General features: G+C 40.0%; 1 protein-coding gene across 1 annotated transcript; it reads left to right on the top strand.

The window, feature by feature from the left end:
• Positions 1-38,045: 38,045 nt before the first annotated feature.
• LOC104119641 (guanosine nucleotide diphosphate dissociation inhibitor 2) lies at positions 38,046-46,214 on the top strand. The gene is made up of 13 exons (XM_009631201.4): positions 38,046-38,294; positions 39,657-39,719; positions 39,793-39,876; positions 39,960-40,067; positions 40,171-40,343; positions 41,102-41,213; positions 41,309-41,389; positions 41,534-41,596; positions 41,680-41,781; positions 42,170-42,294; positions 44,211-44,421; positions 44,503-44,577; positions 45,969-46,214. The coding sequence occupies exons 1-13, from the start codon at positions 38,208-38,210 to the stop codon at positions 46,017-46,019; spliced, it is 1,335 nt and encodes a 444-aa protein (XP_009629496.1). The 5' UTR covers positions 38,046-38,207; the 3' UTR covers positions 46,020-46,214.
• The last annotated feature ends 25,875 nt before the right edge of the window (positions 46,215-72,089 follow it).

The raw sequence follows: 72,089 nt of genomic DNA, 5'->3' as shown, positions 1-72,089 counted from the left end.
CAGAAGCGATAAAAATTCTGCAGATGCAGCCTCGCACCTGCGTTGAAAGTTCCGCAGGCGCGATTTTTGGTCAGATGGGCAAAACCGCAGAAGCGATAGGAAACCCGCAGATGCGGGACCGCACCTGCGATGGCTTTTCCGCAGGTGCAGAAACTGGACAGATTTTGCGCAACTGGAGCTTCCGGGGCCCATTTGACTTGATTCTTTGGCCTAATTGCATTCTTTTGAATTTCTTAACATGATTCTACTGCCCGACTAACATTGTTTTGATTTTTCGAAGGTACTTTTAGCTAAAATGGACCCGAACATGAACGAAAATGCTCCGCTTGATCATGAAATTGAGGAGGAGGTTGTGGAGGAACAATTTGATAACTCATGCTTCATGTCAGCTGACTGTCATCGACGGTATTATGACAACCTTCTCACAAAAAAGATTGTGCTTGAAAAGGGGATCGCCGAGGAGAAATTGGCCGAGCTACTTCCAGAATTCTATGGCAGTCTACAAGCCTCCGGCTGGTCGTGCTTCATGCCTACTCCGTGCAAAGCCAATAAGGAGTGGGTTCATGAATTTTACGCTAATCGTAAGCATACAAACTTCGCCGACCCATAACTCACCATAAGGGGCAAAATAATGAGGTTTGGGACTAAGCAGATTAATGGCATTCTCGGGATTCCTGACCATCCACTTTAGCCAGTGCGAGAAAAGGATCATTGCAACAATGGAGAATGGCTTGTTTCTAAACTCTATCCCACAAGCATGAGAGCAAAATGGGCCAACAAGAGAAGGGGTTTGAAGTCGATCGACTTCACAGCTGAAGCCAAAATGTGGCTCTACATCCTCTGCAACAGGGTATCACCCTGTGGAAATGTTTCAGATGTCTCATACACCAGAGCGTTAATCATTGCATGCATTCTAGATGGCATTCCTTTGAATGTTGATCACTATATCCTGCGGGAGCTGAGAGAGTATTTGCTAGACGGCAACCCAGGGTTGATGTTTCCTTCACTGATTACAGAGTTGTGCAGGCGGGCAGAGGTTGAGGTGCTCAACACTAATCATTGGTTGCCAGCTGACAAACCCTTTCATCCGTTAAGAGTAACGGGCGAGGGTAGTACAGTAAAGAGCAAAAAGAGGAAAGTCACCACTGTTGTCGGACCAGAGTCATCCTCACAGGCAACATTGCTAGAGGGACCATTTGGGATGCTGAACTCGCAGCTTCACGATATCCGTGATTTAGTATCGCAACTCCCTAGTGGACCCTCACACCCCCATCCTAGGCCCGGGTACTTTACCAGGGAAGACATGAAGACCTACCTAAATTCACAAAAAAAGCAGGCAGAGTCTCATGAGCAGCTGCCAGCATCTGTTGGCAGACTCGAGGCAGCCTATGGCGACTTGGCCAAGGCACATGTAGACCTTTAGTTGTATTTCCAAAAGGGGAAAGCAAAAAACAAGAAGAAGGGCAGGTTTATGATCAAGATGTGGAGAGGCATCAAGGCCATCTTCAAATGGGCGCAGCCGAATAGGAAGATACCTGTTCAGGACGACGATGATAGCAAAGAGTACTCCTTCATTTCGAGTATTGCAGGTATTGATGCTGATGATACTGATGATACAGATGATGATGAGGTCGAGATTTCTTCACGGCAGTGATTAGCCTTTCTCCCGCAGTCTTCTAGTCTGATGTAGACCTCAGGGAGACCCTCAAACTACTCTTATTTCATTTTGATATTGTGCAGTGAGGACACTGTAATGTTTTTAGTTGGGGGTGGCTTTAAGGAGTATACTTTATTCATACATTGATGCTTAATTTGTGCCCTTGCCGGGTTTATGTTGTGGTATGGATATTGTGTGCCCTTGACAGGCGTGTTTTATTATTGTTTATCATGTGCTCTTCCCGAGCGTAGTTGTGATTGGTTATACATTTGCAGATTAGTCACTTTTGTTATTCTATTTTATTTTTCTTTATTTATTTATTTTCCTTAGTAGTTTTTAGTTTATGTTATTTTTGTTCCTTTAGTATTAGTTGCTTTTGGTATTTTATTTTCTTTAGTAGTTTTTGTTATTTTATTTTTAAGTCTTTAGTGTCTATTTTATCTTCTTTAGTAGTTTTAGTTTATATTATTTTTATTTCTTTAGTAGTATTTCCTTGGGTTTTCTTTATGCTACGGTTCTTTCCCGAGGAACGTTTCTTGTGTTGAACCGAGTGACTTTTCCCTATGATGGATGGCGTGACGACTTTCTTAAGGGAATTAGTCTTGTTTTGTTATGTGGAGACTTTTGGATTATTTAGTACTAATAAAATTAGTCTCTTGCATGTGAAGTGTGAATTAAGAATACCCCTCCGAATTTTGGTTTTAAATTGAAAAAGTAAGTTGCATAGGGAAGAATAATTTTTGTGATAACTGTTTGGCTCATTTGGTGACTCTTTACCCACTAGTTGGCATAATATTACTCTAAATGCTCTTATTAAGAAGTGAAATTGAGGTGTCTTGATTAGTTCATGTGCCATGTGTGTTTGTTCTTGTTAAAAATAATTCTTTTGTTTACTTCTATCGACTAGAACTTACCCGGTTGGTCGTTCAATGCTAATGTTAATTATGTTTGGTTAGAGGGATGACCTTAGGCATTCTTTGTGATCTTTGAAAAAGCCTCTTTAGTCTTTCAAGCCTACCATTGCATAAATATTATCACTAATTTACCCCATTTGAGCCTTTAACCTTTTCTTTGGCCACCTCATTACAAACCTTTACCCTTTTGTGAAATAATTCCCTCTTTTGAACTCGTCCCTCCTTGAATATTGAGAATGAAGCTAAAAGCCTAAGTTGGAGGTGTTGGAAATTGATAAAGTTGTACATTGAGTGTAGAAACATATACCTCAAAGTTGTTTATATGAAGATGCTCAAGCTCCAAAAGAAAATAGTTATATATATATATATATATATATATATATATATATATATATATATATATATATATATATATATATATATAAAGAAATATAGAGTCTTGAGAAAATTAGAGAGGTACTTTAAGGTGGTTCTATGTTGGTAACTAGATGTCAATAAGGGCTATTTGGTTTAAAAAAGAAGCAAAGTGCAAAAGAAAGACAAATGTGAGTAGTGTTCAAGGAGGGTGTAGTCACTTGTATCCCAAATGCTTATCCGACCCTTCCCTAAACCTACATTACAAGCTTAAAAAGTCCTTATGGGATCTTCAACTGAATGTTCTTTAATAGGCGGTGAATTAAAATAAAGGCAAGCTTATGGCATGATATTTTGTATCACTTGAAATTCTTTGTTGAGAGTGAGTGTCTTTGTGCATTTGTCCCTTGTGTTGTTATTATAAATATGATGATTTTGAGATTTTCTTTCTTGTGAGGGAACATGGATTAGGATGAATTGGTGACATTGATAGATTCTGGGTTGTGTAAATTGAGCATATGTAGTAGAAAAGTACTTTTGAGTCACTTCTTGAGGCTTTTTTTTTGTCACTTGATTATTTTGAAACTCCTTTGCATTTCTTGAAGTTGTTTCTACATGAGGGAGTTATTTGGTTAAGATTCACATGCTTGAGCCTAATTATTAGTGCCAACCAAATCCATAAGTATGGTGCTTAATTGGAGAATGTGCTTTGTAAATGATAGCAATACTACTTGTGCTTTAAATGGTAGAACCTCATTGAATTGTTAGTTTTGATTTGCTTGAGGACAAGACAAAGCTTTAAGTTGGGGGTCTTGATGAGTAGTGATTTTACCACTTATTTTAGTCTCTTTTCTTTAGATTTTGCGTCCTTTAATTATAATATGAGGATGTTTATGGTGTATATTGCTAGATTTTTAGGTAAATGATGCCATGAAGAGAGTTTAATTCAACTGAAGTGGAATTGAGCAAAAGAGAGTTGAAACAATGCAAAATTCTTCAGTGATTCCGCATCTGCGGAACACTGGTCGCGCTTGCGACCTCGTATCCGCGAGGAAATGACCGCATTTGTGGAAGAAGGCCTGGAAGGCAGAAACTGCTTGTACGATCGATTCGCCGCATCTGCGGTAGCGCATCTATGCTCAAAGTTCGCATCTTCCATTGCGCATCTGCGCGTGCAAGTCTGCCTCTGCGGAATCAATGTTCCCTTCAAAGTTTGCTTCTGTGATAGGCTATCCGCATCTGCGAAGCCGCACCTACGAGGATACTTCCGCAGGTGCGGTCAATGGGCTTCAGACCTGGACAGGATTGAAAATTCACATTTTATCAACTCCAAACCCATAAATACACGACCTAGATTATTGGAAACACATCTTTGGCATATCTTTTGGCTTATTTTTTAGTCCTTAGACTAGAGAAGACAAGTTTTGGAGCTAGGGTTCTTGCACACACACTTGGGTCTTGAAGATTTGAAGCTTTTGGTTGAGAATTTCTTACCCATTTATGCTCATTTCTTCATTTTATTGATTTGTATTGTATATTTAAGTGTGTAGTATTTTTTCCAACACTTGAATCTTGTTTATGGGAATATTCATATTTAAAGTGTGGATTAAATATCTTGTTGTACTTATGTATTGAACGATTTTTATTTATTATGAAGTGAGTTATTATTTCTTTAATTATTCTTGTTCTTTAATGTTTCCAAAGGGATTAGCTAACCCTAGGACTCACCCTTTAACTTCGAATTAATTTTGGGAAAGATAATTTGGGGTTGGGAAAGATTAATTAACAAGAACTTGAGGGTTTAACCCTCACTTTATTGATTCTACCTAGGGATAGGATTGAACTACTTGTAGCCATATCCGGGTGTGCTTAATCTCTTAATTGTTTTAGGGATAATTCAATTAGGAAGTCTTGTTAGTCTTTGGAAGAAGATAATATAGAATTATTACCCGAGGCTAATTAACATAAACTCGCTCATATTTATAAAATCGTGAAATATATTGGATCGTTACTTGAGTGTAATTACCTATGCATCCATGCTTGTAGCCATTGATTATTTTATTTGCTTTCTAGGTTAGTTTACATTTTTGCAATTAGGTTTAAATATTTTCTCAAAACATTTCTAAGTGTTTGGCTTAGCATAATAAGTGATAATTCTATTACACGCCTAATCGCCTACATATTGTTCTTTGTGGGATTCGACCCCGACTCATAGTTGGGTAAATTATATTGCATATGACCGTGTTCATTTACTCTTTAGTAGTGGATTTGGACGTCATCAGTATGTCACTATGGTACCAATGTATGTTACAGATGTGGAGTCAGGGGGCATCAATTAAGGAACTACCCCGTCAATCTAAAGTTACCAAGTAAGTCGCTCATTAGTACATCATTATGAACACCACATACTTTTCCTTGTTATATATGTACGTCTATATTGAGAGCCTGCATGAACACGGGCTTAAAAAAAATCTGAATCACAAAATATTGCATGTATCCACTCTTTGAACAAGACGCATTATTCAATTATTCGTGAAGCCTTTTTATCACCATTATCTTACTTACAACCTCTTGAGGAATTGAGCTCTATAATGATTTCTTTGAATTTAGTCACAACCCTAGGTTAATACTTCCCACTTGCTTCCATAAATTCTCAACAAAGTACTATACTTGATGAGTTTCTTATAGAACCTTTTAATTCAAATGGATAACATATGCTCACTTGTGCTTATATAAGCATGCACCATCACAATGTTTACCTACGTGGTATCAAATCTAATGTAAGACAACCTAGTGTTGAGATGTTTCTTGAGCCTCTCTCTCCTCTCCTATGTATGTGACTCATAGGATTTGAGGAATCACTTTACTCCCTTTGTGAACATTATCATAAACCCCCTTCACTATTTAGTAACATAAGAGCATATCTCAGCACCTATCATATGTGTACATGTCAATCGAAATGGTCACTTGTCTGCATAAAGTCCCTCTAAAATCTGAGAACCTCACACTTCCGTCATAGGAAGATCTTGTGTTTGCCCATCTTAGTATAACTTTCATGTCCACTTAGGACGTTCCGCAGTAAGTGGATCACTTTGTTCCTAGTATTGTAATTTCCCAGGATGTGGCCTATTTGCAGTTTGGGAGTTATCATAGTATAAACATGTCCAGCTTATAACAAATGTTCATTTTTTTCTTTACACCTCTACAACTTATATTAACTATGTTCCTTAGTTAGTGAATTCATTGTGCTAGTTTTCTGACATTTGTTGGATAACCATGAGAGGTCACATCCTTTCATATGTTGCTGCAACACTTCCTTTTTCATAAGGGTCCTTAATAGGCTCTTCGTCAAGACCAAATGCACCTTTGGGGTTATCATAGCATCACGTCTGCTTCTCATGTTTTCCTATCTTTCATTAGCATTTGGTTACTTTTCAAGTCAAAAAACAAAATCCATGGCGAACTCATTATGAACATCTGCAAACCTTCCATGATTATTTTGTGGTGTCTCCCTGGGTTCCGTTATCTGTAAACACTCATCTTCTAGAATCATTCACTATGTGCGAAAAGTTTACTATCCTTAATGTTCCACATCCTTAGGTGGATATGAGTTATTTGTCTTTCTCCCCGGAGCATCATATCACCCATTAGAACCTTTCTAAGCAATGATGACATCATGATGATTAACTATCTCAGCACTATTGGTAGTAACCTTCATATCTCTTAGGATATAACCTCCTAAAATGCCCTTCTCATTACATTGATGGATTCTTGAACAATTCCAGCCCAATCTCGAACTTCGTTATTCCTATTTGTAGTAAATCTATCGAGAGTTGTAGGTTCAAACATGTCAAAGAAGAAGCATCGTTCCATGATCGAACTTATTGGGTAGGAACTCTATAGTCATATTCATTCTAGCACATCATAGAATAATGGTTGAAGGTCGCCAAGGGTTTAGTTTGGGCGTCCTACATAGGGAATTAGAGTTAAAGAAAGTGAACAGGTTATTCTCAAGATTTTCTCCATAAAGATACTATGTGAATTGTTAATAAAGGTAAGATAGGTGTAGTTTACATTTGGTCCTTATGAAATCTTGAAATAAATAGGCCAAGCTATGCGTATGATGTCCCCCATCATTGTTCTCCATGCACCCGGTATTTCACGTGTCTATGTCAAAGAGGGTAGTTGGGAATCGTTTGTCTATCGTTCCGGTGGAAGCTATGGATGGTAAAGTTAATGGGTAACTAGCTTATGAGAGCTGCCTAATTGTCATCCTTGTTTTATAAGTCTGGATGTTAAGATTGCCTCTGTCAAGTGCTGTGGCTAAGTCTGTGAGTCGAGGAGGTCGCCTCGATGGCCGAGTGTGTTGTAGAAAGAAAATATTCTCACTCGTTTGTAGAGCCAAATGGTTGTGGTTCAAAGGAAACTTTTTATGTGTTATGATTTAAATGTGTACAGTTCATATCAAGATACCACTTCTGTTAATGTAAGGCCCTTAATATTGAGGTAAATATTATTAATATATATTGTGATGCTTTGTTAGGTTGTGGACATGTTGTTAGGAGTTGTTTTGGTGGTTCTATGGCAGGTGGATAGGCCCAAATACAGGGAAGACTCTGCCGAAATTTCTGAAATATTTGGGAGTTAGTCAAATTGGGGGGGGGGGGTTCTTATGATGTGTGAAAGGAGAAACGAATTATGTTGAGTATTCTGGGCGAACTCTACTCCTCGTTCGAGGATGAATGATCCTAAGTGGGGAGGATATAAGGCCCCATAAAGTTTTGCCAAGGAATTTAAGGTTTCGTGGTGCCGAGGTAAGCTTACGTGTTTGAGGGTTGTATAAATTCTTCGCGGCGAGCTTGCTCGCGGTGGTACAGACACTTTGGGTTGAAGAATGCATCGAGGTGTTGGTGGAAAATGTTTGCTGAAGGGCCAATTATGCGGTTAGATTCGCGACCGTAGATCCATTCTGCGGGCCACATACCCGTTGTAGAGTTGAGCAGAAAAATGGTTGAATTTTGAAAGTCGTTTTGCAGTCTAATCTGCGATCGCACATCCATTTTGCGGTCCGCATTTTTCATCTCATATTTGGCTTGAAGAATTTTGTTGGATGATTCTGCGGTCCATTCTACGGCCGCAATTGTGGTCAGCGGACCACAGACCTGTCCAGACCATTCCATTTTTGGGCATCCCTTTCGTGATCCTTTTTGCGGACTGCATATCTGTTATGCGATCAATTCTGTGACCGCAGACCTGATTTCGGAGGGTCCATTTTTCTATTTTTATAACCCGACCCCATTTTGATAAATACCCTTAGGGGCTCATTTTGAAGCAAATATCTGATAATTTTAGAGAGAGGTAAAAGCATTCTAGAGAGAGAAGGAGGAAACCTAGCATTCTAATCATCCAATCTTGCACTAACCTTCAAGAATCAGGGAAGTCAATCACTAGATTATCATCTCTCCGGGTAAGTCCTACTCCTAAGTTTTCATGCAAGAGGTTATGTGTTCTAGTGTATTATGGGGTTGGAAATAGGCCATGCATGTGACAATAGATTATAATATGTGGGGTTAATGAACCATTTTGGGTAGTTCTTGTTGAAATTGGTTGAGGGAGGAAGGGATTACCATTGTAGAGCTTTATAGTCTATTTTGCATACTAGGTATTTGGCAAAATTCCTAAGAATTGAACTCCCTTTAGAATTGAACCCCACAATGGCATTGTAAGTCCCGTGTGTCAAGAGATATATGTGTTCAATTTGTATTCCAAACGTTCTAGTATGTTGAGTTACTATTTGAGAAGGTGATTAAGTATGGGCTGTGTGTTAATATGTTAGGATTTGAAAACGTGTTTCTAATGAATTGTGTACGAAATCACATGTGCCTAAGACCCTTAATTTGGTTAGTTGCTCAAATGTGTATTTAAAGTTTTGAGTAGAAATGTCTTGTTGTTGATAATCTATAAGGATGCTTGAAAGTGAAAGAAGTGGGTTGGAGATATAAAGTGTGGCCAACGTGCCAAGAATGAAAGTTATACTTGTGGCCAATGGTGCCGAGGAAATGAATTGATGTGAGAAAGGTTATGAAATAGGCCTTGATTCAACTGTCCCAAATTGACTTTGAAAATAGATGTGCCTAAAAGATTATGTGCCCAAGACATGCCCAACTGTGGTTGTCTTAGTTAATGCTATGCTTTGTAAGTATTTTCAAAGTGTTTTGAGCTCCTATATGTTCATGAGTTGAAATTGTGTATTGCACTTTTTGGAAAAAAGTATTTCAAGAACGAATGATGTGTTAAAGATTTTCTATTGTGACTTAATTATGTTATACCCCCTTCTTGGGAAGAAAACCTTGTATGAAATCAATGTAATCAAACACTTATTTCTCATATGATAAAACCTTAAGGACCTACTCTTGCTAGTGCCAAACGGTTGATTGCAAGAGAACCCCTTATACAAACTAGTATCGTTTTGAGAACCCCTAATTTGGTTAGTTGCTCAAATGTGTATTTAAAGTCTTGAGTAGAAATGTCTTATTGTTGATAATCTATAAGGATGCTTGAAAGTGAAAGAAGTGGGTTGGAGATATAAAGTGTGGCCAACGTGCCACGAATGAAAGTTATACTTGTGGCCAATGGTGCCGAGGAAATGAATTGATGTGAGAAAGGTTATGAAATATGCCTTGATCCAACTGTCCCAAATTGACTTCAAAAATAGATGTGCCTAAAGGATTATGTGCCCAATTCATGCCCAAATATGGTTGTCTTAATTAATGCTATGCTTTGTAAGTATTTCCAAAGTGTTTTGAGCTCCTATATGTTCATGACTTGAAATTGTGTCTTGCCCTTTTTGGGAAAAAGTATTTCAAGAATGAATGATGTGTTAAAGATTTTCTATTGTGACATAATTATGTTATACCCCCTTCTTGGGAATAAAACCTTGTATGAAATCAATGTAATCAAACACTTATTTCTCATATGATGAAACCTTATGAACCTACTCTTGCTATGGCCAAATGTGCCAAACGGTTGATTGGAAGAGAACCCCTTATACAAACTATTATCGTTTTGGGAATCTAGAGTTGTGGTATTATGATTACACCTCCACCCGCATACATTGGGGTGAGGCGACAGGGCCGCTTTGTGTAGACTTGTGGTATTGTGATTGCACCTCCACTCGCATACATTGGAGTGAGGCGGCACGGCCGCTTTGTGTAGAGTTGTGGTATTGTGATTACACCTCCACCCGTATACATTAGGGTAAAGCAGCAGAGCCGCTTTTTGTAGAGTTGTGATATTGGGATTACACCTCCACCTGCATGCATTAGGGTGAGGCGGCAGGGGAGCTTTGTGTAGAGTTTATGGTATTGTGGTTGCACCTCCACCCGCATACATTGGGGTAAGGCGCCAGGGCCGCTTTGTGTAAAGGTGGTTATAGAGGATCCCTGACTTAATATTTATAAATGTTGTTGGAAGCTCTTGATAAATTTGTTTTGATTTTAACGGCTATCTAAGCCCTTTATTTGCTACCATGATTCATCATATTCCATGTTTTATTTCCAAGTCCTTGAATATGTGTTTTGGTTTTCATATAGTACTATTACATATGTACTGTTACGCGGCGCATTTCTGAAGTTCCTTGGAAGGGCGACGTAAGGCTAAGCAACCGATGTCAGTACGGTTGCTGTCCGCCAACCGAGGTTCCCTCCGTACGCTAGACTAGATTGTCAGTGCCGTACGGGAAAACCAATGTCGTGAGCAATTGAAAGAGAGCAGAAAAGAGAATTGAGAATGAAAGAAAGCTTGATTGCATTGAATGAAAGCTATTATAGAAAATAAGACGGTGTCGGGGGGGAGAGACACCAGTACAGAGAATTGTTTGCTTGCTTGAAAGTTTTGATTGCTTGGTCCCCCTTAATAATGCTTAAAAAAAATAAACCAAAGTTACATGACCTAGATCTATGAAAGCTGGAAAATCACACTTAAAGAAAATGCAGCAAAACTACTCTATATTTACAATGAAAAGGACTTAGTCTTCTACAAAGCAGCAACAAGTCCGTTGGCAGCAACTTTGTCTTTAGCATCAGGGTCTGCGCGCGCGGCATTGTCTATGCGCGCGGCATTGTTGGCATCTGCCTGTGGCTGGGCACTGGTGATGGCTATTGGTGGGGCGACAGAGGCACATGCGTGCTTGTCACTTGGAGCTGCCGAGACCACGGGGCCGACCGTGGCGACGGGCATTGGGAGGCTGGCCAGGACGCCACGGGGCGCGTCCAAGGGGTCATGGGGCATGGTTGGAAAGCCGCCCATGACATTCTCCCCCACCTGAGTTGGCGACGTCCTCGGCGCCTTCCTTGCAAGGTAATCATCAATCAGGCTCTTGTAGGCTTTGAGGTTTGTTCCCTCTCCCAAGTATTCTCCTCTGCATCACATCCCTGCCATTTCACCAAGAACTCCTGGTGATCTTTTCTTGAGGCGTGAATCACTCGATCATCAAGAATAGCTTCAGCACGCCTTTTCCCGGTTGAATTGGGGCCTTGAATACTTGGTATTGTGAGTTGGCTTCGTGAAGGATCCTCCATATCTTCCCGAAAAGGTTTCAGGAGACTGACATGGAAAACAGGATGGATTTTCCACCAAGCTGGGGTATCCACCCGGTATGCAACTTTCCCAATGCGCCTTTCAATGGACAAGGGTCCAATATATTTTTGCAATAGGCGAGGGTCATGGACCCCTGCAAACAAGTACCGCTTTGGGATTTTGACCATCACTTTGTCTCCCACCTGGTATTCCACAAAGCGGCGATTCTGATCAGCATGCCTCTTCATCCGCTTTTGGGCTTTGACAAGATAGCTCCGCACTATCTCCAAATTTTGCTTCCATTCTTTTGAGAAGCTGGCAGCCCGAGGAGATTTTGACATGTTTGGTGCGTTCACTGTGTGTGGGAGTAGCGGTTGCTGTCCGGTAACAATTTCAAAAGCGCTTTTGTTGGTACTTGAGCTCTTTTGTGAATTGAAACACAGTTGAGCAGCATCCAGAAGCTTCACCCAATTCTTCTGCGATCCGGTCACAAAGTGCCGGAGATATTCCTCTAGCATGCCATTGAATCGCTCCGTCTGGCCATCAGATTGCGGATGAAAACTTGAGCTATGACTCAATTTTGACCCGAGGCACTTAAAGAGTTGGGTCCAAAAATTGCTAGTGAAGCGTGAGTCGCGATCACTAACAATGTCTTTAGGTAAGCCCCAATATTTGACGACATGAGAGAAGAATAGTCGAGCTGTATCTTCTGCTGATATATATTGTGGGGCTGCTATAAAGGTAGCATACTTGGAAAACCGATCCATCACAACCAAGATAGTTGTGAGATCTCCGACCTTGGGCAATCCGGTGATGAAGTCCAGGGAAACGCTTTCCCAAGGTCTTTTTGGGACAGCTAGTGGTTCCAAGAGCCCTGCCTGCGTCAAGCGGTCTGACTTGTCTTTCTGGCATACTAGACAAGTCTTCACATACTGAGCGACGTCATCGACCATTTGAGGCCAATAATATGCACGGCGAAGTAATGCCATGGTGCGTTCCTCGCCGGGATGACCGGCCCACAAAGTATCATGGCATTCTGCAAGAAGAGCCCGTCGCAGATCTCCTCCTTTAGGAACATAAAGTCGGTTCCCTTTCACCTTTAGGAAACCATCTTCGGTGTAGAACTGGCGAGTCTTGCCCTGTCCTACCAAATCAACCAAATATTGTGCAGCAAGATCCTTGATGAGTAGATCCTGTATCTGGTCTTTTATGGTGGTGGTTACTTCGCTTCCCTTTAGGGCGGCGAGTACACACATCGATGCTAGATCAGCCCTTCGACTGAGTGCATCAGCAACATGATTGGTCTTTCCACTTCGGTACTCCAGGTTGAAGTGAAATTCCGCTAGGAGTTCCTGCCACCTAGACTGTCGACCATTCAGCTTTGGCTGGGTCATGAAATGGCTAACGACTGTGTTGTCTGTCTTGACCACGAATGGGGCTCCCAGTAGATAATGCCTCTAAAGGCATAAGCAATGAACGACAGCTAATAATTCTTTCTCATGAGCGGCATAGCGCCACTCTGCATCCTTCAGTTTTCGACTCTCGTACGCTACGGGATGCCCTTCTTGTAGCAATACTCCACCAAGTGCATAGTCGGAGGCATCCGTTTGCACTTCGAATGGCTTGGCCAAGTCAAGGAGGACCAAGACGGGGCTACTAGACATAGCCATCTTCAATGCGTCGAAGGCCTCTGCCTGCTTGGGGCCCCAATCCCACGGGGTGGCCTTCTTGAGAAGTTCTGTCAGCGGCACTGCAATGAGGGAGTAACTTTTCACAAAACGCCGATAGAAGTTGCATAGACCAAGGAACGACCTCAAGGCATGTATATCCTTAGGAGGCGGCCATTCTGTAATGGCCTGAATCTTCTGCTGGTCCATCTTGATCCTCCCTTCCTCGATGACATGTCCGAGGAAGTCAATTTGTTTCTGAGCAAAGGAGCACTTGGAAAGCTTCGCATATAATTTCGTGCTCCCGCAATCGGGCTAGGACCTTCCGCAAATGCTCCAGGTGTTCTTCCAGTGTCTGGCTATATACCACAATGTCATCCAAATAAACCACGACGAATTCATCAATGTATTCTCGGAAGACTTGGTTCATCAGGGTGAAAAATGTGGCTGGCGTGTTAGTCAAGCCAAAGGGCATAACCAGGAAGTCGTACGACCCATATCTTGTCACACAGGTCATCTTGTGCTCATCACCATCTGCAATCCGAACTTGCCAATAACCTGTCCTCAGGTCTATTTTGGTGAATACCGTCGCACCACCCAGTCTATCAAACAAGTCTGCCATTAGCGGAATAGGATACTTGTTTTTCACGGTGATTTTGTTTAGAGCCCGGTAATCCACACAGAGTCGTAAACTACCATCATGTTTCTTTTGGAATAGCACAGGGGACCCGTATGGGGACTTGGAGGGCACAATGATCCATGTGTCTAGCATTTCTGTCAATTGTCTCCGAAGCTCGGAGAGTTCGGGTTGTGACATTCTGTACGGCGCCCGGGCAGGTGGCTTCGCACCCGGCACCAACTCAATCTCATGGTCCACAGTTCGCCTAGGCGGAAGGCGCTTTGGCATGTCTTGTGGCATGATGTCTTCAAATTCCAGAAGCAACTCCTTCACGGGTGCAGGAATGGGACCCGAGGAGCGTTCTATATCTTCCATGCAGAGGGTAGCCAGGAACGTGGGTTCATGTCTTTTTACCCCTTTCTTCAACTGCAAGGCCGAGATGTTCTCGGCTGCCATCTTTATGGGAATGCACGGAATAATGCAAGGCTTAGCCCCATTTGCCCCCATCATCAGTAGCATGTCTGCATATGGTGCGGGCATGGTATTGGTCTGTCTCAGGAATTCCAACCCCACTATTAACTCAAAGTCATCTATGATCACTACGCGCAGGTTGAACTTTCCTTCATAAGGGCCAAGCTTCACTAGTACTTCTTTGGCTATTCCAACCACTGGTTGAGGTGGTGAGTTGATAGCCTTCACACGACCTTTGCCCTTTCCTACAACTAGTCCAAGACGCTCCACCTGAGTCGAGGCTAAGTACTTGTGGGTGGCACCCGTGTCTATCATTGCCCGAATGGGCCTGCCATTTACCTTCATGTCAACAAACATTAAGGTCCTCTCTTGATGAGGAGGAGTCCTCAAATTCGCCTTCTTATTTCCTTTCCTAACAATTGGACAGGGGTCCTTCTTCTTGCGTATACCGGCACTGGTTCCTGATAAGGGCTCAGAAATGGAGCCAACAATTGCATTGAATGCACCTACTGGCTCGGTCTGGTCCGCATCATCGGCGTCGTCATCCGTCCCATCCTCAAAAGCTTGATGGGCGTTCATCTGTGCATGTGGGCATTCATTATTCCAATATGGTCCACTGCAATGACGACATCCTGAGGGGGGCTTCCTCCCCCGATCATTGTTGTTAGATGCAGCACTAGTACTGCCGAAAGAGGGAGCCTTGGATTTGGGTGCACTCCGGTCTCCTCCACTTCTGCTAGGGCCACCAGTGTTTGGTTGGCCCCCTTTGTATCCTCCTCGGACAGGCTGTTGAGGCCTATCCTTCCGGGCTTCCACTTGGTAATCCCCAAGGCACTCTGCTGCTTGGATTGCCTTAGGCAACGTGTCTACCCTTTGTCTCTGCAACTCCATCCGGGCATAAGGTTTCAACCCTTCCAAGAAGGTGAAGAGTTTGTCTTTGTCCCCTATGTCACGGATGTTCAGCATGAGCGTGGAGAATTCCCGCACGTAATCTCGCACTGATTTGGTCTGGCGGAGCTCCCGCAACTTTCTCCTGGCATTGTACTCAACATTTTCGGGGAAGAACTGTAGGCGTATGGCTGCCTTCAGTTCCGCCCATGTCTCGAGGGCATCTTCACCAGCCTTGATGGCTTCGTACTTCACCCGCCACCAGAGTTTGGCATCACCCTGAAGATACATGGCAGCAGTTGCTACCTTCTTAGCTTCTTCTAGGCCTCCCACGGCATCGAAGTATTGCTCGATGTCAAAAATGAAATTTTCCACTTCTTTGGCATTCCGAACTCCACTGTATGGCTTTGGCTCAAGAATTTTTAGCTTTTGGGCCATAGGGGCGAGGTTCACACCACCCCCAAATTGGTTTCCGCCACCTTGAAGTAGGCCTTGTAAAGCAGCATTGACAACATTGAGCTGGCCTGTCAAGTTGTCTATAGTTTGTTGCATGGCAGTCACCATGTCTGCCTCTTGTTCCCTGTTGGCTAAATCCTCAGCACGCTCCTGCTGGAGGACCTCAAATTTACCAAAAATTTCAGCTGCCTCTGTGGCTACTGTTTGCCGATCTCCTTCAGAGTCGCGACTGATGTTTTCTATGTCAACTTCGGTCTGGATGAGTCTGCGGTCCAGGTCATCCAACCTTTGCACTAGGCTGGTCTTTAGATCGGGCACCATTTCCACGATGGGCTGTAATGCGTCAATTGTTCCCTCAAGGGACGCGATGCGATCCCCATAATTCACCATGGTCAGAAATGGTGGTAATTGCAATGTAATCCCTCGTCCGATGTCGAGCCTAGGCTCTGATGCCAACTGTTATGCGGCGCCTACCTGAAGTTCCTTGGAAGGGCGACGTAAGGCTAAGCAACCGATGTCAGTACGGTTGCTGTCCGCCAACTGAGGTTCCCTCCGTACGCTAGACTAGATTGTCAGTGCCGTACGGGAAAACCAATGTCGTGAGCAATTGAAAGAGAGCAGAAAAGAGAATTGAGAATGAAAGAAAGCTTGATTGCATTGAATGAAAGCTATTACAGAAAACAAGACGGTGTCGGGGGAGAGACACCAGTACAGAGAATTGTTTGCTTGCTTGAAAGTTTTGATTGCTTGGTCCCTCTTAATAATGCTTAAAAAAAATAAACCAAAGTTACATGACTAGATCTATGAAAGCTGGAAAATCACACTTAAAGAAAATGCAGCAAAACTATTCTATATTTACAATGAAAAGTACTTAGTCTTCTACAAAGCAGCAACAAGTCCATTGGCAGCAACTTTGTCTTTAGCATCAGGGTCTGCGCGTGCGGCATTGTCTATGCGCGTGGCGCTGTTGGCATCTGCCTGTGGCTGGGCGCTGGTGATGGCTATCGGTGGGGCGACAGAGGCACATACGCGCTTGTCACTTGGAGCTGCCGAGACCACGGGGCTGACCGTGGCAACGGGCTTTGGGAGGCTGGCGAGGATGCCACGGGGCGCGTCCAAGGGGTCATGGGGCATGGTTGGAAAGCTGCCCATGACAGTACTAACGTCCCTTTTGTCGGGGGCGCTGCATTTTCAGTGGATGCAGGTTGTTCGTCAGCAGGCGATTTTGATCCTCTTTAGCAGATACTCTCTATTCATTTGACGTTGTACTTTATGTTTTGAGGTATAGCTGGGGCCTTATCGCCGGTACTTCCATATTACTCTTATGTTGTACTTAGAGGCTCCGTAGACAGTTTATGGGTGATGTTTGATGTTGGGAATCAAACTAGTAAGTGTTGGTATTTGGGCAAACATATTTTTCATCATATCTATAAACTTGTAATATTTTGGAAATTATAAATGAATATCCTTTAGTAATGGAAAAAATTGTTGAACACTTGACTCTTCTCATGTCTATCACTTGTACTGGTTCTTATATTTCTAATGGGCAAGGTTAGGTAGAAGGCATCTAACAGGCTTGCTCGGTCGGGTTATCTTGGTTGAGCGCTGATCACGCTCCCCGAGGTTAGGGCATGACAAGTTCCCTTTAGAGTTTGATGGATTTGGTGTATTGATATTTATTTGTGGATTATAACTCTAGTTTTATGCATTGAAGCGTTTTGGATTATTTAACTGTTGCATCTATATTCAATTGTTCATGTAATCGAGAGAGGCATAACTTATGATATGTTTGCATTATATTGTTGGTTGAGTTCATTAATTCTTCTTAGAAATCGAAAGAGGCTAGTTAAATCATTGATTAAAACTAGTTAGGAAGATAATCGAGAGAGTTTCTACTAAAGAATAATCCACTACGCATTCTTGCATTTCTTCACGTGCTTAAATTGGTTCATCTCGTGAGGTTAAAACTTAATCGAGAGAGGAGTTTTACTGAATGTTTGATCTAAATGAGTGAATTCGAGAGACTCACTTAAACATTAGAAGTGAATTATTTAGAGTTAGATCCCAAACAATTATCTTGCACCTATCCTATCAACCCCTATATTCTCCCACTGATAACTTTCTTTGCTTATTCCTTGGTTCAATTGTCATTAGTCAATAGCTTTACATTATTAGTTAAATTTAGTTAGAAATCATAGAAATCTCAATTGTTGATTCTCCTGGATAGCAATCAAGCTAGAAACGAAGAAAATACTGTTTAACTTCAATCCATATGGAAACGATATTATACTATACTATCTTTGAATATCGAGCATAATTTAAGTGTGTGTTTCGAGCTCGTCAGCATGCCCTCGAGCCAGAGCGGTAGGTGTCTGTACTTCCCCTCCCACCTGAGATGTGGATGGGTCTGCTGGAAATAAACCAGCATGCGTCATAGAATCCATGAACCGGAGCATACGGCCCATGACCTCCTGAAATCCACGCGCAGACGTGAAATCTGTCGGGGTCGGCTCAGCTGCAGGCACCTCACCCTGCTCCTCAATGACAGAATTCTTCACTGGATCCACTGGTGGTACGTCGGGAGCAACTCTTGGACGCCCCCGTCTTCTAGCAGGAGCTGGAGCTCTCCCCCGGCCTCTACCTCGGCCTCTAGCAACAGGGGGAGCAGCTCCTCCACAACCAGGTACATCTGCCACGCGCGTTCTCACTATCTGCGAGAAAATAAGAGAAATATACTTAGCACAACATCAACTACATTATAGGAGATAAAGAAAGAGAAGTTTCCTAACACCCTATAGCCTCTTGAAAATAAGTACGGACGTCTCCGCACCGATCCGCAAGACTCTATTAGGACCGCTCATGACTTGTGAAACCTATGTGAACCTAGAGCTTTGATATCAAGCAGTCACGACCTAATTTTCACTATAGGCCGTGGCACCCAACGTCGCCGCTAGGCAAGCCAACAGTGAACTACACATTTGATTTCTCATTTTAATAATTTTAAAGAGTTTGATTTTTATTTAATGCATAAACAAATAGAAAATGAGCTTGGTAATGTAAAGCATAAACTAAATGGGGAAGTAAGGTAGTGAATTAAATAATCAAAAACCCATGAATGTCTAATAGTATTCCCAAAACCCGGTGTCACAAGTGCACAAGCATCTAGTAGATTATACAAAACACTGAAACAAAATAGACAGAAAAGATAAATCATAACAAGAGAAGGCTCCAGGTGATGCAAAACAGAGCATTAGAAAGCAACTCACCACAATGCCTTCGGATAATGCGGGTACGCTCCTGGACGAACTCCAGATGCACCTGCCTCAGAACCTGCACAATATGTGCAGAAGTGTAGTGTGCGTAGTGATGAAGGGTCGACTTCGACACTTACTAGTGGGAAATATACATAATGAACAAGATTATTTAATAAGCATGAAATACAATAGCAAGGATGGAATAAGAGGCAATAATTAAATGACCATTTATCAAAGTCACAATTAAAAATCCCCATATATCAGATAATAATATCATTAAGTAAAGGCTCAACATGCATTTATAAATCCTTAAGTCATGGAAGACATATCAAGCATAATCGGACTCCGAGTGACAACACCCACGAGTTATGCCGAGGTTGCACGACCCGATCCATAATATTCGTGTACATACACTACCGAGGTCGTATGGTCTGATCCATGGATGCCTCCTATAAGATATATATATACATATATATATATATATATATAAATATTTCTGAGGCGTTCGACCCGATCCACAGGAATAGGGAAACCTTTCGGATTTCAAAATTCATATTCACAGCTCCGAGGTAAGCCCGTGAAAGGATATAATCTCCATCAATAATTAAATATTTTCGCCAACTCTCTAAGTAATGAAGCTCGATTTAAACTAATCTTTAACCAAGTTTTACTTACTAATACAAGCAATTAAACTAACAAGTTGAGTCTAAATAGTGCAAGTAATATTATAATAAAGGCCTATGTATACCCGGACATAACATGAGTTCTAGCTACGAACGGACTCTCGTCACTTCGTACGTACGTAGCACCCACAATTAGTAGCAAATAGCAATTTAAACACCTATGAGATAAATTTTCTCTTACAAGATTAGGCAAAAGACTTGTCTCGTTCACAAGTTCACTTTCCGGTCCACAATTCACTCTAAAACCTCAAGTCGGTGCCGAACAATCCGAAACTAGCCAAATATTGTATAAATTAATCAATATATACTCATAAGTTCATAATTTTGCTATTAGAGTAATTACCCAACCCAAATTAGAAGATTCCAACAATTCAACCTTGGGCTCACGTGCCCGGATTTCGAAAATATTTGTAAATAATTGTTACCCATAACCTCACGAACACAAATATATACCTTTTACCCAATTTCATAATCATTTTCGTGGTCTAATATCATTTTTATAAAAATCTTGGGTTTTCAACCAAATCTCAATATTTCAACAATTTACATGTTAAAATCTACCCATAATCCATGTTTTAAACTCACATTGGGTAGAAATTACTTACCTTCCATATCTAGGTGAAAACTCCTGTCCAAGAATCTCTAAAATCATCCAACAAGTGAGAGAAATAAATAAAATAGCCAAAATCCTGACTATAAGAAAGTCCCCGCCCACGCCTGCCTTCATCGTGATCGCGGACAAGCCCTCGCGATCGCGAAGGCAAAAGTCACGAACCCACAAACTATCCACTTTGTGATCGCTAGAGGACACTCGTGAACACGATGCACTGAGTTGCACCCTCATCGCGAACGCGTGCCCCCACTCGCGAACGCGTAAGGCAACTGGGTTGCCCAGGCCTAGGCCCACGTACTCTACGCGAACGCGACAAGTCACCCGCGAACGCGAATGCCATTGGTCCCAGGCCTTCACAAACGCGTCCAAGACTTCGCGAATGCGATGAACAATACCACCCGGTCCCCAATTCCTTCTTCGTGATCGCGAGGGTCCCTATGCATTCGTGAAGAAGGAAACCAGAACAACACATCAGCAGATTTTTGACTTAGCTCAGAGTGGTCTGAAACGCACCCGAGCCCCCCAGGACCCTGTCCAAATGCACCAAAAAGTCTATAACCATATTACGGACCTGCTCCAATGCTCGAAATACGTTAAACAACATCAAAACTAAAAATCACAACCCTAAACCAAATTGAATCAAATTATGAACTTCAAGTTTACTCCGAACGTGCCGCATCATACTTAGACTACTCGGAATGACACTAAATTTTGCGTACAAGTAATAAATCACCGTACGGAAATATGCCTAGGATCGGAATCCCAAACGGACCTCGATAACACCAAAGTCTACTCCAAACCAAATTTAAAAAACTTAAAAATCTTCAATGCGCCAACTTTCAACATTACGCGCCGAAACGCTCCCTCCGATACGGACACACGCCCAAGTACAAAATCACCATACGAATCTATGGGAACCATCAAATCTCGGTTCTGAGGTCGTTTACTCAAAATGTTGACTCAAGTCGAACTTGGTCATCTCAAGCCCCTATTAAGGAACCAAATGTTCCAATTTTAACTAGAACCCTTCCAAACTCAAGTCAATCATCCTCGCAAGTCATAAAATAGTAAAGGCATATACATGCAGTCTTAATTAGAGGAATGTGGACCTATAAAGCAAAATAACCGGTTAGGCCGTTACACGTGTGGATATAGCTACTGATGTTTGTGATCCCTTCGATAGTACTAGAAGGAAAGGTGACTAACATTGGTCCTTCTTACATAGGGACATTATACAAAATCTGGGCAGTATGTCATATGCGGCTCTTGTTCAACATAGGACTACTCTGAATATATTACAAATAGAAACTTCTGTAAGCACTACAAATGTATTTTCTCCTTTAGCTGAAGGGGCTTTGGATACATGTGTAGTAGGTAAGCTCCTGATATGAGGCATAAACAAGTTTTAAAATGACATGGCTCATATGGAATGTGAAAGGCATGAATAAGCCCTTTGAGTAGAGGGAGACAGTGATTTACTTGAAGAAGCAAAAAATAAAATTGGCAGTAATATTAGAAACAAGAGTAAAGGAAGCTAACTTTACTAAAAGTTTAGCTAAGGTTGCAAAAGGATGAAAGTATGCTCATAATTATGCACATGATGTAAATGGTATAATTTGGCTACTGTGGAAAAATGGTGAAGTTAAGTTATAGTACTGGAAACACACGTGTATTAGTGAAAAATAGACTCGCCATGTGGGTGTATTAGTGCAAAATAGACTTAAGGTTGAACATACTTGTACCGTGCCTGCTAATCTCGAAACTGATCATTATAGAATATCCCCATATCAGGTACGGGAGAATAACTCATAATTACAAATGAGTAAAGAATCATTTAATTTTGGATTACATGGGATTTACCATCATTAAGCCATCAGTTACAAATCAATTATGTAACGTACAATAAATGCAATAAATAGTTGTAACAGGCAGAACAAGGCAATCAATTATGAAATTGACTCAACATAAACGAGATTGACTGAACATGCACGGGATTGACTCAACAAGTACGGGATTGACTCAACGGGTACGGGATTGACTCATCCATTACAGAATTAACTCATCAGTTACGGAATTCAAGCATTTACTCAGCTGCTATAAGTCTTCCAAAAGTAACAGATGGATTGAGTAAATGCCCATAATGAACCCATAATTCAAGGATAATGGTTACCTAGATCTAGGTCTATAAATAGACACACTTTACCACCATTAAAATTATTTAATTTCCTTTTCTACAATTCTATACATTGTAATGCACAGCAACGTGCTCCCAAGTTTGTCATAGTTCGGCTCCTCAAGCTTTGTTTGGCTCATCATCTTATCAAGGATCATCAGATAAGAATTATTTCTTCTTTGCTATATTTTTATTATATTATCTGTCATTAAATATTTTTTTCACTTATCTATCACGTTGTATTAACAAAAATTTATATCTTTCAGATCGAATTTATTGTTTGTAACCTGTCATATAAAATTAAGTACTTTGACCTTGAAAATTATTTTTTGGGTTAAACAATTTGGTTTTGTTACCCGGAACTCAAGAAAATTTGCTATCATTTAAAGATATTTGATATTTTTTGTTAATCTTTGCTTGTTTTCAATTTAATCCTTCATCATGGCCAACATTTTCCAATCAACACAGTTGAGGACAAACGAGTTAGAGATGACTTTACCAAGCTAAATGGAAATGCAAGAATAGCCATGATAATGATAGGTAAGCAACAAACATAGAAAAATGGAGAATCAACATCGCTACTATACATATTTGTACCATAACTATTAGTGCATAAATGGATTATAACAGATCTGCACCAAACAGTTCTGGAACAAGAGGTTCGCATACACTAAGTAATTTTTGTAAGGCCCCGTAAAATATTACCTAAAACCTGGGGTTTTGTGGTGCCGAAGTAGACTTATGTATTGATGACTGTAGGAATTCTTTACAGCGAGCTTGCTCACCACGGCTCAGATGTTTTGGGTTGAGCAGTGCGTTAGGGAGTTGAAGAAAAATTTTGGAAGTGCAGGGCTTTTTCTGAGGCCCATTCTGCGATCGCAGAACTGATCTGCGGATCGCAGATTTACCGCAGACTGAGGCAGAAATTTGGGCAATTCCTTTGGACCATTATGCGGTTCATTATGGGGTCACATAATTATTTAGCAGGCTGCATAACCCATCGCATACCCGCATAAAAAATTTTGGAGGGTAGTTCTGCGATGCATTATGCGACCGTAGAATAGGTTTGCGGACCGCATACCGGTCGTAGAGTGAGGCAGGGGTGTCTAATTTTGGAGTGCCATTATGTGACCCATTTTTCGGATCGCATAAGCGTTATGCGGTTGCATATGAGATCGCAGATCTATGTCGGGGCTTCATTTTACTAATTTAATAAACCGTCCTCATTTCGTTTTATCTAGCCATTGGGGTCATTTTTTAGGGGTTATCTGTTATTTTAGAGAGAGGAGAGAGTCATCCTAGAGAGAGAAGGGGGAGGATTCAAGAATTTCACTACTCAACTTGAATCAAGCCTTAGAATTTCATCAAGAGGAACTTGCTAGGGTTTCTAAAAGGTAAGTATTTCTTCCCCTAATTCTCTAATTTCAAATTTGGGTAGAAAATAGGTAAAGGGGGAGTGTGATTATTGGGTGTGAGAATATTATTTATACATGCATGTACCGATAAGGTTTGTGGGAAGATTGTTGAGCTCAAATGGGTAAAAAGTGGGTTTTGGAGTAAAGTAAATCTTGTGGTAGAACCTTGTAATCAAATTTGCACATCTAGTATTTGATAAAATGCTCAAATGAGCTGAAACCATGAATATATTCCTAAGGAAATCTCAAAGCGAGATATGAAGGCTAAAATCTTCTTCTAGTGTCGGAATTCCCGAATCCTTCTAAAATTCTATCATGTGTAGTCGAACTGGAAACACTATTGATATGGGGTATTCAAACTAGTGAAATTGATTCCTGATTGGCATAACGTGTTAGAACCCTCGTGTGTTAATGATTCTCTATTTTTGACTTAATTATGTTATACCCCTTTTTGGAAAGAAGATCTTGTATGTACTCAATGTGATTAAACACTCATTTCACATATGATGAGACCTTGTGAACTTACACTTGCTAAGGCCCAAGGTGCCAAATGATTGATTTAAAAGGGAACTCTCTTGTACAAACTATTATCGTTTTGGGTATCCGAAATGTGGCATTGTGAATACACCTCCACCTGCATACATTGGGGTAAGGCGGCAGAGCCACTTTTTGCAGAGTTGTGGTATTGTGAATACACCTCCACCCGCATACATCGGGGTGAGGCGATAGGGCCGCTTTGTGTAGAGTTTGTGGTATGGTGAATGCACCTCCACCCGCATATATTGGGGTGAGGCGGCAGGGCCACTCTGTGTAGAGTTTTTGGTTTTGTGATTGAACCTCCACCCGCATACGTTGGGGTGAGGCGACATGGCCGCTTTATATAAAGGTAGTTGTAGAGGATCCCCGACTTATGAATTTATAAATGTTATTGAAAGCTCTTAATAAATTTCTATGGCTAACTAAGCCTTTTATTGTTACCATGATTCATCATATTCATGTTGTATTTCCAAGTCCTCGCATAGGTTTTTGGTTTTCATACTAGTACTATTCGGCATGTACTAACGTCCCTTTTGCTAGGGGCACTGCATCTTTAATCGATGCAGGTGGTTCCATAGTAGGCGGTATTGATCAATGATAGCAGCACCCTCTTTCCTCAGCTGACTTGGTGAGCCTCATTTCATTCTGGGGTCCTGTATCTCTTATTCCATGTACATAGTGTTTTGAGGTATAGCCGAGGCCTTGTTGCCGGCACTGTCGTAGCACTCTTTTGTTTCTGCTAGAGGCACTGTAGCGATAGTGTGGGTTATATTTTTTTTTTTGGGAAGGTTATACTTAAAATGTTGTAAACGTATCATCTATTCCACTTTAATTATGAATGTACAGTGTACTGTTTTGGACATTTGTTAAAGACGTAACTAATGAAAGTGAACTAGTGTTATTCACATGACCTCTTGATATTTAATTAATGATATAAATGTATCTTCTCTTTATTCATGGGCGATTTGGGTAGAAGGTATTGTACAAGCTTGCTCGTCCAGGGTATCTCGGTTGAGCGCTGGTCGTGCTTCCCGAGGTTAGGGCATGGCAATTTTAATTTACAAAATTTAGTTCTAACCTTATAGAAACAAATCAAGGAACAAAACGAGCGGATAGAACACCTCCGAGAATTCCCAACTATCTTACAAGAATGATATGCATAACTGTTATAGCAATGAGCTTCAAATAGAAGAAGACACGATATATCAAATCCTCACTGATAGGAGGTTCAAAAATAGGTTCGGAAACCAAACGGAGTTGATTCCAGATCTGATTGAAGGAGATAGAAGAATAACGTCGGACCTTCCCTAAAATAAGGAATAAAATTTACATCCAGTATAATATGAAGCTCCGAATAGAGGAAGGCACGGAGGTTCAATCGAAAGTGAAAAATAGGTTCGAAGACCAAATAGAGGTGGTTCCGGGAAGATCCGAATCTAAATGGAAAAATCTAAAAAATAGGTCAGAGCAAAGAGATATGGGATTTCCTTTACAGGCTGAAAAAGATCTGAACCTTCTCGAACAGGTAAGTAATCACCTTGCTAAATTACAAATTTCTACAAGGCTCTCAATTTAAGGAAGCTTGAACGTAGATGGATAATTAGATAAATATTTTCGAAAATAATCATTGAACAGAAAGAATCAGAAGCCACAAGGTCAAATGTTGAATAACTAAAAACTATCATTGACTTCACACATAGGAAGGTTTACGTTGGTCGAGACTCGACACCAACCTTAAAGGTAAGTTGATTGAATTTTTACATGCTAACGCAAATTGCTTTGATTTCCCCCATGGTAACTGTAACGACCCGAATGGTCGATTTACTTTCTAGATCCCCGTTCCCCTAAATTAGACTCCTTGTATGTGCTTTTAGTATTTTATGACCTGCGGGGATGGTTAGTTTGGGTATGGAAGTAGGGGTGCTTATCGGGCAGATCAGACGGATAATTACGCTTAACGGTTCGACTTAATGGTTATCGGATTATAAATGTAGTAATCCGTTAGCCATCCAATAAGAGAACGGGCGGATTGGTATCAGATTAACAATTATCGGGCGGTTATTGGCTAAACCAAATAGAATTTTTTTGATCAACCATTCAATTAATATCAAACAGTTTCAAATTAATACCAATTTTTTAATACCATCTAAGATCTAACCAAACGGTATTTTTAAATTGAAGAGTCTTCAAGACTATTCATATTGTCATATACGTATTAATCAAATTTTTAATACCATCAAGACTACTCATACAGACATACATGTATTAATCATTGAGATTTCGATTTTTCGACTTCTCAGTTTTCAGTTCCAGAGAGAGACGAGATTGATGACTTCGCTGCCTCTGGTGGTTGTAGACAATTGAGAATTAGAAAATAGAAATTAGGGATTTAGCCATTTAGGATTTCAATAGAACTTTATATACATAGGGGTAAAAGTGTAAATATAAAAGTTCTTAACGTGTTAACGGTTTACCCGATAAGAAAATTGAGTAATCCATTCCAAAACCGTTAAACCATTAATTATAGAATCTCAATCCGTTTACCATCCATTACCCCGATAATCTGATACCAATAAGCCAATAAGTTATTGATTTGGTTCGGTTAACGGTTTTGGTTTGGTTTTGAACAGCTCTATTTGGAAGGGTTCGGGTTGAAATCGGAATACTTAGTTCCCTAATAGTGGCTTAAAATGATTAAGTTTGCCTTGAGTCAACATTTTGAATAAACTATCTCGGAACCAGAATTTGATGGTCCCAATAGGTTCGTATGATAATTTTATACTTGGGCGTGTATTCTAATCGGGTTTCGAATGACCCGGGAGCATTTCAGCGCTTAATATTGAAAGTTGACGCATTGAAGGTTTCTAAGTTCTTTAAATTTGATTTGGAGTAGGTTTTGGTGTTATCGAGGTTCATTTGGGATTCCGAGAATGGTAATAGTTTCCGCAAAATTTGGTGTCACTTCTGGTAGTTTAAGTATGATTCGGCGCGTTCGGAGTAAGTTGGAAGAACTTGAAATTCATAAGTTGATTTGATTTGGTTTGTGGTATAATCCATAGTTTTGATGTTATTTTATGTGCTCCGAGGGTTCGAGCGAGTCCGTATTATGCTTACAAACTTGTTGGTATGCTTGGTTGGGGTCCCAAGGGCTTCAGGTGGATTTCTGATTGTTAACGGAGTGAAATGGGACTTGGAATGGCTGTTGAAGCCTGCTGGTGTGAGTGTTCTAGTTTCCTTCTATGTGATCACGTGGATAGGTCCGCGATCGCGAAGGGTTGATGATCATTGATGAAAATTTGTTCTATGCGATCACGAGGAGAGTTCTATGATCGCGTAGCTGGAGCACTTAATTCATCACGAATGTGTGGCTCAGGTCGCGTTCGCATAGAGGAAAGGCATGGCTGGGGGTTCACGCGCACTTTCTTTATCGGGAACGCGTGATATAGTTCACGATCGCGTAGGTATGAAGGTTAGTGCATCGCGTTCGCATGATGTTTTCCGCATTCGCATAGGGTTAAATTGTGGGCCGTATAATTTGTGCATCGCTAAAAAGGAATGCCTTGGTAGAGACTTGTTTTAAAAGTGGGACTTAGGCCATTTTCTCTTATTTTTCATTTCCTTGGCCGATTTTGGAGCTTCTTGGAGAGGGATTTTCACCTAGCTATTGAAGGTAAGTAATTCCTACCTAATGTATGTTTAATACATCGATTATGGTAGATTTTAACATGTAAAATTTTGAAATTTTAGGAGATTGTTCAAAAACCTAGGTTTTTATAAAAATGGGATTAACCAACAAAAATGATTATGGAATTGGGTAGAAATTACATATTTGAGTTCGTGAGATAATGGGTAACATTTATCTTTGAAATTTCCAATTTGGGTTGGGTAATTACTCTAGGGACTAAATTATGAACTTTTGAGCTTATATTGATTAATTTATATAATATTTGGCTAGTTTCGGATTGTTCGGCACCGTCTTGAGGCTTTAGAGTGAATTTGTTGGTCGGAAAGTGATCTTTAAGATGAGGTAAGTCTCTTGCCTAACCTTGTAAGAGGGAATTTACCCCATACGTATTTTAAATTAATATTTGCTACTAATTGTGGGGGGCTTAATTACGTACGCACGAGGTGATGAGAGTCCGTGCATAGCTACTAATCATTCTTAAGTCCGGGTAGTTTTAGGACCCAAATCATGAAATACTTGTATTTTTTGCACTCCACTATTTGTTAATTTAAGTGCCTAAATTATATTGCAACTTGATAAAGGATTCGTAAAGACCGAATTTCACTTGCTTTGAGTTTTGGCGGGTTACTTGGCCGTTAAAAGAAATTGTGCTTCCTTGTGTCTTAATATTGTGATAGCTTTTAAATCGGACGTTCATAGAGTAATCTCTCTTCTTGTGGAGTGGGCCAAACGCCTCGGCAGTATAATAGATGCATCTATGGTTTGTGCCGCTTGACCCTCGGTAGTGTATACAATATTCTGGATCGGGCCGTACGACCTCGGCATAAATCGTGTGTGAAAATGCTTGGAGCCCAATTACACTTGATATTATATTTATGACTTGTGAGGTTATAATTTATTTATTGGTCCGAAATTGTTGGAGTTAGTATATGTTAGTTGGAGATCTTTAAATTGATTGTCAGTTAGAGAATCATTCATTCACTGCTTGCTATTGTATTTTTATTACTATTCACATATTCCATGCCTATCTAGAATTTCTGTATTTTATTTGTTGGCCCATAGTAAGTGTTGATGTCGACCCCTCGTCACTACCTCTTCGAGGTTAGACTAGATACTTATTGAGTACATGTTTTTTATGTACTCACGCTACACTTCTGCACTAATCGTGTAGGATATGAGGCAGGTGCATCTGGCTGTCATTCAGGCGCGCACCCCCGTTACCTCGTGGCATAGTGGTGAGCTACTTTCTGAGTCCGTTCTGCAGCGCCCGCAATCTCTCTTTTGTATTTACTTTCTGTCTATCTTATTTTAGACAGTAGCGTAGGTGTTTTGTATATTCTACTAGTTTCGCATACACTTGTGATACCGGATCTTAGGAACATGCTAATTGACACTTTATGATTTTGGGTATTTATTTTACCGTATCATGTTCTTTCATTGGTTCATGCTTTACTTTACTATTACTTTCCACTTCTCATTAACTTACTAAATAAAAATCAACCACTTTGAAATTATTAAAAAGAATAAATACATGGCTAGTTCCCCGTTGGCTTGCCTAGCAACGACGTTGGGCACTATCATGGCCTACAGGGGAAATTGGGCTGTGACAACATGGTACCAGAGACATAGGTTCACGTAGGTCTCACAAGTCATGAGCAGGCCTCATAGAGTCTTGCGGATCAGTGTGGAGACGTCCATACTTATCTTCGAGAGGCTATAAGGTGTTAGGAAACTACTCTTTCTTCATCTCCTATCGTGCAGTTGATGTTGTGCTAAGTATATTTCTCTTAATCTCTCACTGATGGTGAGAACACGGGTAGCATATGTACCTGACTGTGGAGGAGCTGCTCCCCCTATTGCTAGAGGCAGAGGCAGAGGACGAGGGAGGGCTCCAGCTTGTGGTAGAGGATGAGGGTGTACAAGAGTTGCTCCAGTTGTGCCACTAGTGGATCCATTGGAGGATCCTATTTTTGAGGAGCAGGGCGAGGTGCCTGCAACGGAGCTAGCCCCAGTGGATTTTTTGTCTGCACCAGGATTCCAGGAGGTCATGGGCTGTATGCTACGGTTCACGGATTCTATGACGCATGCTGGTTTATTTATAGCAGACCCAGCCATATCTCAGGCGCAAGGGGGAGCATAGACCCCTACCGCTCAGGCTCCAAGGCATGCAGCTGCCGTATATCATACCCCGAGCGCACTACCTATCGGTGGAGCTCAGCCAGTTACAGCGGCTATACCTGAGCCCAGACTAACTGCGGCCGGTGAGCCGCAGAAGCTATTGGATATATGGACTAGGCTACATCCTCTTGTCTTTGGAGGTGAGAAACATGAGGACACCCAGGACTTTATTTATCCCTGCAGGGACATACTACACAACATGAGGATATTGGAGTCCCATGGGGTGGACTTTATTACCTTTCAGCTGGAGGGCAGGCCCGTAGATGGTGGCAGTTCTACCTTCTCTGCAGGCCAGCAGGTTCTCCTCCCCTGACTTAGGACCAGTTCGCATGCCTCTTTCTGGATAGATATATTCCACCCTCTCAGAGGGAAAAGTTGCGATTTCAGTTCGAGCAGCTCCAGCAGAGTCAGATGTCGGTGACCTACTGTGAGGCAAAATTCTCTGAGTTGTCTCGCCATGCACTTATGATACTTCCCACTTATACAGAGAGAGTGCAGAGGTTTATTGCGGGTTTTCACTCTAGTATCCAGGCCACTATGGTGCGAGAGGTTGAGATGGGGACTTCTTACGAGCTGGTTGTGGAGATAGCTCAGAGGATTGAGGGTGTTCATTAGCGGGGCCGAGAGCAGATGCCGAGGGTCTTGGTCATGTGAGGAGATTATGCCCCAGGCTTCGGGGCAAGGCAGTACAGCAGGGTCATCAGCCTATATATGATGTTGGGAATTAAACTAGTAAGTATTGGTATTTGGGCGAACATGTTTTCATCATATCAGTAAACTTGTTATATTTTGGAAATCATAAATGAATATCCTTTAGTAATGGAAAATATTATGGAACACTTGACTCTTCTCATGTCTATCACCTGTACTGGTTCTTATATTGTTAATGGGCAAGGTTTGGTATAAGGCATCTAACATGCTTGCTTAACCGGGATATCTCGGTTGATTGCCGGTCACACTCCCGAAGTCAGGGCGTGACAAATCTACCATTGGACCGGAGTTTTGACTGGGCGGGTCCTAGGTTGACTTTTGTTGACTTTTGAGGAATTATGTAAAGATCATAGCTTTAATTATTGGAATTGATTTCCTTTGCAATATTTGATGTTATTAAGTCAATTTTGGTTAGATTTGTGCCGAGCGGAGGTGAATTGTAAAGGAAAAGCTATTTTTTAAAATTAATTAAGGGCTTTTGAGGTAAGTATCTTGCCTAACAATGTGTGAGGGAACTACCCCATAGGAATTGGTTTGTTTGCCCTATTTGAACTATGTAAAAGACATATACACGAGGTGACGAGTGTGTACACGGCTTATGTGTGGAAATTTGACCAGCTTAGACTCTTAGGTTCTTATGTTCATTAAAAATGAAGTTGTCTTATCATGTTAAATCCTCCAATTTATAAATTCACCCTTACGTATCTTATTTGAAGTTGATTGATTCATGTTTTATAGTTGTTTCCAAATAAACTCTTATATGCCTTAATTGAAATTGTTGCCCCTTTAATTGTCGTGTTATCTCTTCTGTAATTGTTTAACCTTAATTGAAGTTATTGTTATCCCTTCCATTGTTGACTTACCCTTATTTGGAATCATTATTACATGTTATATTTCTTATCGTTGAGTTGTACTTAGTTGAAAACATTGTTACATGTTATCCCTTCAATTGTTGAGTTACCCTTATTGAATTTCGTTGTTACACATTATCTCTCCCATTGTTGAGCTATTCTTGTTTGAAACCACTATTACTTGCTATGTCTTTCATTGTGAACTTATTCTTCCGTTTCTTTGTGTTTTGTAATTCTTGTATTGATTTACTTGTCGTATTCTCGTGTTATTGCTATTGTAATTGTTGTACTCAGGGTTGTTAAGCCGAGGGCTATGTATGGTTGTGGTATTGGAATTGTTTGAGGAAATGTTGAGGCATATGGGCACACGTGGTGAAAGTCATTATAATGTGTTATATTATTTTTTGCACACGTGATATTGTTGAGAGGATTGTCAAGGTATTCGCATATGAGTTATATGTGCTATTGTTATCATTGATATATTTTCACATGCGGCGTGACAAGGTGATATATATATATATATATATATATATTATTTTTTGCACACGTGATATTGTTGAGAGGATTGTCAAGGTATTCGCATATGAGTTATATGTGCTATTGTTATCATTGATATATTTTCACATGCGGCGTGACAAGGTGATATATATATATATATATATATATATATATATGTATGTGTGTGTGTGTGTGTGTGTGTGTGTGTATATATATATATATATATATATATGTATGTGTGTGTGTGTGTGTGTGTGTGTGTGTGTGTGTGTGGGTTGCGCATGTGGCGAGACAAGGCGGGAATATTATTATGTGTGTGTGACGAGACAAGGCAGACATTTACTTTATTGTTGCGCACATGGAGAAACAAGGGGGCTATGTCAGGCATGATTTTTGATGACTTGTGATAGCCTGGGGGAATTGTTATTGATGATATTTGTGTAGTGGTGTGCCTACCTTGTGTGAGTTATGCATTTTATGTTTCGTTATGTTGCATCCTATGTACCGTTTGTTGTCTCTACTCTTACTTGTTGACTTGAGTTGTGGTAGAACACTTACAAAAGCATACACGTAATTAATCACTCATATCGGTTTAAGAAGATGAATCTTGACGTTTATTGACCATTTATATGTATTCTCGTTTACTTGACTTCTGTGTGAGAGTTGTACTATTGACACGTGAGTTGTTCGTGCGGTCATGAGTTATTGTTTTTGTTGGCATGTGAGTTATCCGTGCAGATATGAGGTATTAACGGTATTGACACGTGAGTTATCTGTGCAGCACGTGAGTTCTCCGTGTGATTTTTGAATTATAATATGGGCACAAGATGCCAAGGGATCAGGGTTCGTGAATTGAAATTATGAGGTGTGGTACCTCGGGGAAACTCGTGAATATATCTTGTGTGAAAACAGTCATTTTTATTGAGTTGTTACTTGTTTTCCTTACTTGGTTTCATCGCACTTAACTGTATTAAGCCTACCCTACGATGCTATTACCAGTTTGTTCCTTGTTGATAATAATGTCTTCTAGTTTATGTTGCAAGTATTGTTGTCGTTTACCATGCTTAGCTTTATATTGATCTTGTTCCTTGTCAGTTTCGTATTTATACTCGTACAGGTTGTCATTTCTAGTAGGTGTCTTGACTGTCCCTCGTCACTACTCCTCTGAGGTTAGTCTTGATACTTACTGGGTACCCCTGTGGTGTACTCATGCTACGCTTTATACACATTTTTGTGTAGATCCAGGTACTCCGGAGTTTGTGGGTCATTAGCAAGTTGATCGCACATTGCTGTGGAGACTCAAGGTATACTTATCGTCGCATTCGCAGGGCTCAGAGTCACCTTCTAATACTTTACTTTGTACAGTTTATTCTATTATGAAATAGTTGTACTTAAAAAGTCCAAGTTAACTCAGTAAAACTTATGACTTGTACTACCGGTTTTGGGATATTGTATTGCACTCGGGATTATTGGTTTACTATAGAAATTTTAGTTTCATGCTTAATAGTTGTTTCTGGTTCAATTCTATCATTTAATTCAGTAAGTATTAGGCTTACCTAGTCTTAGGGACTAGATGCCATCACGACATCATACAGAGGGAAATTGGGGTCGTGACAAAGTTGGTATCAGAGCTCTAGGTTCATAGGTGCTACGAGTCATAAGCGAGTTTAGTAGAGTCTTAGGGATCGGTACGGAGACGTCTGTACTTATCTTCGATGGGCTACGGAACTATTAGGAAAAAACTTTACTTCTTTCATTCCTATCGTGCGAGTTTATTGATTTCGAAGTTTGAGCTTTTGTCATTCTATCCTCTCAAAGATAGTGAGAACACGAGCTGCAGTTACTGACGATGCTGCCCCCAGAGCCGGTGTTTCTAGGGACCGAGGCAGAGGTAGAGGCAGAAGCCGATGAGGTGCATGTGCTATAGCTAGAGCACCTGTCAGAGCGGCAGCTGAGGAGCCACCAGTAGCTTCGATTGGGGGGACAGGCACCGGAGGCACCCGTTGCTACCCCGAGACTTTAGGAGACCTTAGCACAGTTCCTGAGCATGTTTGGTACATTAGATCATACGGGATTGATTCCTTTTGCACCAGCTACTTCACAGATCGGGGTAAGAGCTCAGACTCCCGCTACCCGTACTCCAGAGCAGCGAGTCCAAATTGGTCAGGTTCCAGGTGTCATGTCAGCACATCTTGTTATTCCGGTTCAGCCTGAGGTCAGGCCAGGGACATCTGAGGAGGAGGAGCAGAGACTCAAGAGGTTCAAGAAGTATCACCCTCCTACTTTTAGTGGTTTAGCTTCAGAGGATGCACACGGTTTTCTTGAAAAATGCCACTGTATTCTCCTCACCATGGATATTGTAGAGATGAGTGGGCTGCTTTTACTACATTCCAGTTGTCGGGAGCAGTGTATCAGTGGTGACGGGTTTACGAGGAGGGTAGCCCAGACGATGCAGCTTCACTTTCATGGGCTCAGTTTTTAGAGATGTTCTTGAGAAAGTTTGTTCCTAGAACCCTTTGGGATACGTGGCGTGCAGAGTTTGAGCACCTACGCCAGGGCACTATGTCAGTGTCAAAGTATGTCGTTAGATTCAGTGATTTGTCCAGACATGCACCTGCTTTGGTTTATATAGTTAGAGAGAGTTCACAGGTTCATTGAGGGGCTCGGTTATGATATCCGATTCAGCATGGCTCGGGAGTTGGAGACGGATGTTCCTTTTCAGCAGGTGGTAGAGATCGCATGCCGATTAGAGAGCATGCGAGACCAGGAGAGAGAGGGCATAGGTCACGTGGGTCGGGAAGATCTACTGGTCCTTATTTTGGAGGCATGGTACGTTATGGCAGAGGTTTTGTGGGCCAGCCAATTCAGTTTGCACTTCAGGCTTCATGGGGTGTTTCAGATATCCATGGGTCCTAGAGTACCCGTACCGAACAACTTCCACAGCCATGTCAGCAGAGAGGTTTCTTTGAGTGTGGAGATACCAGCCACATGTTGAGAGATTATCCTAGAATCTAGACAGATATGTCATGGCGGGGTATTCACACTGCGAGTTCTGATCCAGTTGTTGATGTACCTGCACCGCCAGCAAGGGTAGAGGTCAGGCGGGTAGAGGTCACCTTAGAGGGAGAGGGTAGGCCCATTGTTACGCTCTTTCTTGTTGGGCAGAGGCTGATGCATCGGATGATATCCTTACAGGTATGGTTTAGTAAGTATAGAGATACATTTGTTTTACTTCGATCAAGTCACATTTATTGGTAAGATTCATCCTACCTTGCTTTAGATATGGTTGTGTTTTGTGACTCTTGTACTCTGTCTATGTGCTCACGCTAGTTGAGAAATTTATTGTGATAGCCCGTGTCTATCGTTTTGGTTTGGTTGCTAATGTAGGTTTTAAGGTTTGGGTGGACTTTCTGTTAGTTAAATACGGTAGGTTGTGACGTGATTTCTAGGTGGTTTGTCCTTGATTGGTGATCTAAGTGTTCTACAGGTATGAGAAGTTTATTTCGTGTTGTGGTTTTGGTTCTACGAGGTTAGTTGGTAGAGTGTCTTAGGCGATATGATGTTTATTTTACTTGTGATTCCGAGTTAAGGATGAGACCTGGTGTTTTTTATGGATATGTGTGTTTGTGCTAGGCTATATGCCGCGGAGAGGACATATTAAGGCAAGATTTATTGTGGTTGTTGTGTGTGTCTTGCTTCTTCCTTGTGGATTGGGTCTATAGTATGGTATCTGTGAGGAGTTGTGCCTATTTGGCTTGTTTGACGGTTCTCTTATGTGTTCCTCTTTTCATATTCTAGTCACATTCGAGTTGTGCTTGTTGGGTTTAAATTGCGATGTGGGTGCCCATGTGGTGTTTGGGGTGGCTTTGTTGACCGGATGAGTGGTTATGAGTTTCGCATGTTTCTTGTATTATTTGCAATGTTGTGAAGGTTTGGAACAAGGTTCAATTGATATGAGTCTGTTTGCCGGTACTAGGTTTGGTAATGGGCGATTATTGCAGTCAGAATTATTGCTATGGGCGTATAGATGATGTGTTATGTCGTGTGGTATTACTTTGTGGGTGTATGCATGATCTGTTGTAGCTCGTTGAGGATTTTACAGTGTGTTTGTGTGATAATGGGGCCCTTGGTAGATGTGGAAATTTGATTTTAAGGCTTTTCGGCATGCGTAAAAGGAATAATATCCAGTTGGGATGATGTTGTCGGGCTTATGTGGGTTGGGGTAACGTAGTATCACCTATGTGTATGGTAAGTTATTATACAGTGATTTGATGTCTTGGGAGAGATTCTTGGCACGTTCGAGGACAAACATTTGTTTAAGAGGGGGAGAATGTAACAACCTGATCGATCATTTTGTGTAATTGCGCCCCGTTTTCCCTTTTCATGCTTCACACATGTGTGTATATGCTTTTATGACTTGCGGGGTTGGTTAGTTTCGTTCCGGAAAGCTTTCAGGTTGATTTCGACCCTTGATTCTTGACTTAGAAGTTTAAATTTAAAAATATTGACCAGACTTTGACTTTTGTGAAAACGACCCCGTAGTGGTGTTTTGATGGCTCCGATAGGTTTGTATCGTGATTTTGGACTTGGGCGCATGCCCAAAATTTAATTTGGGAGTCCGTAGGTTGATTTGCGATGTTTTGCCGAAAGTTGGCAATTTTAAGGCTTTAAATTTTCATAAGTTTGACCCTTATTTGAATAACCAACGAACGGAGTGAAAGTCATAACCTGATAGGATAGTTTACGTTACAATGGATTTGGATTCTACTCCGTTGAAACACTTTTACGTTTTTGGACATAAATATTGAAAAGATAATTTAAATTTTGAAGGATATAAAAGTCTATCAATATTACGAGAATATTTTAGCCATCTAACATTTAGCGTGAAACATTCGTGCTTTTATAATAATATAGATATAGATAAATAGATAGATATAAATAAATATAAATAAATAAATATAGATATAGATATAAATATAAAATCGATAACATTTTTTTTTCTTTGGTATATATCGATGTGCATGTTTCTTTTAGGATTTCAAATCTGGGAGTTTAATTTAATAGTAATGGACAAGAGGCATCTTGGTTGCTTCAGTCACGATCCCATGTACTTTGCTGAAGAATATGCTTTTGAGTTATTAGGACTTTATTTATTAACCAAAATGAAAAAATACTTTATATTTGTATTAATTTATATGATGCATTTTGGTCCGTTTGAAAATGAGTTATACATTTCTATATTTAGAAAATATTTAAATGTAATTTTTTTTTTGAAGGTGATAAATAAAGTAGTAGATAGTATAGGATGACTTAGACATGCATTTTATTTGAAAAGAAGATGAAATTTTGTGAGTGAAATAAAAGTTTTTACCTGAAACTATCCTAAACGAGATTTTGGTAACTTGAAAAAAATATTTATTTTTTTCAAAAACTAATCATATTCCACTAACAAATAATATTTTCAAAAAATTTTGAAAACAAGTTGCCAAAATTTATGATCAAAAGGGAGCTTAATTTTGGTTATTTTTTGAGTTATCCTATTTCTAAAGTCCAATGAGTAAATGGCATACATGGTTATTTTTTATTGAATAAAATTTGTGATTTTCATTGAAAAGAAAAGAAAAAAGCTTTCAATTTTACTTTTAATGGGGTAATTTAGATCACCAAATTTTAAATGTCTTTCATCCTATATTAGTTTCCATTACTAAATCAAAATCATCACATGAAATGGAACACAAAAAGTAATATAATAATTAATATAAATGAATTATAAAAACGAAATAAATCAAAAAGAAACTTTTTATTAATATAAAAAATAGGAACGTAACCCTTTGTTGGCGTTTCCTTGTTCCATCATCAAAGCATACTTGTCATTTTTTAAAAATAGAGTTCGTCATCAACACAGTCTACTCCTACCCTTGGCATTTTAGCTTTAAGTATAGAAGAACCCTAACTATCGGAGTAGATCCAAATCTCTTTATTAATTTTGTGTGTCGAAAGAAAAAGATGGATGAAGAGTACGATGTGATAGTGCTTGGCACAGGCCTCAAGGAATGTATCCTCAGTGGTCTTCTCTCTGTTGATGGTCTTAAGGTTTTTTCATTTTTGATTTCTGATTCTTATTAAATATATACTATTACTTACAGTTTCCCCCTTTGGATTAGCTTAAAGATGTTTATCTACTTTTGATTTCTTCGAGATCGGTTTCTTCCTTTTGTTTGATCTATCTTGTGGATTTTCAGTTTTCCTTTTCCGGATTTTCTTTTTTTATTTTATTTTATCCCTCATTTTCTTTGAGTGTGTTTGGCTAACCTTACGAGCTGGTCAAACTGGCTTATAATCATATTTTAGTTTATCTACGCCATTGTTAAATATCTAAAGTGCTTATAAGTGTAAGTGCTTATAAACTAAAATAAGCGTAAGTTATAAGTTGAAGCCTTTTTAGCTTATAAGCAAGCTTTTACTAGTTTATCCTCAATAATATTTTTTAATTCATAAAATATTTTTTCCAAAATAAATTTTATAACTTTCCTTTCATTCCATATTGTGGTTCATACTTTTCTTTACAATTTTTTTTTTTAATTTATAATCTTTTGTAAAGTTTTTAAGGATATTTTTGTCATTTTAACAAAATAATAGCTTATCATCACTTTTCTACCAAACACATCAGTTACTTATTATTAGTTTCAGCACATCTATCCAAACACTTAAATGCTTATTTAAAAAATCAGTTTCAGCACTTAAAAATGCTTTTCATCACTTAAAGTTTATCAGCTATCTATAATCAGCTTATCCAAACGGGCTCTTTGTGCTATCGCATTTACTTTTCAATGGTTCATCACTTGCCATATCAGAATCCCTTTCTCCATGAGTTTCACATGTACTTGCCATAATTCAATTCGAACTTAACTTCTAGGTGTAAAAGAGACTTACACAATCAGGTCATTTTTAAGGTAATTACAAGTAAATCTCATGATAAACATTAATTGTTAACCAGATAAAAATGGTAACGAACATGTAATAAAAGATATCAACAACAATAACAATAATGCCTTAAAGCATTATGCAATTCAAATCATACAATTGACTATCCACCTATATCCGTATGCTATATTGAAGCCTTTGCGAGGTAAAATTTCTTATAAGATTGCTGTATCTCTTTTGCGAATGTTGTGAATTTGTCTCAATTGATCTTAGTTGTTTATGCATGAGGTAGAAATATAATACAACAGAGCAAATAAAATGTACATGTCAGTGGATGATGCCAATATCTTTGATCAACCAAGTCTCCTGTCTGTACAAAGAAAGCAAGGGGAGATACTATCAACTAGAGCAATTTATTGTTTTCTTTATCTTGATGTCTTTTTTTTTTTCTTTTTTCTTTTTGTGAGATATGCTTGCTATCCTATTTTACTTGAATTATCTCAGTAATTACTGCTCCTTTCATGTAAATAGGTTCTGCACATGGACAGGAATGACTACTATGGAGGAGAATCGACATCCCTCAATCTTGTGCAGGTAAGGGTCCTCTAATTATTTACAAATCGTGTTTTCTGTTTTGGACGTGTCTGATGTAGTTTTTGGCTTTCAGCTCTGGAAGAGGTTCAGGGGGAGTGACAAGCCTCCATCTCAATTGGGTTCTAGCAGGGATTATAATGTCGACATGATCCCTAAGGTTTTCCTCTTCCTCTTTTGACTATCTGCTTGATGGAAAGCTCTTGATTATGTGCTGGTGTTCTAACTTATTGGTTGGAGCAGTTCATTATGGCTAATGGTGCACTTGTACGAGTTCTAATCCACACCGACGTTACAAAATATTTGTACTTCAAAGCGGTTGATGGAAGCTTTGTGTATAGTAAAGGAAAGGTACAATTCTTTTCATTCTTTGGTGTTGTCGTGAGATGTCAGCTTTTAGTTTCAAGACTATTCGTTGCTCTAACCTACAGTTCCCATTTACTTGATGAAGTAGGTCCACAAGGTGCCTGCCACAGATATGGAGGCACTTAAATCTCCTTTAATGGGCATTTTTGAGAAACGCCGTGCACGGAAATTCTTTATCTATGTTCAGGATTATAATGAGAGTGATCCTAAGACACATGAGGGGATGGATCTAACAAGAGTGACAACAAGAGAGCTTATAGCGTAAGCTCCTGAACTTCCTTATTTTTTCCCATATATCAATTGAGGCCTTTCGTGTCTGAGATAATCGTTGCTAAATTGTCTTAGATTTTGTATCTTTTGTACCTGTTTATTATGAGCTTGTGAGAAGAAAGTAGTGAGTACAATTTTATCTAAAAAAAAGGAAACTAGTGAGTAGAATTAACGGTAGGTGTTTGTAAAATGTCTGATTTGTCTTATGCTTTCTTAATGTGTCCCACATTAGTTGAGGAAATTGGTCATTGTCTCCTTAATATGGTTTTGGCAATCGTCACCTCATGAGTTAGTTATTGGAGTTGAGTTAGGTCCAAGGTCCTTTTTTATTTAACCGAGAAATCCCAATGGTCAGCTGGCGCATGGTTCGAAATTCAATGGATAATTGACCTGCACATCTACCCTTCTCCACTTAAACACCGGACTTTTGTCTGCTGCAGGGCTGAACTTGTGACCGCGCCTAATCCACATATCACGAGCTGGACTCTTACCACTAGACCAAAATGGGCCTTATTTTTCTAACATGCTTCTGTAGTGGTGAGATGATCTGATGGTTAAAAGATTAGAAATTGTTGAAATCCTAATATTTAATCTCTCATGTGTTTTCTTTTATGATCTTTTAATGTTCTGAAATTGTCAATTTGTAGAAGTTGGCATAAAAAATGTTTGTCAGCATTGCCTATAATATATTGTAATTTATTTGTAAACCCCCACGTTCTGCTGCTTATGGTAATTCTTTATTTTATCAGAAAATATGGTCTTGATGACAACACTATGGACTTCATTGGTCATGCATTGGCACTACATAGAGATGACCGCTACTTAGATGAACCTGCGGTGGATACAGTGAAGAGAATGAAGGTGAATCGAATTGTTCCTCCTTTGAATTCTTAAGCCAGTGGTATTTAAAATTCCACGTGCTTATGTCTGAACTTTTGTTCCATGTAATGTGACAGCTGTATGCTGAGTCTCTTGCACGTTTTCAAGGAGGATCACCATATATCTACCCTTTATACGGATTAGGAGAGCTTCCCCAGGTACTACCTTGAGTTCCTCATTAAATTTTGTATTTTCTGCTTTTGTTATTATTAGTCATCCTCCATCATCTTAAAAAAGCATCTTCAACTTTTTTTTTCCTTGATTGAATAATTTCTATTTGGTGTATCTTTTGCTTAACTTAGGCATTTGCTCGACTTAGTGCTGTGTATGGTGGCACCTATATGTTGAATAAACCTGAATGCAAGGTACAGTTTATATTTCTGTATTGGCTGTGTATAAAAGATGTCTTTGATTTTTGTCCTCAAAAGAATTTCTCCTCAAATTCCAGGTAGAGTTTGATGAAGAAGGAAAGGTTTGTGGTGTCACTTCAGAAGGAGAGACAGCTAAGTGCAAGAAAGTTGTATGTGATCCTTCTTACTTGACCAACAAGGTAATAAATGCTCTGAGCTGATAATTTTAGTGACTTCTTAAATATAATATAGCCAGCATGTCTTATTTAGCATTCCATTTGGCCATTCTCAGTACAAGGAGAAAATACCATGTTGTACAGGAGGTTGGTCAAACTTGGTGGAACTTGGAAGATAATGGATGACTCAAGTAGAGTCACGTAGATGTCTTGCACATAAATTTTACACCAATTTGGTGCTTAATGAAATTTTTTGACTTATCAAAGAAGAAAAGGCCATTGTCTGAGTATATCACAATGAACGCGTGGACAATGTAGCTTAGGAGATGTCAAACTACTTACTATTGGGATGTCCGGCTTAATCATTTTAAGTGTTTTCGATAAATTAATAAACCCAAGACATTTATTGCAGGTTAGAAAGGTTGGAAAAGTTGCAAGAGCTATTGCAATTATGAGCCACCCAATTCCTAATACCAATGATTCTCACTCGGTGCAAATTATCTTACCCCAAAAACAATTGGGCCGTAAATCTGATATGTAAGTTTTTCTCCAGTATCTTGCAAATAATTTATTTTGTTTCTAGTCTCAGGGTGGAGCTAAAAGCTAAACAAATGATTAGGAACCAAAGCTTACACTTGAAACAAAATTTAGCTCAGTCATTAGACCTGTTTGATCCTTCTTGATAGCTGGTGTACTATTGCATGGATAATCTTCATTTCTTTTTGGTAATTAAACATTTTATTTATCACCAAATAAAGAAATTACAGCCATAGCATAGAAATCCACACATATAAATGATAATCATCATTTTACTAGGTAAACTTTATTCAGCTCAAAGTCATGACGTTTTATCTTGCCCCGGTTGAGTGAGCAATTTTCATTAAATAACAAAAAGATATTTTTTTAAATATTTATTAGAAAAGAACAATTTTTATTAAGTTTAGATTAGAACAATTTTTATTAAATTTATCCTTAGGATGTATGACGACTAATTGCATTTTAATTTCTTTATTCTAACTATAATGATCTCACAATTTAATATATATGCAACGTTTGCTATGCCTTAAATTCACTCGCACTCTATCTGATATATTATGGTATGTGACTTATAGTTTTCGACATTTGGAAGACCTTAAGTATCATAACGATGCACTCCAATTTTCCGTGACTTTCTAAGTTCGTTCTCTTACATTGTGATACTGTTTTACTTTTACATTTCAAAGCTCATATTATTTTTTATGACTGATTCCCTTAACTTGATGTCTTCTGTTGTTTCTTTAATTTATTATCAGTGGTGGGGGTGGGTGATTAGATTCTTTCCATTGCATTTATTTTGGGCAAGTGTCTTAAGTCCAACCCCCCCCCAAAAAAAATAAAAGAAGCGAGGGAGTTACTTGGCTTCGGCACATTCCTTTTCTTAACTGTTCTGCCCTTGTAATCCCATTTCATCTTTGCATAGATTGTTGCTGGAATCGGTATGTTTTCTGTGCCATTATAAGTAAAATGGTAATTTGGCTGAGCTTGACATGGTTGATTCATTTATAAATGGATCCTGGAAATGGCTCTTCAGCTTTCTTAGGTCTCAAATTTCAATGCAAAGTTATCTATCTGCAATTGGATTCTCATCTTTAGGTACTAGTGGGGGGAATGTGATTGTGCAGACACTTCTTGATAGACAGCACATCACTTAGCGCATTTGTTTAGTTGATTTCAAGTATTTATTGTATTTGTTATTCAAAGTCCAGAACTGCATAGAATGATGGTCAGAGACGTGGAGAATAATCAGCTTATGTGCATTGTTGATCTTTACCAACTGTAATCAGCTTCCTCGAGTAGTAGAAACATGGATTATGAATCCGCGCTGTAACTAGTTATTGTATCAACAGACATTCTACAAGCGATGAATCATTGCTTGGGAGTTCTGGTTTAGCATTGAACAAACAACTAATGCAAAGAATCATAAACATTATACTTAATGATTAGTAGATCCGCGAGAGCCCCTAGGGCTTAGTTCAAGTGGCAAAGGTTGCGGGACTTGCGACTTAGGTCATAGGTTCGAGCTGCCCTGCGAACTAAGCCTGATATTTAAGTGGAGAAGGGTAAAGTGGCGGGCCCAATATTCCCGAGTTCGAAGGCAGCGGTTGGTCCTGAGGTTTGGCCCTAGACGGATTTCTCGATCCTCAGAAAGAAAAGGAAAATTAGCAGGTCTGAGAGATGATCTTATTGCTGATTGGCATTAGTGCCGCTACTATTTCTACTTATTATGCTCCTAGAGAAGCTAGACCCCACCTGTGGGACTCCACTGGGCTTCTTGTTGTCGTTGTTGTTATACTCCTAGAGAAGCTATTCATCCTTGAAAATGTTTATTCTTCTGACTTGGTTTGTAAAGAAAATGTAATATTTTGGAAATAAGTGGGATCTTCTTACTCATGCTTGAATATTTGGATATTCAGGTACCTGTTCTGTTGTTCTTACACTCATAATGTTGCTCCAAAGGGCAAATTCATTGCATTTGTCTCAACAGAGGCAGAAACTGATAATCCAGAGAGTGAACTCAAGCCTGGCATTGATCTTCTAGGACAAATTGATGAGATCTTCTTTGAAGCATATGACAGATTTGAACCTGTCAATGAGCCCTCATTAGATAACTGTTTTATTTCAACTGTGAGTCTCTTTGAGTCACTTCTGAATCTGATTGTCATAAAGTCTACCTAGCATGACATGTCCGGTTTTCTGTTTGAACAGAGCTATGATCCCACAACTCACTTTGAGTCGACTGTTGATGATGTGCTCAATATGTATACCTTGATAACTGGAAAGGTATGTTTTAGCATATTCTGGAAAACATTGAACTTGTTAAAGGAGGTCAACCCTTCGCTCTCTGCCCATCCTTTTTGACATTCTGCAGAAGTTTAAGAAAAGTAGGCCATGCATCATTTTTCATGTCCTATTGCTGAGCATTTACCTTCTTACGTATCTCTTAGTAAATAGAAAAAAGGAAAAGATTTTGGTAATTGAATGCTAACTTTGGTAGATCAACAAAAGATAGTGCGATAAATTAGTTTGTGATTTCTTTTCTTTCCTTTTTTTTTTAAAACTTTTTGTCGGTTGCGAGGGCGGGGGAGGACATAGTACTTTGCAGAAACTTGATTCATTTGGTAACACCCCTCTCTGCTAGTTCAGTACACTTTCATATCTTTGCTCGATGTCATATGCAGAATTCACGTAGTATTGAGAAGGGATCGCTGTTCATGGAAAGTAGTTTAGCCGCAGCTCTCGTATCCCCAGAACAGTAACTCTAATTGATTCCTTATTTGAAAGAAACAATAACTCTAATTGATGGGAATTTAGGTCTTGCACTGTATTCTGGTACTGATACCTGAGAAAGAGAGGACGTATCATCATTGGATTTTTTTTCTAATAATTTGATGGTAGCCAGACTGTCTGTCCAAAAATGAGTATTGGCATGTTCGTCCCTCATTTGTGTGTGGGAGACGGGGAGAATTGGCTGATGTTCATACATGTATAACTTTCCCTTTGTTCTGGAGTTCCATAGTTGATAATGGGACAAATTCTACATCAAAGTTGAATAAGTTAAAGGGAGTGCAGCTGAATACTGTAGCTGATTCCTTGATAAATAGTCTGTTTCTGACAGGGTATGACAAATTGCTATATCAAGTAAGGTTAAGGTTCAGTTCTGATAACAGATTTATAGATTGAGGGTTTCTAATAGCATCCCTAATTACTTATGTAACAACAAAATTGCTCCCTTTCCGTTCTTTTTCCTTCTCCTTCCCCCCCTCCAAATCTCAATTATGAGAAGCATGCATTATGTGATGCTGGTATAGAGTTTCTTTTTGATCTTGAATGTTTTTTATCTTAACAACTTTTCATTGATGGCTTATTAAATCTTTTTATGCCAAATGCTTGGGTTTGTGAGGTGCGATGTGAGTCTAGGTAGAAAGGTTATTGTACCAGCTGTAGATTTGGATTAAAATAGGATCCAGATAGCATGATACTTTACCTTTCAAAGGCGGAGCTTCTGTATCTGAATACCCTCCACAATACTTCAGTTAGCATTCATTATAACCTTCCATTTCTTGTCTTCCCACCCCTTTCCTATGGTGCAGGGAACGGAGTTTGTACTTGGTAAAAGATGTATTTATTTTATGTGGAGGACCTAACCAAGATGACTCAATTGCTTTCTTCAGGTTTTGGACCTCAATGTGGATCTAAGTGCTGCAAGTGCAGCCGAAGAATGAGAAGTTGCTCTCTAGTTCTCATGTACTTCGACATACTTTACGCTGGTTTATTCCTTGATGTGTAACAAGATTGTGATAGGATTTGATGTAGAAATGGACTCATTGTACTGTTTTATTTCATGAGTTAAGGGTTAATGCCCTTCCTGTAACAATATGCTTTTGTTATGCTCAATAACATCATGTTTGTTGAAGAAACTGATGCATGTATACGTGGGTCTATCTTGCACCTGGCTCCTTTTTCTTGTCGATCCCGACAGAGTTTTTAAGATTTTTGATATTCTGTATTTGACTATCTTGTTATATACTGAAAATAAAATACGATAACCATGAAAATATTGTATTTTTTGCAGGTTCTTTTCCCTCCCTTTGATAATGTTAGAGAATACACCTTCACTTTTGTCCCGAATCAAGTTTTTCTATGAGCCCATTTGGATTAGTTAAAAAAAAATGACTTATGAGCACAAGCGCTAAAAGCACTTTTAAGTGCTGGAACTAGTTTTATAAATAAGATTTGGATAGAAGTGTAAAAATTGAAACAAACTGATGAGGTGTTTGGTTGAAATAGAACAAAGTAAAACTTTGTGATGAATGTTTAAAACGTTGAATGAGACTCTTACCTTTATATCCCCAAACAAAATTGTGAGAGCTGAGAAAGTGGCATGTAAACAGGTAGCGCAAAGATAAAGGTATGATTGTAATGATTCGATCGATCGTTTTGGGTACTAATTGCCTTTTTTGTGTTTCGAGACTTTTCATAGCTCTATTTAATGACTTATGATTTGCATGTGTGGTTTGTGTCGATTTTTGAAAAATTTAATGTGAAATTTTGAAGAAAATGAGATTTTTGACTTTAAATATGGCTAGAGTTGACAACAGTCAACGTTTTTGGTAAACGACCACGGATCGGTGTTTTGACGATTCCGGTCAGTTCGTATGATGATTTTGGATTTGTATGCATGTTTGGTTGGAGTCCTGGGTGACCCGAGGCCATTTCGGCGTGTTATGTGAAAAATTGGCAAATTGAGTTTTGAAGTTGAAAATCTTGAGTTTTGATGATCAATTCTTGAATTTTGTTGTTGTTTTGATAAATTAAGTTCGCGAGCGAGTTTGTATGATGTTAATTTACTTGTGTGAATGTTCGGATTGGAGCTTGAGGGGCTCGGGTGAGTTTCTGATTGATTGCGGAACATTTTTGCATAGCTGAGAAATTCTGGTGTGAAAGCCTGCAGTTCTCTCATTTGCGTGGTACTGTTTGCAAGTGCAAGCCTCGCATTTGCGAGATCATGCTCGCATTTGAGATGCTGGAGGGGGCTAGGCAGCTTCGCTTTTGCGACGGGGTGGCCTCCGTCGCTGTGATTGGTTTGTCGCATTTGCAACTTTGGAGAACATCGGACAGCTTCGCATATGCGAAGCCAATTTCGTATCGGTGGTCCCTCGGTTCGCATTTGCGATCAATGCATGGCATTTGCGACATCAGAAAAGCTCAGACACTGACCGCATTTGTGATCAGTGGTTCGTATTTGCGAACGTCGCAATTGCGCGATATCTGCAACTGGGTAAAAATTAGGAATTTCGGTACTAAGCTCATTTTACACCATTTTTGAGACCTAGACTCCATAGGGCGATTTTTGGAGAGCAATTTCTTCCCAACTTCATAGATTAGTAACTTTAACTTGTTTTCATCAATTTTCATTACTTATTCATGAATTTTCATTATCAAATCTAAGATTTCATAGGCTAGAAATTGGGTTTTGGGTAGAATTTAGGAATTTTATAAAATTGAGATTTAGACCTCAAATTGAGGTTGGATTTCGAAATAAATTATATATTTGGACTCGTGGGGTTATGGGTCATCGGGATTTGATCTTGATTTCAGATTTAGACCATGTGGGCTCCGATTGACTTTTATTGTCTATTAGAATTTTGGCAAAGATTGAACCTTTATTGATCGGGAATGTTTCCTTTAGCATTGTTTGACTTCCTTAGATGATATTTGATTAGGTTTTGATCATTTTGAGGAGTATTTTTAAGAAAGATAGTATTGGATTGTGGAAATTATTCCAGAATGAGGTAAGTGTCTTACCTAGCTTTGTTGGGAGAATTTTTCCTAATAAAATAGTATTGTTCGCTACATGCGGGGGTGATGCGTATGCGAGGTGACGAGCGTGTGTTCATGGCCAAGGTTATCTATGCTCGGGGGTAGATTATATGATTCTTTGTGCCTTGTTAAACCTTTTGATTTTCTTGCCTCATGTTTTACTTGATTTCCATAATAATGTGAGCACAAATATCCATGCTAGAGAGCATGCTTCAACTTATTACAACTTGATTAAATATGATGGACTCTTTGTGAGACAATTAATGTGCTAAATTCGGTCGTAACTATATCTAAATCATGAATACAAGTCTATTTCTGTCATTCTTGAGATACTTGGGTTCCATATGTTGAAGATCATGTTTGAGCTTTGTTGAGATACTTGAACAATGAGGTTCTTGAAATTTATTGATTTGTTTATTGGTGCAAAAGCTGTGATTGTCATTCACGTGGTGTATTTTGCTTCATTACTCTTCTTGATGTTATCTATGCTTCCTACTTTGCTTGTTGTTGATGTATATATACTTGGGTGAGGACGAGTGAAGTGTACGAAGGGTATTTCCGTACTTGTGAGGAAGAGTGGTTTATGCACGAAGGGTGTTTTCGTACTTGTTGTTATATTATAATGTGAAGATTAGACTAAAAGCACGAAGGGTAATGCCGTACAATTATTTTTATATTATAATATGAGGAAGAGAGTTCATGAAACGAAGAGTGTTGTCACGACCCAAAATCCAACTAGTCGTGATAGCACCTAACCCAACCCGCTAGGTAAGCCAATTAACAACTATCCAATTCCAATGATATTTAATAAGACAGTTAAGTAAGGAAATTATCTGAATCTTATACATTTCCCAAGGACTGGTAGTACAAATCATGAGCTTCTAAGAATAGAGTTTACAAAGCTGAAATGAAGTAAATACATCATCTGTTTGAAAAATACATCAACAGAGTTTTATAGATCTAAGGCTACCATAAACAAGAGGCAGCTACAACCAGGACACAGGTACATCTTCAAATCCAGCTCCCATCGAACACAGCAACATCAGCAGCCAACATCTACACGCAAGGTGCAGAAGTGTAGTATGAGTACAACTGACTCCATGTACTCAGTAAGTAACAAACCTAACCTTAGGTTGAAAGTAGTGACGAGCTAACACAAAGGTCAGGTCCAACACCAATATTCCACAACAATTCATAATAACATAGTACAAGTAATAAAAGAGGTATCTCAGGAATAAAATGCTCAGTTCATTCACAGTTCCAGAAAATAGGCATTTCTTTTCAAGTATCTTAGTGAAAACCCAAATCTTTTACCAAAAATGCCAAAATATGAGTAAGTTTGAAAACTGTGATTTTTCCCAAAACTCCTTTCAATAATAAGTAAGAAGTTTCATTTTCAGATAGCATGAGGAAAGTACGTCTCTATGCCTACATGTCAAGATACAGGTAAAATCATAAATGTCACCAAAACCGGGTAGCAGAAGGAAATGCATCTCTATGCAAGTATCTCAAGTACGTAAGTCCAATGCAATGCATCTCAATGATGAGCTCATGTAGTCACACTCTCAGAGTACTAAATCTCACTGTCTCGCATTCCCTCTCACTATGCCCAATGCTCCGCACACTCAATCACTCAGCACTGTACAATACCTGTTGCGACGTGCAGCCCGATCCATATATGATCATAAGGCCCGCTGCGGCGTGCAACCCGGTCTATATATATATATATATAATCAACTGCGCTCACTGGGGGTGTGCAAACTCCGGAGGGGCTCCTATAGCCCAAGCGCTATAATCCGCACGGACAACTCACGTGCCATAATATCAATATCTAGATCTGCACGGACAACTCACGTGCTGCATGGACAACTCACGTGCTATAATATCAATATCTGGGTCCGCACGGACAACTCACGCTCTGCACGGATAACTCACGTGCTATAGTATCAATATCCTCACAAACAGGCCCCCGACTTCACTCAGTCATCAATCTCTCAGTCTCACTCACGAGCTCACAATGTCATAAAATTAGCCCGACAACAAAGATATGATGTATCCATAAATAACAACTGCGACTGAGATATGATATGAATGCATGAATATGACTGAGTACGAAATATCAATGAAATGACAGCAAGAAACGACCACTATGGGTCCTAGCATTATCGTCATAAAGCCTAAACATGATATCTAGCATGATTGACAGCTCAATTACTTTATCACATGGTGAAAATACGGATATCAACAAAGTAGGACCACTATATAGTTCCATGGAAACAACAAAGTCCCAATTCACATGGTGCATGCCTACACGCCCGTCACCTAGCATGTGCGTCACCTCAATACAAATCACATAACACGTATTTCGGGATTTCATATCCAAAACACTAAGTTTAGAAAAGTTACTTATCTCGAACAAGCCAATACAAATGCCGAGCAAGCCAAGCGATGCTCCAAAGATTCCATCACGTGCATAGCGACCTCTGAACGGCTCAAAACTAGCTAAAAGCAACTCAAATACATCAAATAAAGCCTAAAGAAACAATTCCAAATGATTAAGATCGAATCCTTAATCAAAACCCAAAATCGGCCAAAAATCACACCCGGGCCCGTGCCTCGGAACTCGACAAAATTCACAAAATCCGACAACCAATTCAATTACGAGTCCAACCATACCAGTTTCACTCAAATCCGACTTCGAATCGATGTTCAAAACTCAAATATTCACATTATGAAACTTTAGGCCAAAACCCCCAATTTCCTCTTTACAATTCACAATCCAATTACCAAAAACGAAGATAAATTCATGAAATATAACCAAAACCGAGTAGAGAACACTTACCCCAATTCATATGGTGAAAATTGCTTCAAGAATCGCCTCAATCCGAGCTCCATAGCTCCCAAAATGTAAAAATGGTCGAAACCCTCGAAATGGAGTACTTTATAATCTGCCCAGGCCCCCTCTTTCGTGAACGCGGGAAATTCATCGCGCTCACGATGAATAAAACTCACACTGCCACAGAAGACTCTACGCATTCGCGATACACCCCATGCGAACGCGATGACCACTGCTGCCAAGGCTTCGCGAACGCGACTCACCTTCCGCGATCGCATGGAAGAATGCTCCAACTCCCAGCTGCCAACCTCATCACTACGCGAACGCGATCCTCCATACGCGAACGCGAAGAAGACTTGCCCCAACTCTACGCGAATGTGGGACATACTTCGCGATCGCGAAGAACAATTTGCTGTTGCCATCAGGATACACTACGCGTTCGCGACAATTATCACGCGAACGCAATGAAGGACTGAGACACCAGAAACCAGCAGAACACAACAGTGAAAACATGAAGGAAAATGATCCGAAATCAATCTGAAACACGCCGAGCCCCTCGGGACCTTGTCCTAACATACCAGCAAGTCCCATAACATAACACGGACCTACTCGAGGCCTCAAAACACACACAATAACATCGAAACGATGAATCACACCTCAACTCGAAATCAATGAACTTTGAAACTTCAAACTTCCATAACCGATGCCGAAACCTATCAAATCACGTCCGATTGACCACAAATTTTGCACACAAGTCACATTTGACATTACGGACCTGCTCCCACTTCCGGAATCGGAATCCGACCTCAATATTAAAAAGTCCACTCCCGGTCAAACATTCCAAAATTTCAACTTTCGCCATTTCGAGCCAAATTCAACCATGGACCTCCAAATCACAATCCGGACGCGCTCCTAAGTCCAAAATCACCCAACGGAGCTAACAGAACCATCAAAATTCCAATCCGAGGTCAAATGCTAAAAAGTCAAACTTGGTCAACTCTTTCAAATTTAAAGCTCCCTAGTTGAGAATCAATCTTCCAAATCAGTCCCGAATAACCTGAAAACCAAAATCGACGATTCACACAAGTCAAAATACATCATACAGAGCTACTCACACCCGTAAACTACCGAGCGAAGTGCAAATACTCAAAACGACTGGTCGGGTCGTTACATCCTCCCCTAATTAAACATACGTTCGTCCTCGAACGTGTCCAGAGTTGTTCTCAAAGCCATCAAACCACCATATAACCTTACCATGCACATACCCGGGGATGATCCCACGTCACCCTATTCCATATAGGCCTGATAACACAACATAACTGAAATTTCCTTAATTCAACTTAGCCCATAAGCCTTAGAATCCAATTTCCAACATCCGAAACTTTGTATAAGACTAGAATCTCGCATCAACACTCAGTATAAGTCTGAACAAGCTGTATCAAGCCATATCTATAACCCAAGATGTAATCACATGATATATCACATAACGTAGATACTCGTAGCAATGATTTCTAATCACAGTAGTTGCTCAAAACAACCCAATGCCGGTAATAAACCTCATATCAAACAAGACTCCATTCTAAAACCTTCGTACACTACCGATGATGAAAGAAACACGCAGAAATTCGTAACCATTCATCAGATCCACCAGTCATGGAGCTCCCTCTCCTTCGACAAGAGCTATAACAAATTTCTAAGCCGACTTTCGATATTATCCTTCCAACCATACTGTAATCAATTCTGATAGTATCCATTCTAGGTTCAATGACCTCATCTCATCCAACACGGCCACTCTAGTGACATGACACATCAATTCAATCTAAAGCCACAACCCGTGCAATCCGTGCACCTATAAGCAACATTCCAAATGTACTCAATCATGAAAAATGACTCAAATGAGAGAACTACCCCGCAAGATTAACAAGTACCGCCACAAAGAAATGCTGAAAATCCATCACACACAGTAGAACTATCATACGATTCTAACACAAGGTTCATACCTTAACATAACTCCACTGCAACGCGTGACCCCATCAAAACACTTGTCCATATTATATACCTCGAGCCACCCTACTTACAATTAATAACCACGGATAAGCAAATGACATAATTCCACATGAAACCCGTAAGAACATAACCCATACGCCATCAACCATGCAATACCCAATTACTCATCTCGCTCAAATTTTGCTATAAAGCCCAAATAGCACCGCACCAGGTGTGCTTATATCCAATGAATCACAACTCCCCGTAGCATAAAAGAGTAACTCGCAGATCATTTCAGAACACGAATAAGCTCAACAAAAATCGAATGGCACATCCCTTAACCATACCAGTATGGAGCCAGTCAATCCGGCTCGGTGTGGAATACACATCCTAATTGAGCCTACCAATGGACCCCCAAATCAACTCTGGGCACCCACAAATAGACAAATGACCCTCCAAAAACCCATAATGGCTGAATCATAACACATACTATCATCTGGCTAGCTTTGGCCATGACTTCACAGTCCACAACCATGAAACAATCTTCTCTTGAGAACTCCCAGTCTCCAAATCCATAGAACACACGAATCACCATATCTGATCCCAACTCCACCGCCGGAATGTCTAACACATCTCTCATACACGATCATCCCACAAGGAATACTTCTAAAATTCTTTCGTGCCACATAGTAAAATTTGAATATCAGCAGTCGATCAATCAGGAGAGTGCCGCAGTACCAGTGAAGTATCCATAAATCAAAACACATTGCCCCTTCTGAAATGTATACTCTCATCAAGCCATACCGATTAGTAATATCATTTACCTAGTCATCTGAAACCGGCCATGCTGCCTATGAATTTATGCCCTTCCCTTCCAAACTGACTCGCGGCCTTGCATATGTAAATCTCAATCCCACACAACACACCACATCTACCATGACATCCTGTGAAGAGTACAAGAATCTCATAATCAACTCTGATTCACAAGCAGAATACATACCCGATCGAGAAACTTTCCATTTGATCTCATCCCGGAGAAAATCCTAATACGCAACATATTCCTCACGCCGGTAGAAAATTATACTCCTCGAACCGTGGTAGAGACCATTGAGAACTCTCCGAAGCCCATTTGCACATAACCAAGCTATCAGAATCAAATCTCTCTAACTCGACCCAGCCACGCAAGTCGCCACATCCAAGAGCATTGCCACGAAACACCTGTGGAGACTAGCCACATCATAAGTACCCAAAGAACCAATTATATCCATTACTGTGCTGATCCAACCTACTACCACGCTGTCCAATTTCTCCAAGTCTCTTCCAAATTGCCTTCAAATTGATACTTCTCCTTGCTGGAATACCACGATCCTTAACCAAAATTCACCATACGAGAGACCCTAGTATAAAACCATAACGTCCTAAGGCCCATAAGCCGCTAACTTCCCTCTTAAGCACCCCAAAGCACCACAACCAGGACACCCACTCTAAAGATACCTTATGTGAACCTAGAACTATTTCCTTCACCTTCTTGATGCTGAAATGCATAATCCACAATGGTATAAAAATGCCACAAGTCTCGACACCATCCAATGTAACTCTCAGTTTCTAACCATATACAAATCTTGAAAATTCCAAATCGCTACATATAAGTCTTGAATCTATTAGAACTATTCTCGAGAGTCATCCACTCTACTCAAATCTCAATTAAACTGACCAAACAGACCAAACGACCTGTGCCCCATTAGCACACCAATACCCAAGGGAGTAACCCACACTCCTAAGCAACCGAGCAAATTCCTACTCCATGTACACTACATCCTTTACGAATAACCACTCAATTATTTTATGATTCCCATATACCCATAGAGTGTAATACAACATGTATCCAGAAATTCCTTTACCCGAGTCATCCTCAATCTCGACCTCTGCAAGTCATAACTGATTCACCAGTATACCCCAACCCGAAACCAATACAACACATAACAGTGCAATCAACTCGTTGATAGCAAACTCACCCACTTGGCTCAAAGCCATGGAATAAAACATCTGATTACTTACAATAACCATACCCCATTACTACCATAATACCACAGTGAGATTCCATTAAATCCTCCATCCGCTCATGCAACACAAACCATCTAGTACCTCAAATCATCTGCAAATCTTGTGTTCATCCTCGTGATGGTTAAGCCAATTTCCATAAGCGATCCAAACTCAAATTGCAACATGTATCATTCACTGGTAAAAGAGAATTCTCTACAAAACATCATAGGGATCACACAACCTCAGGACACCTCGCATGAGATAACCCACCTGCTTGCCTCAAACTGACATCTCTCTATACCCTTCCACAGTCACGACTACTACGCAATCACTTAATCTTCTCGAATCTGAACTCATCAACAAGACATGAGAATCTACTTCACTCCACAACTAAACAACATGAGAGATCGCTCAACACACCCATAACTCAAGACCATATGACAAATCAAGACAGAAATCAAATACCCAATAGTCCTTGCTACATCTCAAGTAAACTCTTCTCGTCACATTCAAACAATCTGGACACTTCTCGCAGTCACATCATACTCACCACATAGTCATCCAATCACAAATTCCACTAATAGGGACACCAACAAACTTATAAGTCCCAAAAGCATGTGCTCACATAATCAAAATCTCCGTGCTCAAGTTACCATCAAAACTCGGCCTCAAGTCCTCCAGACTGGCCCATCATCAGCATGCCAAAATCACATCTCGCCCTCAATCATGGAATCACAAGCAGCTGGCGCATAGCCGCTACCGAGCGCTCACATGCGCATACGATTGCGTGGAAGGAATTCAAAGAGTTACGCTTCAAACTGAATCAATGCCGCACGATAAGGATAGAAAGATGGGAAGTACATCCTAAATGTCCTGTAGCCTCTCGAAGATAGGTATGGATGTCATCATACCGATCCGCAAGACTCTACTAGACACTTACTCATTACTTGTAGAACCTATGAACCTAGAGCTCTGATACCAACTTGTCACGACCCAAAATCCAACTAGTGGTGATGGCACGTAACCTAACCCACTAGGTAAGAAAATTAACAACTATCCAATTCCAATGATATTTAATAAGACAGTTAAGTAAAGAAATTATCTGAATCTTATACATTTCCCAAGGACTGGTAGTACAAATCATGAGCTTCTAAGAATAGAGTTTACAAAGTTGAAATGAAGTAAATACATCATCTGTTTGAAAAATACATTAACAGAGTTGTATAGATCTAAGGCTACCATGAACAAGGGGCAGCTACAACCGGGACGCAGGTACATCTTCAAATCCAGCTCCCATCAAACATAACAACATCAGCAGCCAACATCTGCACGCAAGGTGCATAAGTGTAGTATGCGTACAACCGACCCTATGTACTCTGTAAGTAACAAACCTAACCTTAGGTTGAAAGCAGTGACGAGCTAACACAAAGGTTGGGTCCAACACCAATATTCCACGGCAGTTCATAATAGCATAGTACAAGTAATAAAAGAGGTATCTTAGGAATAAAATGCTCAGTTCATTCACAGTTCCAGAAAATAGGCATTTCTTTTCAAGTATCTTAGTGAAAACCCAAATCTTTTACCGAAAATGCCAAAATACGAGTAAGTTTGAAACTGTGATTTTTCCCAAAACTCCTTTCAATAATAAGTAAGATGTTTCATTTTCAGATAATATGAGGAAAGTACATCTCTATGCCTACATGTCAAGATACAGGTAAAATCATAAATGTCACCAAAACCGGGTAGCAGAAGGAAATGCATCTCTATGCATGTATCTCAAGTATGCAAGTCCAATGTAATGCATATCAATGATGAGCTCATGTACTCACACTATCAGAGTACTAAATCTCACTGTTTTGCATTCCCTCTCACTATGCCTAATACTCAGCACACTTAATCACTCAGCACTGTACAATACCTGCTGCGGCGTGTAGCCCAATCGACATATGACCATAAGGCCCGCTGCGACGTGCAACCCGGTCCATATACATATATATAATCAACTGCGCTCACTGGGGGTGTGCAGACTCCGGAGGGGCTCCTACAGCCCAAGCGCTATAATCCGCACAGACAACTCACGTACTCCACGGACAACTCACGTGCCATAATATTAATATCTAGATCCGCACAGACAACTCACTTGCTGCACGGACAACTCACGTGCCATAATATCAATATGTGGATCTGCACGGACAACTCAGGCACTGCACGGATAACTCACGTGCTATAGTATCAATATCCTCACAAACAGGCCCCCGACCTCACTCAGTCATCAATCTCTCAGTCTCACTCACGAGCTCACAATGTCATGAAACTAGCCCGACAACAAAGATATGATGTATCCATAAATAACAACTGAGACTGAGATATAATATGAATGCATGAATATGACTGAGTACAAAATATCAATGAAATAAGTGAAATGATAGCAAGCAACAACCACTATGGGTTCTAGCACTATCGTCATAAAGCCTAAACATGATATCTAGCATGATTGACATCTCAATTGCTTTATCACATGGTGAAAATACGGACATCAACAAAGTAGGACCACTATACAGTTCCATAGAAACAATAGAGTCCCAAATCACATGGTGCATGCCCACACGCCTGTCACCTCAGTACCAATCACATAACACGTATTTCGGGATTTCATACCTTTAGCACTAAGTTTAGAAGAGTTACTTACCTCGAACAAGCCAATACAAATGCCGAGCAAGCCCAAAGTAACTCAAATACATCAAATAAAGCCCAAGGAAACAATTACAAATGATAAAGATCAAATCCTTAATCAAAACCCAAAATTGGCCAAAATTCATACCCAGGCCCACACCTCGGAACCCGACAAAACTCACAAAATCCGACAACCCATTCAATTACGAGTCCAACCATACCAGTTTCACTCAAATCCGACTTCGAATCGTTGTTCAAAACTCAAACATTCACATTATGAAACTTTAGGCCAAAACCCCCAATTTCCTCTTTAAATTTCACAATCCAATTACAAAAAATGAAGATAGATTCATGAAATATAACCAAAACTGAGTAGAGAACACTTATCCCAATTCATATGGTGAAAATATCTTCAAGAATCGCCTCAATCCGAGCTCCATAGCTCCAAAAATGTAAAAATGGCTGAAACCCTCGAAATAGAGTACTTTATAATCTGCCTAGACCCCCTATTTCGCGAACACGGGAAATCGCGATGAATAAAACTCACACTGCCACAAAAGAATCTGTGCGTTCGCGATACACCCCATGCGAACGTGATGACCACTGCTGCCAAGGCTTCGCAAACGCGACTCACCTTCCGCGATCGTATAGAAGAATGCTCCAACTCCCAGCTGCCAACCTCATCACTACGTGAACACGATCCTCCTTACGCGAACGCGAAGAAGACTTTCCCCAACTCTACGCGAACGCGGGACATACTTCGCGATTGCGAAAAACAATTTGCTGCTGCCATCGGACTACGCATTTGCGACAATTATCATGCGAACACGATGAAGGACTGAGACACCAGAAACCAGAAGAACACAGCAGTGGAAACATGAAGGAAAATGACACGGACCTAGCATACCAACATAACATAACACGGACCTACTCGAGACCTCAAAACACACATAATAACATCGAAATGACGAATCACACCTCAACTCGAAATCAATAAATTTGAAACTTCAAACCTCCACAACCGATGATGAAACCTATCAAATCACGTCCTATTGATCTCAAATTTTACACACAAGTCATATTTGACATTACGGACCTGCTCTCACTTCCGAAATAGGAATCCGACCCCGTTATCAAAAAGTCCACTCCTGGTTAAACTTTCCAAAATTTCAACTTTCGCCATTTCGAGCCAAATTCAACCATGGACCTCCAAATCACAATCCAGACGTGCTCCTATGTCCAAAATAACCCAACGGAGCTAACGGAACCATCAAAATTCCAATCCAAGGTCAAATGCTAAAAAGTCAAACTTGGTCAACTCTTTCAAATTTAAAGCTCCCTAGTTGAGAATCATTCTTCCAAATCAGTCCCGAATAACCTGAAAACCAAAATCGACAATTCACACAAGTCAAAATACATCATACAGAGCTACTCACGCCCGTAAACTACAGAGAAAAGTGCAAATGCTCAAAACGACCGATCAGGTCGTTACAAGTGTTTCCATGTAGGCGAGGATGAGAGACATGTATTATATTGTGTTATCTTTCCTTTACGTATATATTTATGCCTTTATCCTGAGTTGTTATTGTTTCACCTATGCTTTATATGCTTCTTGTTGTTGGTAAGTCTTTGCCTTCTACCTTATTTGTTATTGTTCTATCCATGCTTTCTATCTGTTTATTATTGTTACTTTCATGCTTTCTTTCTTATTTGCTATATTTACATCTATGTCTTCACTCATTTGTCGTTGTTTTACCTAAACCTTCTACCTTGTTAGTTATTGAAATCTATGTTCTCCTAACTTATTTGCCATCATTATTTCTATGCCTCCTACCTTGTCTATTACTGTTATCCATATGCTTTTGCCTTATTTGTTACTGTTATCTTTGTACCTTCTACTTCGTTGTTACTGTTATTGGTATTCCTTCTACCTGGTTGGTACTGTTATACACAAACTTGGTGAGGATGAGATAAATGCAGGAAGGATGTTGCCGTGCCATTTGATTTTACATACATGCATACGCTTGGTGAGGATGAGATAAATGCACGAAAGGTGCTGCCTTGTCATTTGATTTGATATCTTGAACACATTCCTCTTATTGTGAATTTGTGGCGTTGTGCTAGTATATGAGCGAGATGACTCTTGTTGTTGATTTGCTTATTTCACCTCAGCCATGCTTATCCTTTTCATAATGTATTATGCTTATTCATCTTCCCTAGTTGTATTTATACACTCTATCGTGCTTAATGTTGATGCACGTTTGTTTAATGAGCACAAGCATTTGGCTCGATGGGTATTCCCATGTGGATTAATATGATTGAATCGGGTTGCACATTACAACGGTAGTGTGTGGGATCGGGTTGCACGCTGCAATAGTACTTTACTGAGATATGGTTCTTTATGCTTATTTCGTGTGTTTTGCTTCTACTTTGTGGAAATAGTTCATAAGGATATGTTCAATATTCCCTACCTGTTAAACTTGCTCGGTAGCTTTCTTATTTGACCCTATTACTATTATTTATCATATATGAGTTATTACTTGTTTGGTGTACGAACTGCATTGTGTGAGGTTCCATGTGGCTTTTGATGTGACTTGTCAGTTGAGCTACTTGTACTGGTGAGACGAGGTTTTTGGACCTAGAATTTGCACTATCGTATTGGGATAAGGTATGTTTGAAAAAATAATATCATTGTTCCGCTCAGAATTTGGAAATGGTCCTTGTCGGACGAGAGAACTCCACGACTTATTAATTTCATGGGTGGTTATGAGTTTCTACATGTTTCTTTTATCATTAGCAGTGTTGTGAATCTTTGAAACGAGGTTTTATTTGATATAAAATATATTTCCAGTACCGGGTGTGATAATAAGCAACTATTGTGGTCAGAAGTTATTATTATGAGTATATGAGTGATGAGGTACTTCGTGTGGTTTGATCTTGACAGTGTATTGACAGCTTGATGCAGCTTGCTGAGATTGATACAATGTATATGTACAAGGATCAGATGTTATAGGGGATTTCGGATGTTGGAATTTGGTCCCATGCCCTGTGGGCTAAGGTCGAAGGAAGAATCTTTAGTTGGTGTCATGACCCAATTCCCACTATAGGCCGTGAGGGCACCTAATGTCGCCGTTAGACAAGCCAACAGTGAACTATCCACATATTTATTCATTTGATTGTTTTTGAAGTTATGGATTGTATTAGGTAAAGGAAATTAGACATAGAAAAACATGGGGATATAAAGCATAAATAGGAACATCAAAGGAAAAGGTGATAATACTAGATAAATACCATAAATATCTGCTAGAAATTCCCAAAACCCAGTGTCATAAGTGTATGAGAATCTACTACTAAGTACAAAACTAATACTACATCTGTCTGGAATGTAAAATAGACAGGACAACATAAATGAAAATGATGGAGACTCCGTGTGATGCGGATCGTAACATGGAATGCAGCTCACCGTAAAGTCCTCTCAAATAGCTGTGTCTATGTGCCCAAATGACCATCAAAATATACCTGCACAATCAGTGCCGAAGTGTAGCATGAGTACGTAAATCAATGCGTACTCAGTAAGTATCTAGCCTAATCATGGAGAAGTAGTGACGAGGGGTCGACATCAATTCTTACTAGTGGTCCAATAAATCATATATAATAAAAGTAAACAGATATGAGACATGGCAGGTAAAAACAGTGGAATAGATATAAGTACATAATGAAATCCTCAACTGAAGAGTAAACACAAATTCCTCAAATACCGAGTACTTCCTCAAATGGAATACATAACATCAGCCCCCCAAAAAATGGTCATATCTCGAGTCAGGGAAAACTCACGGGTATACTGACTCCATATCAAGTATTAAGCACGATGCTGCCGAGGCGAGCGGCCCAGTCCCACAAGAGTAATGGCACGAGTTCCTGTCGTGGCGTATGACCCGATCCCTGCTGAGGTCATTTTGCCCGATCCCATAATCTTGTACACTATCGAGAGTTGACCGGCGTGAACCATAGATGCATCTCATAATATTGTCGAGGTCGTACAGCTCGATCCATAATGGTACTGCTAAGGCATTTAGCCCGATCCCATAGAAATAGTGAAACTTGACGGGTCACTGGTCTCGCTCACGAATATATGTGTGAATTATGAGATTTAAGAAACTTTTCAAATTATTTCGTACAATACAAAGGCAATCCGTAAGAAGGAAGTATAATTTCTATGGCTAATCAAGTAGTTCACCGGATATCTAAAATATCAAGTCCGATACTCTACGCAAGTCTAGTCTCAGGCGACAATATAATTAAAAGCATTTAAGCAGGCAAGAATAACTTAAATATTACAATTAAGGCATGTCGTGAGTCTAAGTCTGCCCAGACTAATCATGAATTTTAGCATACGCACGAACACTCGTCACCTCATATGTGCGTAGCCCCCACAACATATATCACATAGCAAATATAATACCTACGGGATAAATTCTCCCTCACAAGGTTAGATAGGAGACTTACCTCACTCCAAATTATGATAACAGGCTCCAACGCCACTCTAACTCCTCAAATCAAAGCCAAACGATCAGAAACTAGTCAAACAACGTGCAAATCAATCAAACTACACTCAAATACTCGTAATTCAACAATTAATAACAATTTTCAACTCCACTCGAAAAGTCAACAAAGTCAACCCCCAGGCCCACATACCCGGAATCCAAAATTTTCGAATATAAATATTACCCATAGCACCACAAACTCAAATATATAAATTATTCCTAATTTCATGTTCAATTTTGTGGTCAAAATCCAAGATTACCATTTCTAGTTTTTTCTTCAAAAATCCCACAATTTCAACAAATATTTATGTTTAAATCCATATATAAACTAGATATTTAACTTACAACAAGTGGAAATCACTTACCTCATGGTAGATGATGAAAATGATACTCCAAAATCGCCCCCAAGGTCGGCTCCAATGAGAAAAATGAGATGAAATGAACCAAAATCCAAATTTTATGAAGTGTTCTGCCCAGCCCTTCTTCATGATCGTGGACACACCCTCGCGATCGCGAAGGCCAACAGCCTCACCCACAAAATCCTCCTATGCGAACGCAAGGATCCACTCGCGATCGTGAAGCTTAAACTGCCCCAGCCTACGCGAACGCGAGCCCAGCTCCGCGAACGCGAAGGCCAAAACCTCAGCCTCAGAAATTGCACAACGTGATCGTGACCCAAGACACGCGATGGCGATGAACAACCTTCCATACTCTGGCCAGCCTCACTCACACATCACGTTCGCGACCATCACTATGTGAACGCGAAGAACAATCTGGTCAATATCCATGATCGTGATACCCTTTTCGCGATCGCGAAGAGCAAAATCTTCACCATACCACTTAACCCTCTGCGATCCCGACCATTCATCCACGATCGCGATGCATACCAAACACACCAGAAACCAGCAGCTGCCAAACATAGAGAAATGATCTGAAATCATCCCAAAACACACCCCGTCCAATCACACCAACAAGTCCCAATACCTTATCCAAACTTATCCAAAGGCTTGAAACACAACAAATAACATCAAAATCATGAATCGATGATCAAAACCTTCTCTTAACTTTCAAACACTCAAATTCACCTAACGCATCCGAATCACACATAAACATTATGGAATGACGTCAAATTTTACGTACAAGTCACAAATCATAATACGAACCTATTCCAAGGCTCAGAATCCCAAACAAATATTGATAACACCAAAGTCCACTTCATATCAAACTTAGAAAATTCTAAAACCTTCAAAATGCCAACTTTCCACATTAAGCGCTGAAACACTCCCGGTCCATCCGAAACTCGATCCGAATATACGCCCAATTCTAAAAATATCATACGAACCTATTGGAACCTTCTAATTCCAATTCCAAGGTCGTTTACTTAAAAGTCAAACCTTGATCAACTCTTCCAACTTGAAGCTTCCGAATTGAGAATTATTCTTCTAAATCAACTCCGAACTCATCGAAAATCAAAACAAACCATGCGTGCAAGTCATAATACATAAAGTGAATCTGCTCAAAGCCTTAAAACGCCGAACGACATGCTAGAGCTCAAAACGACTGGTCAGGTCGTTATAGTCAGGGTCATGTTCATAGACTTATATAGATCATAGTGGCATGGGATCACTCATAGATATGAATACGATAAGTTTATTAAGATATTTTAGAACGTCTCTTGGAAAGCTCGAGATGAATGTATATTTAAGTAAGGGAGAATGTAACGACATGACCAATCATTTTGAGTACTAGCTACCCTTTCTGTATTTTGAGACTTTTCATAGCTCTATTTAATGATTTTTGACTTGCGTGTGTGGTCTGTGTCGATTTTCAAAAAATTTAAATGTGAAATTTTGAAGAAAATATGATTTTTGACTTAAAATATGGCTAGAGTTGACCACGGTCAATATTTTTGGTAAACGATCCCGGATCGGTATTTTGATGATTCCGGTAGGTTCCTATGATGATTTTGGACTTGTACACATATTTGTTTGGGGTCCCGGGGTGATCTGAGGCTATTTCGGCGCGTTATGTGACATATTAGAAACTTTAGTTTTGAAGTTGAAAATCTTGAGTTTTGATAATCAATTCTTGAATTTTGATGTTGTTTTGATGAATTGAGTTCACAAGTGAGTTTGTATGATGTTAATATACTTGTCTTAATGTTCGAATTGGAGCCCAGGGTGAGTTTTAGATTGGTTGCATAATATATTTGCATAGCTGAGAAATTCTGGTGTGAAAGCATGCAGTTCTCGCATTTGCGAGGTAATGTTCGTAAATGCGAGCCTCGCATTTGCGAGATCATGCTCGCATTTGCGATGCTGGAGGGGGCTGGGAAGCTTCTCTTTTGCGAAGTTAAATTTGCTTTTGCGACAGGGTGGCCTACGCAAGTGCGATTGGTTTGTCGCATTTGCGACTTTGGAGAAGAGGGGACATCTTATCTTTTGCGAAGCCAATTCCACATTTTCCATGGTCCCTCAGTTCGCATTTGCGATCAATGCATCACATTTGCAACATTAGAGGAGCTCAAGCATTGATCGCATTTGCAATCAATGTTTTACATTTGTGAATAATCACAATTGCAACAAGAGTTCGCAATTGCGATATCTGCAGCTCAGTAAAAGTTGCAGTTTTCGGGACTTAGTTCATTTTACACTATTTTTGAGACCTAGACTCCATAGAGGCAATTTTGGGAGAGCAATTTCTTCCCAACTTCATAGGCTAGTAACTTTAACTTGTTTTCATTCAATTTCCATTACTTTTTCATGAATTTTTATTATCAAATCTAAGATTTCATATGCTAGAAATTTGAGTTTTGGGTAGAATTTAGGGATTTTGTAAAATTAAAATTCAGACCTCAAATTGAGGTTAGCTTTTGAAATAAATTATATATTTGAACTCGTGGGGTTATGGGTCATTGGGATTTGATCTCGATTTCGGATTTAGACCATGTGGGTCCTGGTTGACTTTTTATTGACTTTTTAGATTTTGGAAAAGATTGAACCTTTATTGATTGATAATATTTTCTTAGCATTATTTGACTTTCTTAGATTATATTTGACAAGGTTATGATTGTTTGAGGAGTATTTCTAAGGAAGACGGTATTGGATTGCTGAAATTATTTCGGAATGAGGTAAGTGTCTTGCCTAACTTTATTGAAAATTTTTTTCCTTATAAAATGATATTGTTTGCTACATGTGTGGGGAGATGTATATGCAAGGTGACGAGCGTATGTGCATGTGCTAGGGTTATCCATGCTCGGGGTAGATTATATAATTCTTTGTGCTTTGTTGAACCTTGTGATTTTCTTGCCTCATGTTTTACTTGATTTCTATAATAATATAAGCACAAATATCAATGCTAGAGACCATGCTTCAGCATATTACAACTTGATTAAATATGATGGACTCATTGTGAGACTATTGATGTGCTAAATTCGATCGTAACTATACCTAAGTTACGAATACGTGTCTATGTCCGTTATTCTTGAAATACTTGGGTTCCATACTTATGTTGAAGATCATGTTTAAGCTTTGTTGAGATACTTGAACAATGGGGTTCTTGAGGTTTATTGATTTATTTATTGGTGAAAAATCTATGATTGTCATTCACATGGTGTATTTTGCTTAATCACTCTTCTTGATGTTATCCGTGCTTCCTACCTTGCTTGTTGTTGATGTATATATGCTTGGTGAGAAGAGTTAATTGCACTAAGGTTGTTTCCGTACGTGTGAGGAAGAGTGATTTTTTCACGACTCAATTTCCCCTCCGTTGGGTATCGTGATGGAACCTAGTCTTAGGGACTAGGTAAGCCTAACATTTACTGAATAACAACCATAATAAATAACATCTAACAACTTGAAATGGAATTCTTTATAAAAATTTACAATTTCCAAAATCGGTAGTACAAGTCATAGGCTCTACAGAGATTGCTACAAATTTCTAAATACAACTATTTGGAAATAGGTAAAATAGTGTGAATACAAAATAGGAAAGTGACTCCGAAGCCTGTGAACGCAGAAATAGGTTTACCTTGAGCCTCCACAGCAACAATCCACACAACTAGCTAATGATCAACTGACTTCAAAATACCTGGATCTGCATAAAAATGTGCAGAAGTGTAGTATGAGTACACCACGGCGGTACCCATCAAGTATCAAGACTAACCTCAGTGGAGTAGTGACGAGGAATAGTCAAGACACCTACTGGACTAAATGACCTGTACAAGTATAAGTATAGAAACAACAGAGTATGATATCTACATAAAGACTACGGGAAGTGGCAATTAATACGGTAATTGCAATAAGGAAGGAAAACAACAACTATTAGCGGAACACCATAATAATGGCATAGAAGAAAGAACAGAAACACAACCTAAGTCCGATAATCACAGATATAGAAAGGACAAGTAACAACTCAACAATACGACAACTTTCACACTGGGTTTTAGTCAATAAACTCCATGAGGTACCAAACCTCAGACAAATCACAACTCACGAGTCACAATACCTGAACCCTAACACTTGGCATCCTGTGCCCTCTTTATACCTCATAACCGCACTGACGACTCACGTGCCAAATAGAGCCATTCTCACATAGAAGCAAGTAAGCAAGGGTGTGCATTTATACTCAACAATATCAAGAAAACCTCTTATCCGATAAGAGTGCTTAACTACGTGTATGCTTGTGCAAGTGTTCTAACATACTTCATACCAGCTAGAGAGCATAAGGAAAAGAACGGATAGTACGCAGAATATTTTCTCATAACTTTCACAAAATAAAGCTCACACAGGTAAGTGTACCACTACACAAATATCAATAACAAGAATGCCCCCAGGCCATCACAAATCAATCCCTGGCATACCCCACTTTGTCTCGCCACGTGTGCAATAGTAAAGTAAATGCCCGCCTTGTCTCGCCATACGTGCATCATAATGTTCCCACCTTGTCTCGCCACATGCACAATCCACACACACACACACACACACACACACACACACACACACACACACATATATATATATATATATATATATATATATCCCGCCTTGTCACGCCGCATGTGCAAATATTAATAGTAACAATAGCACGACAGAAACCTCGTGCAACCCCATAACAAAGAGATGTCAACAAATGGCACTCTCGAGATACCGTCTCATAGTCCCAAAAGTAAATGCAAAACAAGGGATATCCCGAGGTACCACCTCGTAGTCCCAAAAGTAAATATGCAAGACAGGGGGATCTCCCGAGGTACCGCCTCGTAGTCCCAAAGTAAATATGCAAGAACAACAAGTACAATAACAACAATAACACTAATACAAGGGTACGACAAATAAACCAACTCAGTAATTCCAGAACTCAAAGGAACAGAGGAATTAATTCACGAGGAGTGGCCATAATAGATAATGCTAGTCATAATAAGAACAACTCAACAAGAAAGGAAATATTATGTAACAGCGGTCTACAATGTACAGTTCGACAATGAGGGAGCTAACACAAGGCGAATAATTCAAAATAAGAACAAGTCAACTAAAATGTAGGATATCTAACTTCTTTTAAGGTTGGCAATTAAGAAAGAGATATAACAAATTCAATTAGGGATAAGCAGCAGAAAGATAATCATAACCTCAATTAAGGATGAGCAATTACAAAAGAGATAATTATAACTTCAAATAAAGATAAGCAGTTAGGGGAAAGATAACATGGCAATAAAAGAGATAACAATTTCAGTTAAGGCACAGATGACTCAAATAAGCATCAAGGGCGGATCATGAATCAATTAATTCTAATTAAAGCAGCTAGAGGTGAAACTAGTAATTAATAGACGTATTCATAACATAAAAACTTCATAATCAGTGAATACAAGGACCTAAGAACCCTATAAGGCCAACTTTCCACAAATAAGTCCGCGCACGTACTCGTCACCTCGCGTACACAGACTACAATTAGCATAGAAGACTCAAATCCTAAGGGGTAGTTCCCCCACACGAAGTTAGGCAAGATACTTACCTCAAAGAAGACAGATTGATACTCTAAAATGAACTTCTCGGGTGAAATGACCTCTGGGCGGCTCAAATCTAACCAAAATAACTTCAAAGTACAAATAAAACTCATAAGAAACTATTCCGGATCATAAAGCCTCAATCTTTATCAAAATTTAAAAATCGACCCAAAAGTCGACCCCCGGGCTCCCACCTCAGAACCCGAAAAATTTCATCAAACCCGAACATCCATTCCGATACGAGTTCAACCATACTAAAATTATCAAATTCCGATACCATTTCGTCCCTCAAATCATGCTTTTTCATTTTTGGAATATTTCTTCAAAAACCTCCATTTTCCTCAACTCAAAACACAATTTAAATGATAAAAATGAAGATAAAATCATGAAATATATTAAATTCTAGGTGAAGAATACTTACCCAATCTTTTTGCTTGAAAAACCCACAAGGAAGCTCCCAAAACCGAATTCTAAAACTCAAAATATGAAGAAAATGGCCAAACCCTCGACTTAAATGATTCTGCCAGGATTTCCGCATCTGCGGACAAGGAGGCGCACCTACGCAGATGCATTTGCGAGAAAGAGTCCACATCTGCGAACTCAGGTAGTGAGGCCTGGAATCGCATCTGCGGATTTATAGCCGCACCGGCGGCACCGCAGAAGCGCAAGCGGGAAACGCATAAGCGAGCTTCTTCGCAGGTGCGACCGCTGGACCGCAAAAACGACTTCGCACCTGCGTGCTGGCCTCCGCAGAAGCGAGCAAACCTCCAGGCCACCATGACCGGAGAAGTGACCAGGCTCACACAGAAGCGGAGCTGCACCTGCGCTCCAAAGCGTCGCAGGTGCGAAAATACCAGAACCAGACCTGTTCAAAATCATGAAATACATCTGAAACACACCCGGGCCCCCCGGGACCCCGTCCAAGCATACCAACAAGTTCCATACCCTAATACGCACTCGCTCGAGGTCTCAAATCACATCAAACAACGTCAAAACTATGAATCACCCTCCAATCCAAACTTAATGAACTTGAAACTTTAAATTTTTACAACCGATGTCGAAACCTATCAAACCGCGTCCGATTGACCCCAAATTTTGCACACAAGTCATATTCAACATTACGAACCTACTCCAACTTTCGGAATCGGATTCCGACCCCGATATCAAAAAGTCCACTATCGGTCAAAATCTCCAAGTATTCGACTTTCGCCATTTCAAGCCTAAATGAACTACATACCTCCAAAACACAATCCGGACACGCCCCTAAGTCCAAAATTACCTAACGGAGCTAACGGAACCGACGAAACTCTATTCCGGAGTCGTCTTCACACAGTTCTGACTATGGTCAAAATCCTAAGGCTTAAGCTTTCGTTTTAGGGACTAAGTGTCCCAAATCACTCCGAATCATCCGGTAATTGAATTCAACTACGCACGCAAGTCAATACACATAATACGAAGCTGTTCGGGGCCTTATGACGCCGAACAAGACTTAAATTCTCAATGCGACCGTCCGGGTCGTTACATCCTTCCCCTCTTAAACAAACGTTCGTCCTCGAACGTGCCAAGAATCACCTCGAAGTCTTTAAATCATTGAAAGCACATATCCAACATACACCCGCGGGTGACCCCACGTCACCCCAATCCACATAAGCCTGACAACACCATTTCAACTCTAATTTATCCTTTCTACCAACACCGATAAGCCTTAGAGTCAAAATTCTCACCTTCCATTCATCTCCAAAAGACCCGATTCTAAATCCATACCCGGTATCAGTCTCAACCAGCTTCGGCAACTCATGCCTACGCCCGCAAGGTACAACCACACAACGTGACACACAACACATAGGCCCATAATAACATTTCTGATCACAATAGCTGCCCGTAATCAAAAGCAGCACCGACAATTAGCCTCATATCCGTTAGTAACCCGTTTCAAACCTCCACAATACTGAGAATGATGCAAGCAACACGAAGACCTCATAACTATACACCCGGATCAACAAGTCATAACTAACACCACCGGGCACACACCCCGCAAGCTAAAACTCAAGAAACACAGAACAAAAAATGACTGAATATGTAAAGAGAAACACATAAGAGAAATATCAAACAATGCCCGAAATGCACAACTCTCTATGACTACCATCCTACAAATCAAGTTAAAAGGAAACATTAAAGTATATGAACAAATCATAAGGATCTCATCCTGATATAACTTCCATCGCGGCACGCAGCCTGACTCAAACATATCAAATCATATGGAATTGCAACGGTCTCACCCTCAACTCTGAATCACAAGCCGAATACACATTATACCAATTGAAATCTTCCACTAACTTAATTCTGCCAATAAAGTCACAACACCTACTGAACTCTCACCCCGATAGAGTATCATATCACAAATCGTAACCAAATTACTCAGAAATTACATCAAACTTGCCATAATGGACAACATGAATTCACTTGTAGTCTCGTAACTTTCAATAATGAATTAAAATAACGATATAAATGACTATCACTCATAGAATCTCCCAACAGGGGAAAACACGTAAACATAATACTAGGTCATGAACTCACCCATAGGCGGGATAACAAATAAGGAGACTCACCCCGATAAGAAAAACCAAATCAAAATATGAATAGTGCCCCTCTATAACAAATCAAAAGCATACCTGTATGACATCATCTAGCGCAGTGGCCTCAAGCCTACTATATGAAACACATCAACGGGCCGGGCCTTCCCCTGTTGGGCGCCCTCTACTCGCCTGAATACCCCGCTGTGACACATCTGTCTGGAGTCTAGGACAATCTCTCACCCTGTGGCTGGTATCACCATACTCAAAGCAACCTCTCTGTTAGCGTGGCTATGGAAACTGTGCAGTACGGGTACTCTGAGACCCATGATCACCTGAAACACTGTGCGAAGCCTAAAGTACAAATTGAACTGGATGGCCCACAAAGCCTCTACCATGCCGTACCCTGCCTCCAAAATAAGGACCAATAGATCTCTCCAATCTACGAGGCCTCCTCGCCTCCCTGTCCTCTCTCTCCTGACCTCGCCTGTCCTCTCCCTCATGGCCCCGCCTGTCTCGTCTCTCCTGATCCCACATGCCCTTTACTCGGCGAGTGATCCCTACTACCTGCTGAAATGAAACATCCGACTCTAAATCCCGAGCCATGCTGAACCGAATATCATGCCTGAGCCCCTCAATGAATCTACTGACACACTCTCTAACTGTAGCGACCAAAGGATGTGCATGTCTGGCCAAATCACTGAATCTAACAGCATACTCTGACATTGACATTGTGCCCTGGCGCAGCTGCTCAAACTCCGCGCGCCATGCATCTCAAAGGGACTGAGGTACTAACTCTCTCAGGAACATCTCTGAAAACTGAACCCATGTAAGTGAAGCTGACTCAACCGGCTACCCAACTCATATGCCCGCCACTACTGATAAGCCGCTTCCCTGAGCTAGAACGTAGTAAAAGCAACCCCGCTCATCTCTATAATACCCATAGTACGTAGAATGCGGTTACACTCCTCCAGAAAACTCTGGACATCATCTGTCGCCAATCCACTGAAGGTAGGAGTTCTTCCTCAGATGCTACTGCCCTAACCACGAGTTGAACTGGGACCACATGCTATGTCTCCATGACACCTGGAACCTGACCAACATGAACTCGCTGCTCTAGAGTGTGGGCGGTGGGAGTCTGAGCTCCTCCCCCGATCTGTGAAATAGATGGTGCAACCGGAATCAACCTCGCCTGAGCCAATGTTACTGGCGGCTCCTCAACTGCTGCTCTGGTAGGTGCCCTAGCTGCGGTACGTGCTCCTTGTCAGCCTCTGCCCCTAGCGACATCTGCTCCAGGGGTAACGTCATCAACAACTGCA

This window comes from Nicotiana tomentosiformis, chromosome 6 (assembly GCF_000390325.3).
Source record: "Nicotiana tomentosiformis chromosome 6, ASM39032v3, whole genome shotgun sequence".
In the NCBI taxonomy this organism is placed as follows: Eukaryota; Viridiplantae; Streptophyta; class Magnoliopsida; order Solanales; family Solanaceae; genus Nicotiana; species Nicotiana tomentosiformis.
The sequence above is the reverse complement of the archived record's forward strand: the minus strand, read 5'-3'. Positions and strand labels throughout refer to the sequence as shown.

Coding starts and splice junctions, on each gene's coding strand:
- LOC104119641 (XM_009631201.4), top strand. CDS start 38,208: ATGGATGAAGAGTACGATGTGATAGTGCTTGGCACAGGCCTCAAGGAA. Junction 38,295..39,656: donor TCTCTGTTGATGGTCTTAAG/GTTTTTTCATTT, acceptor TCATGTAAATAG/GTTCTGCACATGGACAGGAA. Junction 42,295..44,210: donor TTGGGCCGTAAATCTGATAT/GTAAGTTTTTCT, acceptor TTGGATATTCAG/GTACCTGTTCTGTTGTTCTT.